The following is a 72,089-nucleotide window of genomic DNA, read 5'->3' on the forward strand; positions in this document are numbered from 1 at the left end:
GATCGGAGAATTCCGGCTCTAAAAGGCCTCACACAGGGATAGAAAAACCAGGAAAAGACTTTGACTTCAGTGGAAATAAAATAATCACAGAATTGTTACAGCGCTGAAGAGGCCATTCAACCGATCATGCCTGAAGTAGCTTTCTGAATGAGCATTTTGTCTGGTGCCATTCTCTTGCCATCTCATAGAATCATAGAATCTCTACAGTACAGAAGGAGACCATTTGGCCCATCAAGTCTGCACTGACCACAATCCCACCAAGGTACTATTCCCGTAACCTTTATTTATCCTGTTTGTCCCCTGACACTTGGGTCAATTCAGCATGACCAATCAACGTAACCCACACATCTTTGGACTGTGGGAGGAAACCGGAGCACCCGGAGGAAACCCACGCAGACACGAGGAGAACTCCGCACAGACAATGACCTGAGGCTGGAATTGAACCCAGGTCCCCGGCACTGTGAGGCTAACCACTGTGCCACCATGCCGCCCACCTCTTTGTAAACTTGGCAGGTTGTTTATTGTCAATTAATCATGTAATTCACTCATGAATGCCTCAGTTGAACCCGCCTCCACCACACTCTCAGCCAGTGTATTCCAGACTGCAACCACTTGCTGTGTGAAAAACATTTCCCTCGGGTCACTTTTGCTTATTTTGCCAATGACTTTAAATCTGTGATGGCTCATTCTCAATCCTATTACGAGTGGAAACAGTTAACCTCCTGCCTATAGCATTCATGATTTTGAATGTTTCTAGCAAGCCTACTATGCACGGCGAATGAAAAGCATTTGGAAGAAGATGGACGTGCTGGAAATACTCAGCAGTTCTGGCAGCGCCTGTGGAGAGAGAGAGAGGGAGAGAGAGAGAGGTACAGAGTTAACGTTTTAAGTTGAATCTGACGCTCCATGAAGGCCCGATTAAAAGTATCTGAAGCATTTTGCAACAATGCTCACTGGTAGGCAGTGAAGCAAATCAGCTGTTGGGATTATGAAAAGGTTTCTGTTGAGCCAAAAGAGTGAGGTAATCTCATCACTTTATAAATCACTGGTGCAATTGCACTTAGTGCAGTTCTGGTTGCCAAGAACTAAAAAGGTATTGCAGCTATTGAAAGAATACAGAGGGGATTAGATGGATTAAGATAAGCAATTATGTAAATGGAGAATGTTCTCACTGGGAAAGCAAAGGTTGAGAGGCGATATGATTGCTTTTGTTACAACCTTGAGGGTATTAGATCATGTGGTCTGTGACACGCTGTCTCAGCTTGACAGGAGCAGATGGATCAGAGGTTTGTCAAAGAGGTTAAACTCAAAACCAAACTGCGCAAGCGACGAACTTGATTTTTGTCTCAACACTGATGTATTCTGGATCAGGACCCCAAGGTGAACCGTGGAGGAAATTTTCGAGGAGGTGGCCAGTTAAGAGGAAGCCTCCGAGAGCCCCATCCATTTAAGGTCAGTGAGTGACCGCTGCGGCCACACACTAAGCTGCTTTGCACAATGCATCGCTGGACCCCACATCACCCATCTGGTTCATCAATATCCTTTAGGGAAGGAGACCAGCTGTCCTTACCCGGTTTGGCCTACATGTGATTCCAGACCTGCAGCAAGGTTTGGTTGACTCTCAACTGCCCTCCAAGGGAAACAAGGGATGGATAATAAATGCTGGCCAGCTAGCAACTCCCATGTCCCACAAATGAATAAAAAGAAATAATCCCAGACTGCCTTATCATTTAATTTATAGGCTGCAGCCACTTAACAGGGCCAGCCCACCAACTGGAAAACTCCAGACAGCGTGTCCAAGTGCCCTTAATTGGCATTTTAATTGGCCTAATTGGCTATGCACCGCAGGTTTAGCCATTGCCCCCAAGAGCGCATTCCCCGAAAATAGGCTGGAGGTGAGAACCTGCTGGCAGGTCGGCAGACTGGCTGAAAACACAAAATTGCCGGCAAGCCTGCCTCCAAACCCACCTCTACTTCGGGACGATAATCAGCCCAGAATTTGGGTGAGTCAAGCGGTCAGTCTACGGAGCAGGACCCCCAAGTAGATGACACAAGCTGTTAGTATTGATTCGATCAAAGGCAAATGAGAAAGATTTCTATTGGGAAGTAACAGACTGCGGGATTCAGTTTATGTGTAATCTGAGAGATGACATGTGGTAAGTATAACACGTTTGTTTCCAAAGCTTTCCACCATTGGGACTTTTCTAGTCTTGTGTCTGGGGTGGTTGTAAACTAATTGACAGAGATTAATGGCAATGAATAGCCAACAACTTCATTATCATTGCATCATGCAACTACCCAGATGGTAAACTATTACATGGATTGCAGTCCTTTTTGTATCTAGCAATTTCTGTTTTCCAATATACCTTGCCGAGCTTCACATTGAGAAGATTTCTAAGACGAAAACTTGGTCTGAGCGTTTTAGAATTTAAATAAAGTTTTAAAGTTTTTTTATTAAAGTTTAAAGCTTTTATAATGTTTATTTATTAGTGTCACAAGTAGACTTACATTAACAGGGCAATGAAGTTACTGTGAAAATCCTCCACTTGCCACATTCCGGTGGCTGTTTGGGTAAACTGAGGGAGAACTTAACATGGCCAATGCACCTAGCCAGTGCAAAAGGGGGCTATTTGACCCATTGAGTCTGCACTGACCCACCTTTTTAACTTACCCTGGCCTTATCCCCGCAACCCCACAAATTTAGCCCGAACCTACACATCTTTGGACACTAAGGGGCAACTTAGAATGGCCAGTCCACCTAACATGCGCATCTTTATACTGTGGATATCGAGCACGGCGTCCCTGGCACTGTGAGGCAGCAGTGCTGTCCACCATGCCTATGACACTTTACTACATCTGAAATCATTTATTTTTTGCTATAAAGTATTCAACAAAAAGCATGTTAGTCAGGCACCTTCTTTGACAAGCTTAGCATCTGGTTGTGGATGTGTTCTCAGATAAAGTCAGATAAAACTATCTGAGAATCTTGCTCAGGAACGTGTCAGAATTACCCATTGTCTATATGGTGTTCCAATTGTATCCCTTTGTAATTTGAAACGAATGGCCCAGATCTTGCTATGGCATGACGGTAAAAGGTTAGCATTCATTGTCATTACTTCTCTGAAACCGACAGCAGCTTGTAGAATTGTAACTGCACATTTAAACATGGAAATCCAGTAGTTATTATCGGGGTATAGGATTTAATGGCCCTGCCTACCCATTGGGATTGTCCAATCCCGCTCAGAGTCAATGGGCTTTTGGCTGGGTCACCAATCGCTCATGGTGGGTCCCACGTGATTGAACCACAATACATTAGGAAAGCTATAGCACAAAAAGTAATCATTTGGCCCATCTTTCTCATGCTGGCCCAAGGGCACCCAGGTGCCTTTTCTAATCCCACCTTCCTGTACCCAGCTCATAGCCCTGTAACTTACAACACTTAAGATGCAGATCCAGGTGCTTTTTAAAGAAGTTTAGGGTTCCTGCCTCCACCACCAACTTGTGCAGCAAATTCCAGAAACCCGCCACTCTCTGTATAAAAAAATTCTTCTTCATGTCCCCTGTACACCTCCTGCCACTTATCTTGAAACTGCACCCCCTTGTTCTAGAATTTTCCACTAAGGTAAACAATTTTATCCTGTCTACTTTATCTCTTCCCCTCATAATTTTGTATACCTCGATCAAGCCACCGTTCAGCCTTCTTTGTTCCAAGGAAAATAACCACAGTCTATCCAATCTCTCCTCATTGATGCACTTTTCTAGCCCTGGCAACACTCTTGCAAACCTCCTCTTCACTCTATCCAGAGCAATTATGTCCTTCCCATAATGTGGTGACCAAAACTGCACACAATACTCCAGCTGTGGCCTCACCAGTGTTTTATACAATTCCAACTTTATATCTTTACTTTTATATTCCACACCTCTGCCAATGAAGGAGAACATTCCATATGCAGGAGCGCATTTCAAATACTGGGGCTGAAAAATCCCGATGAGCGATTCTATGCTTTCCCACAGAGTGGGCTGGTGAAGTTTCTGCAGACTGCAATCAATTAGAAATCACTGATCTGATGAAAGCTTGCCCTGCTATCTAAATGGAGGGAGATTTTGGGGTGCTTTGGTGCAGAGGGATCTAAGTATCCTTGTGCACGAGCCATAGAAAACTGGTATTCAAGTACAGCAGGAAAGTGAGGAAGGCAAATGGAATTTTGGTATTCATGGCTAAAAGAATAAAGTATAAAAGTAAAAAGTGTTGCAGAATTGTAGAAAACATTGGTGAGGCTGCATCTGGAATACTGTGTACAGTTTTGGTCCCCATATTTTAGGAAGAATGTAGTGGCATTAGAATCAGTTTAGAGGAGGTTGACTAGATTGATTCCAGAGATGCAGCCTGGGCAGCACAGTGGCACAGTGAGCTGCATGGTGGCACAGCGGTTAGCACTGCTGCCTCACAGCGCTAGGGCCCCAGGTTCGTTTTCAACTTTGGTCACTGTCATAAGAACATAAGAACATAAGAAGTAGGGGCAGGAGTAGGCCATCTAGCCCCTCGAGCCATTCAATAAGATCATGGCTGATATGAAGTGGCTCAGTTCCACTTTCCCACTTTCTCCCCATAACCCTTCATCCCCTTGCCTACCAAAAACCTATCTACCCGCATCTTAAACCCGCGTCAGTGTGGAGTTTGTACACTGTTCCCATGTCCAAGTGGGTTTTGCTCTGGTTTCCTCCCATAGTCCAAAGATGTGTGGATGAGGTTGATTGGCCATGATAAATTGTCCCTTAGTGTCAGGGGAATTAGCAGGGTAAATGTGTGAGGTTACAAGAATAAGGGCTGAGTGGGATTAAAGGCAGTGCAGACTTGATGGTCCAAATGGCCTTCTTCTGTACTGTAGGGATTCAATGATTCTATGAGGGGCTTGTCTTATGGAGAGAGATTTAGCAGTTTAAGCCAATACTCTCTAGCGTTTAGAAGAATGAGAGGCTATCTAATTGAGGTATATGAGTTGATAAAAGGTATTGACAAAGTTGACATAGAGTGGATGTTGACTCGTGGGGCAATGTAGAACAAGAGGTCATGGTTTAAGGTAAGGGGAGGAAGATTTGAAACAGTGGTGAGGAGAAACAACTTCTCTGTAAGGATTGTGAATCTGTGGGATTCACAACCACAGAGTATGCTGGATGCCTGGATATTGAGTAAATTTAAGGAGGAGAGAGACACATTTGTGATTATTTATGGGTTGAAGGGTTATGGAGAACGGGCAGAAAAGTGGAGCTGAGACCGAGATCAGATCTGCCATGATCTTATTAAATGGTGAAGCAGTCTCAAGAGGCTGAATTGCCCACTCCTGCTCCTAGTTCTTGTGTTCTTAGGTTCTAACTATGATATTAGTTTCAAAGCTAAAAAGCTCTGAAAAAGTTAGAACGTGTCGAGTGAGATGTAACTGGGATTTTAATAGCATTCTAAGTTTAGAATTCCTGCTAAAACAAAACCTCTGTCCTTGAAAATATAATTTTAAATTTGTGGTAAATGAAGTCCAGATATTTTTAAAATAATATTTTTTTAAGTTTGTGAGGCAGAAGATTTTTAAATTTCAGCAGTGGCAGGATTTCCTGTGAGGAGTGATTGGGTAAACCAGGTTTGTAATGTCTACAGCTTTGAAGAATGAGGGGTGATCTCATTGACCTCTGGTGAGGCTAGAAGCAGGGGACACAATCACCCAGAGGGTGGTTAATCTGTGGGATTGGGCTGAGGGCTGTGGAAGATCAGTCATTGAACATGTTCAAGACAGAAATCAATAAATTTCTGGAGGTTAACAACATCAAGAGATATGGGGATACTGCAGGAAAGAGCAGTTGACATAAATGATCAACCATGATCTAGTTGGTTGGAGATTGCAAATGTCTTACTCCTGCCCCTATGTTCCTGTGTTCCCACATAACTGCATACTTCAAGTTTATTTACTAGTCACAAGTCAGGCTTACATTAAGACTGCAACAAAGTTACCGTGAAATTCCCCGAGTCGTCACAGTCTGGCACCTGTCCAGCTCAATGCACCTAACCAGCACGTCTTTCAGAATGTGGGAGGAAACTGAAGCACTCGGCGGAAACCCATATAGACACGGGGAGAATGTGCAAATTCCACACAGACGGTGAAGCAAGCCAGGAACCGAATCCAAGTCCCTGGCACTGTGAAGCCATGATGTGGAGATGCCGGAATTGGGCTGGGGTGAGCACAGTAAGAAATAGTCTGGTTGGAGCAGCAGTGCTAACCACTGTGATACCATGTCGGCAATCATTTTCCATATTCTGTTAACTTCCTGATTTACTGTCTGTGAGAATACTTCGATGTGATTAATCGTTCACCTATTTACTAATATTGCTATTGCTAGACAACGAGAGATCCCCTTGACATGGTGCTATGTTCAATTTGATGTTGAAAAGGGGACAACCACATTAAGAACACCACGAGTTCTTTGTGGATAGCTTTCTTCAGAGTTGTTGCTTCGCTGCTGTCTGTCAAATCCAAGTTAATATTTCTGTTGATCACTGAATTCAGAGAATAACTGGTGAGATGAGACCATGAAAGAAATCACAAATAAGTTTATTATTTCACATCAAGGGAATATACAGAGCAACAGCCCTGACCAGATTCACTTTGTTCATCAGTAGAACTTGCTTTTGTGTGATACAAGATATGAATACGGCAGTGGGTCATACTGCCTGACTTCAAGAAAATAACTTCTACCCATCATCTTGTTTTCTTTGCTTTAGGGTTTTCTGTTCTTAACCCAACTGTGTCTCAAACTTCGTTCAGCCTGAAATAAAAATAAAATACCGTGGATGCTGGAAATCTGAAACGCAAACAGAAAATGCTGGAACTCTCAGCAAGTCTGGCAGCATCTGTAGAGAGAGTGGCATACCTCAACCTGAATTCCTCACTCACTACTTCTGAGGCAGAAAAAGAATGATCAAATCACAGAATCCGCGAAAAATACAGCACAAAAGAAGGTCCTGGGGCCCATTGTATCTGCACCAGGTCTTTTGAAGGACTAATCTCACTCCCCCTGCTCTAACCCCATAATCTCTACAGATTTTTCTTCTTCAAATATTTGGTGGCTTCCTTTTTGGAGTTCGCTATTGAATTTGTATTCACCTTGCCACGTGTAGTGCACTGTAAATCCTAAGTCAAAAACTTTTTTTTCCTCATGTTGCTTCTGGTTCTTTTGTCAAACGCCTTAAATTGGTGTCTCCTGGTTATTGATGATCCAATAAGAAGTCTCACAACACCAGGTTAAAGACCAACAGGTTTATTTGGTAGCAAAAGCCACTTGCTTTCGGAGCGCTTGCTGCCCCTTCATCAGGTTAAGTTGGAGTTCTGTTCACAAGCAGGGCATATAAAGACACAAACTCAATTATACAAAATACTGATTGGAATGCAAGTCTTTACAAGTCTTAAAGATACAGATAATGAGTGGAGAGAGGGTTAAGCACAGGTTAAAGAGACGTGTGTTGTCTCCAGCCAAGACAGTTAGTGAGATTTTGCAAGCCCAGGCAGGTCGTGGGTGCTACAGATAGTGTGACATGAACCCAAGATCCTGGTTGAGGCTGTCCTCGGGTGTATGGGACTTGTCTGCACCTTTAAGACTTGATTACCTGTAAAGATTCAGGGACGAATGGGGCCAAAGCAGGATTAGGCTATTGATTTGGACAATCAGCCAAATGGCCTCCTCTTGCTCCTATCTTCTATGTTTCTATGTTTTCTCTTCCTTTCAGTCCTCTGGAGAGTTAAGACTCAAAGGGGCAAATTTTCCTGTTTCACCCACCACTAGAATTGTAGCGGGCGAGGGGCGGACCGCGGAAAGGTCCATTAACCTCAGGCGAGATTTTCCGATTTCGGGGTGAGGGTGGCCCCAAAGTCCCACCCAAAATGTTACCTCTGTTAGTCTTTGCACAGCTGCTGCCAGAGCTGCGGAGATTTTCCAGCACTCTGATTTTATTTCATCACTCCAGCATCTGCAGTATTTTGCTTTTACATCTGCCTCATTGACGCTCAGGTAGCCACAGCAGAAAGGTGTGTGCAAGGACATTCTGGGGTTTTACTGTGGTCCAATTTCTGAATGAAAAGAAAACCTCTCCCTCAATGTCAAAACTCTTATCTAAATACCAACCACTGAAACTTTAGTGAAACAAGACAGAAGAATTAATTGGTATCTTCAGAGAGTCTGGAGGGGCAAACGTTGTACAAAATATGTTTTATTTGTCAGTACATTTCAAGAGGAAAATATATATTTTGCCAGAAATCTCATTCTTTACTGAGAAAATAATACTTTTATGCAAAAGGTTTTCTTTCACCTCATGATGCATTTCTTGATATTTGGACACTCTAATGTTCTTTACAGTCAATGAAGTACTTCTGAAATGTGGGCGATGTTGCAAAGCAGGATACACACTGTCCAATAACCGGCAATATGATAGAGGCCAGGCACTCTGTTTTAGTGAGGTTGTTTGTGGGGCAGATATTGATCAGTCACTGGGGAGATCTCCACTGCTCTTTTTACACAGTTTTTTACATAGAGGGTTGTAAGTGCCTGGAATGCGCTGCCAGAGGAGGGGGTGGAAGCAGACACAATGGCAAAGTTTAAGAGGTACCTTGACAGATACATGAATAGGCAGCGAATAGAGAGATATGGACTGTGTTTGGGAATGTATCATGTGTCGGCGCAGGTTTGGTGGGCCGAAGGGCCTGTTCCCGTGCTGTTCAGTCCTTTGGTATTTGTTCTTCTCTTAATGATGCCTGTTGGATAACGCTCGAACAGCACTGGCCTAGATTTGTGTCGAAGTGGCTGAGGTGGGATTTGAACCCCTGCAAACGCCTGACTCGGAGGTAAGAAGGCAACCACTGAGCCACAGCTGAAAGAATCGGGGTGAACATGATGGCCGCCTCACTTCTGGTGAACTCACAACAATGGAGCAGAAACAGCTCAGCAGGAAGAGAAGGTCCAACCGAAGACAGGGCAAGGAAACTCCATTCTCATTGACATTTCAGATAAATGACTTTGGTGATTTATTGGGAACTAAATCTGAATGGTGGAAAATGTTGACAGAAATGGCCTGAGCATATGGAAAACAATAGAAGATCAGGAAAACATTCCTCCAGGAGGCGGTGCTTTCATTTTCAGCCAACCTGTCCAAACTTAACAGCTCAATTTGTTTAAAACTCTTCCTGAGGCTCCCGCATGCTTTGACAATTAAACCGTGCTGTATGTTAATGTGGAAAACTGCACGAACAGTAATGAAACACAGTTATATAGGTGCTTTACCATATAAGCTGAACATTTCTATGTATGGACTCCATTTGCACAAGAGTGGAACACATGGAGTGCTGAGTTAATACATTCTTTTCAGAGCGTTGTATAAAAATGGTCTTTTTTTCTGTTTGAGAAGTATAAATAACCATGCCTTAGGTCCAAGCCAGCCTCAATTCAACCAACTGAGAGGCATCTGACCAACCAGAACATGTGTCTCAAAAGTTTAGCATTGGCTAGGATTCAGCGCGATGAGGGAAAAACAGCACACCGAACTTGTTGTCAATGAGGAATGTTGGAACGCTGTGTGATTTGGAACTCAATGTGCTGAAAATTTAATGAAACTCCATGCCTCCCCTCGGTATTGAAGGGGCAGACTCTGGCTGAGTTCCAGTGCTAGGTTCAATGGGTTTTTGGCGGCTTAAGCTGAAATAAAATGGCAAATACATCGAATCCCGACAGTGCAGAAGTAAGCCATTCGGCCCATCGACCCTACACCGACCACAATCCCGCCCAGACCCTATTGCCATAACCCCACGTAATTACCCTGCTAATCCCCCTGACACTAAGGTTAATTCGTCATGGCCAATCAACCTAACCAGCACATTTTTATAATGTAGGAGGGAAGTGGAGCACCCGGAGGAAGTCCAAGCAGACACGGAGAGAATGTGCAAACTCCAGCAGACAGTGACCCAAGGCTGGAATCGAACCTGCGTCCCTGGCGCTATGAGTCAGCAGTGCTGACCACGACATTGATTGTTCTCTCCCTGCTTGATCTATTAGTTGTATTTTTTTTCAATTCATTTTCAGAATGTGGGCAATGCAGGAAAAGCGGGCCCTTTTTATCCATTCCCATCGTCCCTCGGAAGCTGTGGGTTTTCTTTTTGAAGGATAGCAGTCTGTTCGATAAAAGTGCCCTCGCTAAATCATTCCAGGACAAAAACAGAAAATGCTGGAAAATCTCACCAGGTTTGGCAGCAACTTTAGAGAGAGAGAGAGAGTTAGAGAGTTTATGTTTCAAGTCTTTCTAACTCTCAAAGTTTACCTATTAGTGCAACAAAGTAAGCTTACATTAACACTGCAATGAAGTTACTGTGAAAATCCCCTAGTCGCCACACTCCAGCACCTGTTCGAGTACACTGAGGGAGAATTCAGCATGGCCAATGAACCTAATCCGCATATCTTTCAGATATAATATAAGCACGTCTTTCGCTTTGTGGGAGGAAACTGGAGCACTCGGAGGAAATCCATGGAGACACAAGGAGAATGTGCAAATTCCACACAGGCAGTGACCCAAGCCAGGAATGAACGGGTTCTCTGGCACTGTGAGTCAGCAGAGCTAACCACTGTGCCACTGTATCACCCTTCAGAATTCTTCTTCAGAACTGAAGAGAGATAGAAATGTGATGGGTTTTATGCTGTTCATAAGGGAGGGGTGGGGCAGGCGGAGCAAACTAGTAGATCAGGGGCAGGTTGGAGGTCAGGAGAGATAAAATGACAAAGGTGTTATGGGCATAAAACAAAGGTAATGTAAAAGACTAAAGCATCTGTTAATAGCGGCACAAAGGCTAGATAATGGAACGTGCTGTTTTTGATTTGGCTTGATTCGATTTATTCTTGTCACATGTACTGGGATACAGTGAAAAGTATGGTTTCTTGTACGCTAAACAAACAAAGCATACCATTCATAAAGTTCATTGGAGAGAAGGAAAAGGCTAGAGTGCACAATGTAGTGTTGCAGTGTTACAAGTAGGGCAAAGAGAAAAATCAGTTTTATATGGTAGGACCAATCTAATGTCTGACAGCAGCAAGGAAGAAGCTGTTCTTGAGTCGGTTGGTACACGATCTCAGACTTTTGTATCTTCTTCCCTACAGAAGAAAGTGGAAGAGAATATGTCTGGATGTGTGGGATCCTTGATTGTGTTGCTTGCTTTCCTGAGGCAGCAGGAAGTGTAGCCGGAGTCAATGGATGGGAGGCTGGTTTGCGTGAGGGACTGGGTTACATTCACAACCCTTTGTAGTTCCTTGTGGTCAGAGCAGGAGCCATACCAAGTTGTGATACAGCCGGGCAGGATATTTTATATGGTGCTTCCGTAAAAGTTGGCTCAGTTTGTGTTGGGCTTCACTGGAACATTGCAGCAGACTAGTGACAGTAATGTGAGCATGGGAATAAGATGGCGAATTGAAATGGCAAATGGCTGGAAAGTTAGGGTCCTGCTTGCGGATTGAGAGGTGTTCTGCAACGTGATCACCCAATCTGTGTTTGATCGCCACAATGTAGAGGAGACCACATTGTAAGCAGTGAGTACAGTGGACTAAATTGAATGAGGGATAAGTAAATGGCTTCTTCACCTGGATTCTCTCTCAGTGCACCCAAACAGGGACTGGAGTGTGGCGACTGGGGCATTTTGCACAGTAATTTCATTGCAGTGTTAATGTAAGCCTATCTGTGACACAAATAAATAAACTTTAAATAGATCTCACCGAGATGGACAGAGAGAATGGGATGGAGTAACGACAGGAAGAAGGGTGTGTGGAGATAGCTGTGGGAGTCGGTGAATATTGGTTGATAGTAAATATTTTGTAGATCGAGGAATTTAACATAGCAACAATGATGGAACAGTGTTTCTATCTCAGTCAGATCAGAAATTCAACTGGACTCACCACATTTACACAGTGGCTACAAGAGCAGGTCAGAGGCTAGGAATACCATGGCAAGTAACTCATCTCCTGACTCCCCAAAGCCTACAAAGCACAAGTCAGAAATGTGATGGAATACTCCCCACTTGCCAGGATGGGTGCAAAAAGCTTGAACCATCCAGGACAAAGCAACCCGTTTAATTGGCATCACATCCACAAACATCTACTCCCTCCATCATTGACGCTCAGTAGCAGCAGTGTGTACTATCTACAAGATGCGTTGCAGCAATTCACCAAAGATCCTTAGATAGCAACTTCCAAACCTACGACCATTTTCATCTAGAAGGACAAGGGCAGTGGATACATGGAAACACCACCACTTGCAAGTTTCTTTCCAAGCCACTCACCAGCCTGACTTGGAAATATATTGTCATTCCTTCGCATCAAAATCCTGGAATTCCTTCCTTAACGGCATTGTAGGTCAACCCACAGTACATGACTTTAGCGATTCAAGAAGGCAACTCCCCACCAATTCCTAAAGGACAACTAGGGATGGGCAATAAATGCTGGGCAGCCAGTGATGCCCATGTCCCACAAATGAATTTTAAAAAACATATGACATGAGGGGGAACTTAAAGATGATGGTGTGCCTCTGCGCTTGTTGACCTTGTCATTCTCAGTGGTAGAGGTTTCTGGTTTGGGAGATGGTCTTGAAGAAGCCTTGGTGAGTTGCTGCCCCACATCTTGAGGATAGTGCACACTGCGGCTGCTGTTCACCAGTGCTGGAGGAAGTTAGACATTCATCATAATGGATGAAATGCTGTTTAAGTGATTATTTTGTCCTGTATGGTATCCAACTCGACTGTTGTTGTAGATGTAGGTATCCATGTATTTATAGATTATTCAAAATCTTGTTCCATTTATAGATGTTTGTTTACATTTAGCAAGTTACAAGGTGAGGTTCCTTTCCTCCGTTTGTTTCTGAATGCATCCCATTCCAAATTGAATCACCCATCATCCACATTCTGAGCTCAGCATTGACCTGAATCCTAACTGAACCAGCCATATGGATGCAATGAATACAGAGTAGGTTAGAGGATAACCTCACCTTGCATTCACCTCAACCCCATTATTTTTAATGCTGCGAGAGGCTTCTGCCATGAGAGGGAACATCCCTTCAGTGGTACCATCAGGATTTTACACTTTTAAATATGATCACCTCACATTTTTCTAAACTCCAATGACTGCAGTTCCATTTGTCCGACCTTTCCTCAGAAGAACCAGTCAAGCAAACTTCTATAAGCTGCCTATAAACATCTATATCCTTTCTTAAATAAGGAGACCAAAAGTGTACACAGTAATCCGTCTCATCAATACTCTGTACAATTGTAGCAAAACATTCCTTTTATTCACCATTTCCCTTGCAATAAGAGACAACATTCCATTTATCTTGTTAATCACTTGCTGTACTTTCAGACTAACGTTTCTGTGATTCCTGTATCAAGACACTCAGATCCCTCTGAACCACAGAGATTGTGCAATCTCTATTTAAATAACATATTGCTTTTCTATTCTTTCTGCCAAAATGGACAAGTACACATTTTTCCCACATTATACTGTTTACTGGTTAATCATATTTGATTGACCTACAACACTGAGCAGATTTGTGTCCACATTGGTGGCAGCATTCCCTTTGTGCATCACCTATTTTGGAAAATGGTACGGATTGGAATGACATCCCACATTTGCTCAAAATGACCTTCTAAGACCCTGGCACTTTCACAAGAACACAAGAAATAAGGGCAGTAGACCACAGGACCCAGAGAGCCTGATCCATCATTCAACAGGATCATGGCTGATCTTGGGATTCAACTCCATCTTCCTCCCTCTTCCAATATCCCTGAGAGACCATAAAAAACCTGCTATCTCAACCTTAAATGAATTCAACGATCCACGGCCCTCTGGGTGGAGAATTCCAACACTTTGAGTGAAGTAATTTCCCTCATCTCAGCCTAATGATCAACCCCTTACTCTGAGACTCTGCCCCCATGTTTTAGACTCCCTGATTAATGGAAATAATGGGTTAGTTTCCCATCCCGCCCGCCACAGGAATCATAGCAGGGCAGAGGTGCAGACCATACAAAAGCCCATTGACGTCGGGTGGGATTTTTCATTTTGGGGCCAGTGTGGCCAGAAAATCCCATTCCACCTCTCAGTGTCCACCCTATCGAGCCCCTTCAGAATTTTGTATGTTGCAATGAGATCCATCTACTAAGTGCCAGAGAATATATGCTCAATTTAATTAGCCTCTCATCACAGCAAAATCCCCAGGAACAAACTTAATGAGCCCTCACCGTATCACCTCCCATGCAAGTATAACCTTTCTTAAATGTGGAGACTGAAACTGCACACTGTGCACCAGATACTTTTTCACCAACTCTGTACAATTGCAGCAAGACTTATTGCTCCTTGAACTCCAGTCCCCTACTAACAAAGACCAGCATATTACCTGCCATCTTAATTGCTTGCTGTAACTGCATGTTAACTTTCTATGTTCTTCATACAAGACACCCAAACCTTTTTCAACATCGACGCTGACAAGTTTCACAACTTTAAAAAAAAATTCCACTTTTCTATTCTTATGACTAAACTCACACTTGCCCCACATTATACTCCATCTGCCATTGCATTCTCCATTCGCCTGTCTATATCTCTTTGCAGTCTCTCTGTGTCCTCCCCGCTGATGTACTTTCCACCTAGTTTGGTGTCATCAGCAAGCTTTGATACATTGCTCCCTGTACTTTTATTGAAGTTATTAGTATGGTTCTAAACAGCTGAGGCCCCAGCATTCTATCAGGCATTTGGACAGGTACGTGGATAGGAAAGGTTTAGAGGGGTATAGGCCAAATGCAGGCCCATGTTCCTCTAAACTCTGGTGGGCATTTTGGTCAGCATGGACTATTTGGGCCGAAGGGCCTGTTTCCATGCCGTAGATTCTGTGATTCACTGACTCTTGCAGCATTCCAAGTCTCGCTGACTATCAACTTCAGAATGCCCCAGTTATGCTCACTCTTTGCTTTCTATCTGTTAACCGATTCTCTCTCCAGGTGAACATAGTACCTCCAGCTCCCTAACCCCTGAACTTTTGTGTGGCACCTTATCAAGTATCTTTTGGAAATCTTTTCAGTATCATCCAGGCTTTGGGATAGATCAGCTATATAGGAGCCAAGGTCGGTCATGTCTCCAGGGCCTGTGTGATCAGTAGCGCTAGTCACTCCATTGCAGCCTTCCTGCCTACATACAAACATAAGAATTAGGAACAGGAGTAGGATCACTTGCCACCCCACCACCACCCTACTCCACCACCACCCCCCCCACCGCCCCCCCACCTCCCCCCCCCCCCCCCCCCCACCCCCGCATGAACCTGCACTGCCATTCAGTAAGACCATGGCTGATCTGATTGCAACCCCAAAACCCTAACCCCTCATTCCCACCTCCCTCCCACCGATGATGGGCATCCTGGTGGCACAGTTACCACAGCTGCCTCATAGCGCTAGGCTCGAATCGAGCCTTGGGTGTCTGTGCGGAATCTGCGTGTTCTTCCGCGTCTGCGTGGGTTTCCTCCAGGCACTCCGGTTTCCTCCCAAAATCCAAAAAAGGCATGCTGGTTAGGTGCATTGACCATGTTAAATTCTCCCTCAGTGTACCCGAACAGGTGCCAGAGTGTGGCGACTCGGGGATTTTCACAGTAACTTCGTTGCAGTGTTAATGTAAGCCTACTTGTCACACTAATAAATAAACTTTAAAAAATAACCTTTCATCCCCTCGCTTATCAAGAGCCTGCCTGACATCTCAGCCTCTCCTTCTGGAGTCGGCCTCCTCACACAAGAAATAGAAGCAGGAGTAGGCCACCCTGCCCTTCAAGTCTGTCCGGCTATTCAATACAATCATAGCTAATCTATGCTGGCCTCAGCCCTTTCCTGTGTCCTATCCCCAGAGCCCTTCACAAAAACACCAGCAGGAATAGGGTGGGAAAAACCAAGTTAACTTTTCAAGTCCATGCGACTCATAAGAGCTTTATCTGTACTGTCTATGTTGTACGTACAAATGTATCAGCATTTGGATGTCTGTGTTCAATTTTGCGTTTACCTAAATGAGGACCAAGCTTCTCCCCGTCAGGGAATTGAACCCCTGTCTCCCGTGTAACAGGCAGAGATACTAACCGCTGTCCTGGTGAGGAACGCTTGCTTAATATACACCGGCTGCACTTCTGTAATCCCAGACCACAATGGACAGCATATCAAGGGCGGTAAAGCTTATCATTTCCTCTGAGTTAATCCTGCCAGGAGCTGAGCTGTGGCTGGCGATGCTGGATCATGGGGTCATCCCTTTGATTGTTTCTCCGTTCCTGGACCATACAACTTTGAGAGAGATTATTACACCCTCAGAGACCGAAGCAGCATTTTATAAAGCAGTTCATTGAGGTAATACCAGTGCAGCACACACAATCAATTGCTTGGAATTGACTCATTCAATTGGGAGAATAACAACAGTCTTTATCACAGCGGAACAACTTTGTCTAACAAACATTTTGTCAGAAATCAAGTTATTTTAGTTTTCCCTTAACCCCCTGAAAAGAGAATAAGCTGCAAATTGCAGATAATCAGCAATAGCAAAGTCTGTCTGCTCTGAGGCGGGTTTCACACAATGTACTGTCAGGTGCAGTTTCCCATAAAGAAGTACTGTTTACCGCAGCGCTATCTGAATGATGGAAAACAGGTCACCGTGCCTATTCTGACAGAAGAAAAGAATAGTGCCTGTAGACAAGTTGAGAAATGGCAAAGTGTGCTGCGCACTTTGTTTGGGAAGTTTGGGAATGGAAGCTCCATTATACTAACTCTTCACGGAGATTAATCGATGTGTCAACACCATTCAGCAATATTGTGCTGCTGAGTTCTATGGTTGAAATGAATATAAAGGGAGAGGGAAACAAAGGATGTGGTTCAGAGATACCACAATTCAAGTATTCATTTGACTTGATTTTTTCATGTACTTGGATCTTCTTTAGTAACCGCCATGTTAATCAAAAGCACCAGGATAAAGGATGAAGAAAGGGCTGACATTCCCAAGGATTTTCTGCCCTTTTCTCATTCAGTGAATTCTTACACCCTATAGAGGTGTACAAGATCATGAGGGGCAATGGATAGGGTGAATGCACTCAATCTTTTTCCCAGAGTCAGGGAATCGAGAACTAGAGGGCATGGGTTTAAGAGGGGAAAGAATTAGTGGGAGCCTGAGGAGCAACTTTTTTTACACAGAGGGTGGTATGTATGTGGAATAAGCTGCTGAAGGAAGTGGTTGAGGTGGGGAAATGGACAGCATTTAAAAGGCATTTGGACAGGTACATGGATAGGAAAGGGATATTGGCCAAATGCAGACAAAATGGGCATTTCGGGTGGCATGGGTCAGTGTGGGCTGAAGGGCCTGTCTCCGTGCCATAGATTCTATGATTCAATATTTTCAGATCCTTAATGGAAATTGTTTTTTTTTCATTTTTGCGATGTCTCAATACTGAATGGCAGCAAACCTTTGGGGACACACACTTGTTTTCCTGCAATGCAGTGCCGATCAGTGAGAGTCCAAGATGGGAGCTTGGGAATCAGCCCTCCAGTCCCAAGAGCTCGATCGAATTGAGGTGAGAGCATGCCTCTGCACAAAGTTCCAGGGAAAAGGTTCCCTTACAAATTTCAAATTAAATGTGTTCAAGAGAGAGTTGAACTGATTTTTTTTCTCTCTTTGAATTGTGTGGTTTGTAATTGGAACTAATTGTTCGTATTGTATTGGTCAACCCCTCCAGAAAAATATTGAACAAATGTCTAACTGAGGACAGACTGAAAGTTACAGGCATGATGTGAACACCTGGTCCTAGGGTCCTTGCACTTCAAGGCTAAAGGTGAGAGTTATCTGTGAGGGGACAGCAGATGTATAATGCAGGCATGGATACTCCTTGGAGTTTAGAAGACTGTGAGGAGATCTAATTGGGGTGTACAAGATGATAAAGGAGATTGACAAAGTAGATGTGGAGGTTGGTTCCTCTTGTGGGGCAATCTGGAATAAGAGGTCAAAGTTTTAGATGAGGGGTAGTAGATTTAAAACAGAGATGGGAGAAACTACTTCACTCATTTACTACCGCAGAATGCGGTGGGTGCTGGGACTTTGAATAAATTAAGGAGGAGCTAGACAGATTTTTAACGAGTATGACTGTTGAAGGGCTATGGTGAATAGGCAAGTAAGTGGAGTTGAGGCCAATATGAGATCAACCATGATCACATTGAATGGCGGGGCAGGCTCGAGGAGCTGAATGCCGACTCCTGCCCCGATTATTCGTGTGATATTCTAAGGGCAACCAGAGGCAGAGACTAGATGCTGGTATTAACAGTGGGATTGTTATAAGAGTGAGTGAATAAAAGGCTGGCTTTTTAAAAATTATCTTGGAACATAAGAACATAAGGACTAGGAGCAGAACAGAAGAACTAGGAGCAGGAGTAGGCCATTTGCCCGCTCGAACCTGCTCCGCCATTCAAAAGGATCATGGCTGATCTTTTTGTGGACTTAGCTCCACTTACCCGCCAGCTCACCATACCCTTAATTCCTTTACTGTTCAGAAATTTATCTATCCTTGCCTTAAAAACGTTCAGTGAGGTACCCTCAACTGCTTCACTAGGCAGGGAGTTCCACAGATTCACAACCCTTTGTGTGAAAAAGTTCCTCCTCAACTCAGTCCTAAATCTACTTCCCCTTATTTTGAGGCTATGCCCCGTAGTTCAAGTCCCAAACACTAGTGGAAACAACTTCCCTGCTTCTACCTTATCTATCCTCTAGCGTGGATAGAGGATTGGTTGTCAAATAGGCGGCAGAGAGTGGGGGTCAATGGGTGCTATTCGGATTGGCGGATGGTGACTAGTGGAGTGCCTCAGGAGTCGGTGCTGGGGCCTCAGCTATTTACCATTTATATAGATGATCTGGAGGAGGGAACCGAGTGTAGGGTGTCGAAATTTGCTGATGACACCAAGATTGGAGGAAAGGCAAATTGTGCGGAGGGTGTGGAGAGTCTACAGAAGGATCTAGATAGGCTGGGCGAATGGGCCAGGAAATGGCAAATGGAATTTAATGTTGGGCAAGTGCGAGGTGGTCCACTTTGGTAGGAATAATGGTAGGAAGGATTATCACTTACGTGGCGAAAAACTGCAGCAGGCGACGGTGCAGAGGGATCTTGGGGTCCTTGTGCATGAGTCGCAAAAACCCAGCTTGCAGGTGCAGCAGGTGATCAGGAAGGCAAATGGGATGCTAGCCTTCATAGCGAGGGGGATTGAATATAAAAGTAGGGAGGTCTTGCTGCGGCTGTATAGGGCATTGGTGAGGCCGCAGCTGGAGTACTGTGTGCAGTTTTGGGCGCCGTACTTACGCAAGGATATTTTGGCCTTGGAGGGAGTGCAGAGGAGGTTTACTAGGCTGATGCCGGAGTTGAGGGGGTTGAGCTATGAGGAGAGGCTGAATAAACTAGGCTTGTACTCATTAGAGTTTAGAAGAATGAGGGGAGATCTCATTGAGACGTATAAGATGATGAATGGGATGGATAGGATAGAGGTGGAGAGACTCTTCCTGCTCAGAAAGGATAATAGGACTAGGGGACACAGCCTCAAGATAAAGGGGGGGCGGTTTAGAACGGAGTGGTGAATCTCTGGAATTCTCTGCCCGTTGAAGTGGTGAAGGCTACCTCGCTAAATATTTTTAATACGCGGGTTGATGGGTTTTTGATAAGAGAGGGGATTAAGGGTTATGGGGAGAGGGCGGGAATGTGGAACTGAGCCATGACAGATCAGCCATGATCTTATTGAATGGCGGGGCAGGCTCGAAGGGCTAGATGGCCTACTCCTGCTCCTATTTCTTATATTCTTATGTTCTTATTTCCTTCATAATCTTACATGTTTCTATAAGATCTCCCCTCATTCTTCTGAATTCCAATGAGTATAGCCCTAGTCTACTCAGTCCCTCCTTATAAGCCAACCTTTTCAACTCCAGAATCAATCTAGTGAATCTCCTCTGCACCCTCTCCAGTGCCAGTATATCCTTTCTCAAGTAAGGAGACCAAAACTGTACACAGTACTCCAGGTTTGGCCTCACCAACACCTTATACAGCTGCAACATAACCTCATTGTTTTTAAACTCCATTTCTCCAATAATGGAGGACAAAATTCCATTTGCCTTCTTAATTACCTGCTGCACCTGCAAACCAACTCCTTGAGATTCCTGCACAAGGACACCCAGGTCCATCTGCACAGCAGCGTGTGCAATTTTTTACCATTTAAATAATAGTCCATTTTGCCGTTATTCCTGCCAAAATGGATGACTTCACATTTACCAACATTGTACTCCATCTGCCAGACCCTTGCCCGCTCATTTAGATTATCTATATCCCTTTGCAGATTTTCAGCATCCTCTACATACTTTGCTCTGCTACCCCTCTTAGTGTCATCTTTGAATTTTGACACACTACACTTGGTCCCCAACTCCAAATCATCTATGTAAATCGTAAACAATTGCGATCCCTGAGGCATACCACTAGTCACTGATCGCCAACCAGAAAAAGATCCATTTACCCCCACTCTTTGCTTTTTGTTAGTTAACAATCCTCTATCCATGCTAATACATTACCTGTACAACCATGCATCTTTATCTTACGTGGCAGTCTTTGGTGTGACATCTTGTCAAATGCCTTCTGGAACTCCAGATACACCACATCCACATGTTCCCCATTGTCCACTGCACGTATATTGTTCTCAAAGAATTCCACCAAATTAGTCAGACATGACCTTCCCTTCATGAATCCATGCTGCGTCTTACCAATGGGACAAATTATATCCAGATGTCTCGCTATTTCTTCCTTGATGATCTTTGTAAATATGAGTTGATGTCTGCATTTATAAATCCAGACATTCTAACAGAAAAGGTCTGATGAAACATCATTGATCTGAAACATTCATTCTGCTAGTCTCCCTCCATGACTGCCGCCAGATCTGATGAGTATTTCCAACATTTTCTGTTTCTCTTCCAGAAATTCTTACTGCAATGTGTGCAGGATATTCTGAAACGTCAGGCTGCGTTGTATGTTAATACTTTCTGTAGGTTCCAGAAATGATTTGAGATTGAGAAATGAAAATAACAGATTCTGCAGAATCAACTCTGATCCCTCATGTACTGACATCTTTCAAATGGCAGGTCACTGGTTGACCTCAGCATTAAGGGATTATTTTACAAATGAATCAGAGTATTACACTCTTGGAACACATTCCAGGAATTTGGTAATGTCGGGAAGAACCCCTATTCCTCAATAATCCAATAGTTCCAACAATCCTCTGCTCAGAGCCCTGTTACAGATTATTTGTTCCAGCCGGTTTGTAGGACTCCAGGACTGAAACTTAGTTTGTAAGACAATAAGACCAGAAGATACAGGAGCAGAATTAGGCCAATTAATTGTCTGCTCCACCATTTGATCATGTCTATGTTCCTCAACTCTCATTCTCCTCCCTTTTCCTGTACGATTTGATCCTCTTACCAATCAAGAACCTATCTATCTCTGTGTTGAATACACTAAATGACTTGGCCTCCACAGCTTTCTGTGGCAATGTGTTCCACAGTTTCACCACTCTCTGGCTGAAGACAGTGGTGGAACTGTGGAGTTCATTGCCACAGAAGGCACCTGGTGAATTCCACAGTTGATGGAATTCACCAAGTGGCATGGTGGCACAGTGATTAGCATTGCTGTCTCACAGCTCCAGAGACCTGGGTTCAATTCCCGGCTTGTGGAGTTTGCACGCTTGTGTCTCTTATGGGTGCTCCGGTTTCCCCCCACAGTCCAAAGATGTGTGGGTTAAGTTGATTGGCCGTGCTAAATTGACCCTAGTGTTCTGGGATATCCAGGTTGGAGGGATTAGCGGGGTAAATGTGTGGGGTTGTGGGGTTAGGGCTTGGGGTGGGATTGTTGTCAGTGTAGATTCAATGGGCCAAATGACTTCCTTCTGCACTGTAGAGTTCCTATGATTCTAAGAAATTCCTCCTCACCTCAGTTCTAAAGGTTTGCCCTTTACTCTGAGGCTGTGGCCTCAGATTCCAGTCTCTCTTACTAATGGAAACATCTTCTCCACATCCACTCTATCCAGACCTCTCAGTATTCTGTAAGTGTCAGTGAGATTCCCTCTCACCCTTCTAAACCCCATCGAGTACAGACCCAGAGTCCTTAAATGCTCCTCATACATCAAACCTTTCATTCCCAGGATCATCCTCTGGAATCTCTCCAAAGCCAGCACATCCTTCCATAGATGCGAGGCCCAAAACTGCTTGCAGTATTTCAAATGTGGTCTGACCAGAGCCTTATACAACCTCAGCAGTACATTCCTGCCTTTGTTTTTAATCCTCTCAAAATGAATGCTAACATTGCTTTTGCCTTACTCACTACCAACTCAATCAACTGAGACATCAAGGAGAAACAACAGAAACTATTGGAGATATTCAGCAGGTCAGGCAGCGCGTCGGAAGACAGAAACAGAGTTCATGTTTCAGGTCAATGATCTCTTGCTGGATGAGAACTTGGCATGTCATGACATTCAAGGCTATGGGCCAAGTGCTGGTAAATGGGATTAGGACTGAGGTCAGGTGTTTCTTATGTGTTGGTGAAGATTCGATGGGCTGAAGGGCCTCTTCTGCACTGTTTTGATTTTATGATTCTTTTATTCTACAGCTTCTCTAATTCTGATCCCCTTGAGCATCCCTGATTTTAAACTGTCCGTTATTAGTGGACATGCCTTCAATTGCCAGGGCCCTAAGCTCTATAATTCCCTCCCTAAACACCTCTACCTCTCTATCATGCTTCCTTCCTTTGAAATGCTCCTTAAGGCCTACACCTTTGACTAAACTTCTGGCAATTTGATCTGTTATTTCCTTACATGACTCAGTGTCATACTTTGTTTATAATTCTCCTGTGAAGCATCTCGGGCCATTTTATTCTCTTAAAGGCATTATAGAAATATATATTGTTGTTGCTATATAAAAGGTGTTGAATAAAAATGCAAGTCTTTCTTTGTACTCCCATGGAAGTAAAGGACACCCCAAGTACAATGAGGCAAAGTAAGGATGTGTCACAGGGAATAGAGAACAGCAACATATAAATTATCGGCATAGAACAACCATATTCAAATGCAACTCATATACTCCCCTAACATTGAAATACCTTGGGGTTTAAAATATGTGTGCTGCCTGATGTGCCCTTGTTGAGAACAGGGCTCTGTTCCTGTGTTTGCAAGTGGTTCTGTTTCCCCAGGTTTCTTTCCCAGCCATGTTCAGTGTTGTTCGGCACAGCACAAGATGAGGCAGCATCAGTTAAATTGAACTAATTTGCTCTCCACAGTACTGTTGCAATCTAATGAAGCCAGCAAGTGTTTCATCCTTAGGATATCCTAGCGAAAACGAACCTGTAATAAGGCTTGTCTATGGCTAAGCATGACAGTCACTGTAGGCATTATAATTTATCCTATTTGGTCCTGCCATACAATCAGGGATCATTAAGCCATAAACCTGATAGGGGGAAAGTTAATAAACATAGAACATAGAACATTACAGCGCAGAACAGGCCCTTCGGCCCACGATGTTGCGCCGACCAGTTAAAAAACAATGACCCACTAATCTAAACCAATCCCTTTTCGTCCATAAACCTATCCACGGATCTCTTAAACGCCCCCAAACTAGGCGCATTTACAACTGCAGCAGGCAGGGCATTCCAAACCCTTACCACCCTCTGGGTAAAGAACCTACCCCTGACATCCGTCCTATAACTGCCCCCCCTTAATTTAAAGCCATGCCCCCTCGTGCTAGCTTTCCCCATCTGAGGAAAAAGGCTATCACTATCCACCCTATCTAAACCTCTAATCATCTTATATGTTTCAATAAGATCCCCTCTTAGCCGCCTTCTTTCTAACGAAAACAACCCCAAATCCCTCAGTATCTCCTCATAGGTCCTCCCCTCCATACCAGGCAACATCCTGGTAAACCTCCTCTGCACCCTCTCCAAAGCCTCCACATCCTTCCTGTAATGTGGGGACCAGAACTGCACACAGTACTCCAAGTGCGGCCGCACCAGAGTTGTGTACAGTTGCAACATGACGCTGCGACTCCTAAATTCAATCCCCCTACCAATAAACGCCAAGACACCGTATGCCTTCTTAACAACCTTATCTACTTGATTCCCAACTTTCAGGGATCTATGTACACATACACCTAGATCCCTCTGTTCATCCACACTATTCAAAGTCCTCCCGTTAGCCTTATACTCAACACATCTGTTATTCCTACCAAAGTGAATTACCTCACACTTCTCCGTGTTAAACTCCATCCGCCACCTCTCGGCCCAGCTCTGCAACCTGTCTAAGTCTCCCTGCAAACTATGACACCCTTCCTCACAATCTACCACACCTCCGACTTTGGTGTCATCAGCAAATTTACTAATCCACCCAACTATACCCTCATCCAGATCATTAATAAAAATTACAAACAGCAGTGGCCCCAAAACAGATCCCTGAGGCACACCACTCGTAACCGAACTCCATGACGAATATTTACCATCAACCATCACCCTCTGTCTCCTATCTGCTAGCCAATTCCTGATCCAATTTCCTAGACTACCCTCAATCCCATACATCTGCATTTTCTGCAGAAGCCTACCATGGTGAACCTTATCAAACACCTTACTAAAATCCATATATACCACGTCAACTGCCTTACCCCCATCCACCTCTTTGGTCACTTTCTCAAAAAACTCAATAAGGTTAGTAAGGCACGACCTCCCCGCTACAAAACCATGCTGACTACCTCCAATCAATAAAGGAGTTTTAATCCTGATTGAATCCATCCAAGACACCTCTTTCTGGGGATAAGATGGCCAGCTTACTTTTTGTCCAGGCTCTTCACTGTGAAGCCATTACATTCTCACCACTTCATTGCTTCGGATATAATCAGCTGGATAAACAACCATTGGTTTCATCTCACCAATAACAAGACACTTATTCTGATTTGAGTTTTTTTTTTACGCATTGGACATAGGCATCGCTGGCTGGCCAGCATTTATTGCCCATCCCTAGCTGCCCAAGGGCAGTTGAGAGTCAACCACTCTATGGCCCTGGAGTCACATGTAAGCCAGACTGGGTAAGAACAGCAAATCCCCTCCCCTAAAGGACATTATTGAACCAGGTGGGTTTTTACAACAATTGACAGTTTCATGGTCATCAGTAAATTCTTAATTCCAGATTTTTTTAAATTGAATTCAGGTTCCACCATCTGCCATGGTGGGATTTGAACCCAAGTCCCCAGAACATTAGGTCAGCTTCTGGATTAATAGTCTAATGCAAGGCGGCACAGTGGCATAATAGTTAGCACTGCTACCTCACAGCGCCAGGGGCCTTGGTTCGATTCTGCCCTTGGGTCACTGTCTGAGCAGAGTCTGCATGAACCACAAGCAAATTGGCATGGGGTAAACAAGATCAGAGAGATGAATACCATGGCTCAAAGGCTGGATGGGGGGGCAATGGGTTTCAATTCATAGTACACAGGCACCAGTACTGGGCAAAGTGGGGGCTGCACCATAGGATCGGGCTTCATCTGAAACATACTGGGACATGTTTTCTGGCAAGTCAAGCAACAAGGGTGACAAAGAGGACATTCACCCACACAGAGGGAGAGATCATGTGAGAGGAGATGTAATAAATCAAAAGGAAATGAGATAATAGGACAGGATAGTAATATGCGTAATGATAGTCAGAGTGTGGCAGGAAGGGACAGAGCATACAAACTTAAGACTGTGTCATCAGATATGAGCAAAGATTGCAAAAATGATAAAGCGATAGAGCTAAAGACTCTGTATCTGAATTTACGCAGCATTCATTATAACAGAGGTCAGTTGTTATTACAGATGATAATAAATGTGTATGACCTAATAGCCATTATATGAACATGACTAAAAGGTGAGCAAGGCTGGAACTTGAATATTGAAGGATACTTGACATTTTGAAAAGATGGGAGGCTAGGAATGAGATGGTGGGTGGCTCTGTTAATTAAGGATGCCATCCATGCAGTAGCAAGAGATAACCTTAGTTCAAAAGAGCAAAATGTGAGTATCAGTTTGGGTAGCAATAAGAAAGAGGTCGCTTGTGGGACTAGTTTGTAGACATCCTAAAGGTAGTTACATTGTAAGACAGAGTCAACAGGAGAAACTAAATGGGACATCTAAGAAAGATACTGCAATAATCATGGGTGACTTTACCCGACATATGGATTGGACAAGTCAGGTTGGGAAGGTAGTCTTTGGAAAAGGAGTTCATTGAATATATTCAGGACAATTCCTCAGCATGGTATGTTCTGAATCCATTTAGGGAACAGGCTATTCTGAACTGAGCAATGATACAGGATGAACCTAATCTTCTGCCACAGAAACACAACACAACAGGCAAAGTGGCATAACTGTGGCTAACAAAAGAAATTATAGCTAGTATTAAATCCATAGAGGAATCATATAAAGCTGTTAGAAAAATAATTGGGAGCAGTTTTGAATTCAGGATCAAAAGATAAGTGGGAAAAAATAGAATAGGAGAATAAACTTGCTAGAATCGTAAAAGCAGATTGTAAAAACTTCTATGAATATGTAAAAATATAAAGATTAATGAAGACAAATGTAGTCCTGTACAATTCAAAATGGGAGAAATGATAATAGAGAACAAGGAAATGGCACAGCAATTAATAACTACTCTAATTCTGTCTTCATTCAAGAAGAAACAAATAACTTCCCAGAAATGCTAGGGAAGGGAGAATTTAAAGTTAAAGTTTATTAATTAGTGTCACAAGTAGGCTTACATTAACATTGCAATGAAGTTACTGTGAAAACCCCTTAGTTGCCAGAATCCGGCTCCTGTTCGGGTACACTGAGAGAGAATTTAGCATGGCCAATGCACCTAACCAGCACTCTTTTGGACAATGGGAGGAAGCCAGAGCACGCGGAGGAAACCATACAGACATGGGGAAAACATATAAACTCCACACAGGGAGCAACGCAAACTAGAATCAAACCCAGGTCCCTGGCACTGCGTGGCAGCATTGCTTACCATTGTGCCACTATGCTGCATTAGTATAATGATTTGAAGGTTTCCTAATTTGGACTAATCGTAATAACATTTACAGTGATTAAATATCATTGAAATCCATTACAAGTTTATTACTGCTGCAAAGTGTTAGGAGGCTCACTATTAACATGGCAATAGTACAGCATTCTGCCATCACTTCTGATTAATTGAAGATGATGTTATGTAGACGTGGCATTGTAGTCAGAACTCAGTCCTGTAGACCCCCTTGGGGTGAGATTTTCCAGCCCTTCCCTGGGTTACCTGATGGCAGGGTGGATGATCCAGACAAAACTCTGCAGGCTTCAACAGGACCAGAAGATCCTGCCAGCACCTAATGGTGAGCCACATTCACCACTGGTAAATTTGCCATTAGGGGGAGCCCAGCCCAGAGATCCGAAGTACCCAAACCACCCTTCTCAACTTCTTCTTTGCCTATTTTTGAGCAGAAGTAATGGGCAACATGGTGGCACAGTGGTTCACACTGCTGCCTCACAGCGCCAGAGTGGTGGGATCGATTCCTGGCTTGGGTCACTGCTTGTGCAGAGTCTGCACATTCTCCCCGTGTCTGCGTGGGTTTCCTCTGGGTTCTGTAATTTCTTTCCACAGTCCAGAAGACATGCAGGTTAGGTGGATTGGCCATGATAAATTCTTCCTTAATGTCAGACGGATTAGCAGGGTAAATATGTGCAGTTGTGGGGAGAGGGTCTTGGTGGAATTGGTGGCTTGATGTGCCAAATGGCCTTCTTTTGCACTATAAGGACTCTATGATTCTATGTCATGCATTTCTCTTGTGAGTCTAGTATTTTTAAGCAGAAGTTGGAATAAGGAAGAGAATTCTTTTGTATGATAAATTGAGGTATTCAAATTGGTTTAGCCTTTGATTCACATGGAGAAAAGAAGCTGAGACCATTTCAGCTGCGGGAACTTTATCTTTATTCAGCTAAATAACAAGAGCATGATGAGGGGGGAGAAAAAGACTTGTATTTATAGTTGTGGCTTATCATGCCTTCCAGAAATATCTGACAGAGTATCACATACAATAGATTACTTTTAAATGCAGGAAGAATGTGCTTTGGTTTTAACTCTTCGGGTTGGAATGGTTTTTGATTTGATTTGATCTATTATTGTCACAGAAAATTTATTTATTAGTGTCGCAAATAGGCTTATATTAAAACTGCAATAGTGCCTGTTCAGGAACACTGAGGGAGAATTTAGCATGGCCAAATGCACCTATGATGTGGAGATGCCAGCGTTGGTCTGGGTAAACATAGTAAGAAGTCTCACAACATCAGGTTAAAGTCCAACAAGTTTATATGAAGAAATAAACTTGTTGGGCTTTAACCTGGTGTTGTGAGACTTCTTACAAATGCACCTAACCAGTGGGGAGGAAACTGGAGCACCTGGCAGAAACCACGCAAACATGGAGGAGAACTGAAGATACCACACGGGTGGTGAGCCAATCTGGGAGTTGAAACTGGGCCCCTGGCGCTGTGAGACAGCTGTGCTAACCACTGTGCCACTGTGCTGCCCACATGTATTGATTACACAGTGAAAAGTATCATTTTTTGCATGCTATACAAGCATACCATTCATAGAAAAGGAAAGGAGAGGGTGCAGAATGTAGTGTTACAGTCACAGCTAGGGGTCATTGTTAGGGAGCTTATAAGAGCTGGAGTAGAGCTTTAAAAGCATAGCATGCTGGGAATAGCTCACAAGAGGTCACCATACTCTGGCGCCATCTTGAATCATGATGTGGAGATGCCGGTGTTGGACTGGAGTAAACCCAGTAAGAAGTCTCATCACACCAGGGTAAAGTCCAAAACGTTATTTATTAGCAAACACCACTAGCTTTCGGAGCGCTGCTCTTTCATCAGGCGAGTGGGAGATCTGTTCACAAACAGGGCATATAAAGTCACAAACTCAATTTACAAAATAATGGTTGGAATGCGAGTCTTTACAGCTAATCAAGTCTTAAAGGTACAGACAATGTGAGTGGAGAGAGCATTAAGCACAGGTTAATGAGATGTGTATTATCTCCAGACAGGACAGTTAGTGAGATTTTGCAAGTCCAGGCAATTTGTGGGGGTTACAGATAGTGTGACATGAACCCAAGATCCCGGTTGAGGACATCCTCATGTGTGCAGAACTTGGCTATCAGTCTCTGCTCAGCAATTCTACACTGTTGTGTGTCGTGAACGCCGTCTTGGAGAACACTTACTTAAGATCTGAGGCCGAAAGATCAGAGAATGATCTGAAGATCAGAGGCCTCGGACATTCGTCCTCTTATCTTCGGGTAAGCATTTTCTCTCTTATTGAGTCACATCCAACATGTTATAGCATACAAGCAGACAGAATGCTTTCCTTCATTGGGCAAGATATTGAATACAGAAGTAGAGGTTAATAATGAAACTATATAAAATGCTGGTTAGACCATAGCTGGAATTTTGTGCACGATTCTAGTCAGCGCATTACAGGAAGGACATAATTACTCTAGAGAGAGTGTGAAGAAGATTTATAAGAATGTTGCCAGTGCTTGAAAATTGTAGCTTTGAAAAGAAATTGGATAGATGAGGATTGTTTTACTTGGAACCAAGGAGAATCCAAAGAGTCACAGAATTCCTGCAGTGCAGAAGGAGGCCATTCGGCCCATCGAGTTTGCACTGACAACAATCCCACCCCAAGCCCTATCCCCTTCACCCTACATATTTACTTCACTAATCTCTGTAACCTACACATCCTTGGAAACTAAGGGGCAATTTATCATTGCCAATAACCCTATCCCGCACATCTTGGGAGGAAACCAGAGTACCCGAAGGAAACCCAGCAGACACAGGGAGAATGAGCAAACTCCACACAGACAGTGACCCTAGCCAGGAATCAAATTGAAGCCCCCAGAGCTGTGAGACAGCAGTGCTAACCGCTGTGTGTGGTACCGTTCGAGAAATTGGAGGTCATCACAGTAATCAGCGGGGCTTGATCAAACAAGGTCAGACTTGATCAAACCTAATGGATTTCTTTGATTATCAAACAGCAGAAATGTAGAATCACAGAGTACAGCACAGAAGGATGCCATTTAGCCCATCATCTCTGTGCTGGCTCTCTGTAAATGCAGTTCATCAAGTCACATTTTTCCAATAGCTTTCTAAAGTGTTTCATTTCAAATCATTGGCCAATTCTCTCTTACAGGTTTCATTTGAATCAGTCTCTAAGGAGAACAGCTCCAGCTTCTCCAATTCTTCATGTCACGGAGGTTCCTCATTCCTGAAACCATTCGCATGAATCTTCTCTGCACTTTTGCTGATACCTTCACTCCTACAAAGAACAAAGAACAAAAGAAAATTACAGCACCAACCATGCTGCCCGATTTAACTAAAACCCCCTTTCCTTCTGGGGACCACATCCCTTTATTCCCATCATATTCATGTACTTGTCAAGATGCCCCTTAAAAGTCACTACAGTATCAGCTTCCACTACCTCCCCCGGCAGTGAGTTCCAGGCACCCACCACCCTCTGTGCAAAAACTCTCTTTTACATCTTAACTCTCGCATTTTAAACCTATGCCCCTTTGTAATTGACTCTTCCATCCTGGGAGAAAGCTTCTGACTATCCACTCTGTCCACACTCCCCATAATCTTGTAGTCTTCTATCAGTTCACCCCTCAACCTTCGTTGTTTCACTGAGAACAAACCAAGTTTCTCCAATCTCTCCTCATAGCTAATGCCCTCCATGCCAGGCAACATCCTGTTATGTTTTAACTAACATAACATGTTTTATTTACATATCCATCCAAGTCCCTCTACTTCTGCATCCCACTAGAATGTACCCTTCACTTTATGCGTCTCTCCGCACTCAGATTTCATCTACCACATATCTGTGTCCTTTTGAAATTCTCCACTATTCTCCACATAGTTCACAATGCTTCTCAGTTTTGTTTCATCCACAAAGCTTGAAATTGTGCCTTATATACCAAAGCCTAGTTCATTGATATATAGCAGCAAGAGGGAGGGTGCCAGCAGCTACCCTGGCGAACTCCAACACCAAATTTCCTCGAGCTCCAGAAACATCCATTTATCACAACTCTGTTTCTCCTACTCAGCCCATTAGATGGATCCATGTTGCCTTTGTCCCTTATTCCACGAGCTATAAACTTTCCTACAAGTTTGTTGTGTGGCTTTATCAAATGCCTTCTGGAAGTTCATGTACATCATATCAACCACGTTACCCTCAACACAAAACTCCAGCAAGTTAGTTAAACACAATTTGCTCTTAACAAATCCATGTCTGTTTTCCTTCATTAACAAGCAAGTGACTATTGATTTTTGTTCCAAATTATCGTTTCTGATAGCCTCCCCATCACCATGGTTAAACTGAATGGTATGTAATTGCTGGGCTTATCGTTATCCTCCTTTTTGAACAAAAGTATAAGTATAATGCATGGAGGGTCCATTTAAATAAGTAAACTCTATATTATCTGTGATATAAGATCATATGGTAGAGCATAGAGAGAGAGAGATAGTTCTATATTAAGCTTTGTTTAAAGACTAATTTGAAGATAGGTAACACAATATTAATAAAAGATAGAGTTTGCTAACAGTATCCCCTCCTGCCTTAAGGATTTTCCCAGTAACTTTGTTGCGGTGTTAATGTCAGCCTACTTGTGACACTAATAAATAATCTTTAAACTTTATCTGTGATTCCAGAGCTATCACTATCACATACTGGACCAAGATAATAATAACAGAGTAACATGAGCAATTCTCCAGTCCTCTGACACCACTCTTGTCTTTATTCCTTTCCTGATTCATCGTGTTATTTATGTCTCTGCAGACTACTTGTCTATTTCTTTATATTCCTTTGGAATTTACTTTTGAAGTTTCTCTCTGTCTTTTTTTTCATTTCCTAATCCTTTCTTCATGCCAATGTAGTTCGTGTTTACCTTCGACTTTGGTTTCAATTTCATCCTTATTTCTTTATTTATCCACAGTGACTCATTACAGGCCAATTGTTTCTTAGTGGGATATATTTCTCCTAGACTTTATCTGTTACTGTTTTATGGATTTTCCATTGTTGTTTTATATTTTTGGAGTAGTTTTCCAGTTTATATTCCATTCTCATGTCATTAAAATAATTTTCCCCAAATTTATTTCTCTCGTCTTTTTTTCTTTGTTTATGTTTTTTCATGGGATGGGGGCGTCGCTGGTTAAGGCCAGCATTTGTTGTCCATCCTTAATTGCCCTGGAGTTACGTGCAGCCTTTTTGAGCCACTATAGTTCACATAATGTACATATACATATGGTGCCATTAGGGAGAGAGATTGAGGATTTTGACCCAGCGACAATGATGGAACAGTAATTCTTTAAGTTGATCTTTCTCCACACCCCAGCTATGACTGTAACACTACATTCTTCATCCTCTCCTCTCTCTCGTTATGAACGATATGCTTTGTCTGCATAGCATGCAAGAAACAATACTTTTCACTACATACGTGTGACAATAATAAATAAAACCAAATCAAGTCAGTGTGGTGTGTGATTTGGGGGAAAATTTGTGGGTTGTGTTGTTGCCGTGTATCTACTGCCCTTGTCCTTCTTGGTGGTAGAGATTATCAGTCTAAAAGGTGCTGCTGAAGGAGCCTTGGGAAGTTGCTGTCATGCTTCTTGGATATGGTACACACACTGCTGCCAGTGTGCATCAATGATAGAGGGAGTGAATGCATGTCGTGGTGGATGGGGTGCATATACATGGGCTACTTTGTTCTGGATGGTGTCAAGGCTCCTGAATGTTGTTGGAGCTACATTCATCCAGGCAGACGGAGGGTAACGGTTATTTTACTGGGCTGGTATACCAAAATGCTAGTGAAACAAGAGTTATGAGGTGGAGAATTTAAATTCAACAACAACTTGCATTTATTAGTGTCACAATTAAGCTTACATTAACACTGCAATGAAGTTACTGTGGTACACTGTGGGAGAATTTGGCATGGCTAACATGCCTAATCAGCACGTCTTTCAGACTGCAGGAAGAAACCGGAGCACCTGGAGGAAATACATGTAGACACAGGGAGAACATGCAGTCTCTTCACAGTCACCCAACGCCGGAATTGAACCTGGGTCCTTGGCATTGTGAGGCAGCAGTGTTAACCATTGTGCCACTGTGCCACCTCGATTCAACCTTTAACATAGTAAAGTTATTCATTGGATGCTATCAAAGAAATTTTGACACTGAGCCAAAAAAGCAGTGATTAAAACGGAGTAGCCAAGGCTTAGTTAAAGGGGAAATATCAATGGAGGTAGGCACTGAGGGGAGGTAAAGAGAAATCAACAATATGAAATGAATAGCAGTGATGGGCTGGGGAATGGAATAGCAGCCTGTGTGCGATATAAGGATATAAGGATAAGAAGAAATAAGGATGTGTGTGAATGGACAAATGGAAATTTATATTAGTAGTTACACAGGGCCATGTGATAAGGCACCGCGATTCTCTGTCCTCCCCAGCAGTTTCTCAGCAGTACAAGGTGGTACACTGTTGACTGGTGGTGGGATCTCCACTGCCAATGGGATTTCCCATTGATTCTCCCCCGAGCCACTGGGAAACACAGGGTGGGCAGGCACCATTGGCGGGATCAGAAGGTCCTGCTGGCGTGAAGAGACGATAGTGCCCAGAGTTTCAGAGCAACGCAGAGCTGCCATCTCTGGAGACAGATCAAATGGAGCTGAATTCTTGAATCAGGGCAGCACGGTGGCACAGTGGTTAGCACTGCTACCTTACAACACAAAGGTCCTGGGTTTGATTCCCACCTTAGATCACTGTCTGTGTGGAATCTGTACCTTCTCCCCATGTCTGCGTGGGTTTCCACCTTCCTTCAGTTCCTCCCACACTCTGAAAGATGAGCTGGTTAGGTGCACTGCCCATGCTAAATTCTCCCTCAGTGTATCCAAACAGGCACCAGAGTGTGGCGACTAGGGGATTTTCACAGTAACTTCATTGCGATGTTAATGGAACTCTACTTATGACACTAATAAATAAACTTTATGAAGCAAGTGATGCCATCCTCTGGCAGCAGCAAAACACAAGGTAGCTGCCCTTGCAAACCACAAAGACCATTTGTTTCCAATCAATGTATCAACATTCTTTCTTCCAAAGAGCATCCCACAAGCTGCTTAAGAAAATAATAAGTCTCACAACACTGGGTTGAAGTCCAACAGGTTTATTTGGAATCACAAACTTTCAGACCACTGCTCCTTTCTTCAGGTGAATGGACTCCTGAGGAAGGAGCACCACTCCAAAAGCTTCTGATTCCAAATAAACCTATTGAAAAAAATAATCACAGCCTCCTCATTTGAAATTGTCAAGATCTATCTTTGATTACTTACATTTATACATTTTCATTATGTTGGGAATAATATTAAGTTCAACTGATATTTATATTTTTGTGTAAGGTAAGGTGGAGATGGTTTCAGTTCCATTTATTGTGAGTTTGGTATTAGATAGCGTAAAGGGCCTCCCAATGAAAAGGTCAGGCTTTCTGGACTTGTTTGCATTTCACACATACTTGCATTGTAATAGGTTTTACAAACATTGGGGTGAATTTTAATAATTTTCAGTGTTACGAAAATAAAGATAGTTTTTAATGGATTTATGTTTATTTTGGTGAACATGGAAATAAGATATTAAGTGGGTTTAATTTAAAGTTTTTGTGCCTGGAAGGGTAAAACCTGTAGTTGGATTCATGCTAGACAAAGATGTGTGTGCAGGAGTTAGTTTCAATTCCAACCTTGATTCTTTTGTGCTTAGGAAGGGCTACAACATGAAGAATGATTGCTTAGCAAATGGAGCTTTAGCTAATTTGAGTGCAGTTTGAGATAGGTAGTGAAAGAGGTTAGCTCTCAGCTCTGCTGGAAATAGTTGATTTTGGAAGGTTAAAGATGGAACATTTTTCTCAGCCTTGCTAGAAGACAATCCATACTATGTAGTAATGGTTCAGAAAATGGATGATGGAACCTAAAGTCCAGCTAATTAAATAAACCAAACAAATAAAGAGAAGTTTCCAAGAAGTGTCCCAGTGTGTAAAACATGAAAGTGAAACCTTGATGGAAACAGTAGAGTTTTGGGGGATATGGTGACACAGTGGTTAGCACTGATGCCTCATAGCACCAGGGATCAGGGTTCGATTCCCGTCTTGGGTGACTGTGCACACGTTTTCCTTGTGTCTTTGTGGATTTCCTCCGGATCCTTTGGTTTCCTTCCACAGTCTGAACAACCTGCTGGTTAGGTACATTGGCCGTGTTAAATTCTCCCTCAGTGTACCCCAACAGACGCCAGAGTGTGACAACTAGCGGGTTTTCACTGTAACTTAGTTGCAGTGTTAATGTAAGCCTGCTTGTGACAGTAATAAAAACAAACTTTAAAACTTAAAAGAAGATTTGAAAGTATGACTTCTGAAAGCAGAATTTGAACTCACTCATATTGAAGCCAGAATTCAGGGAGGCAAGGTAGCTCTTGATATAGGAATCATCTGGGGGGATTTTGAGAAAAATCCATAGACATTCACTGTGGTTCAGAGAGGAGTGTATCTAACCACAGTCACCTTGTGTGTGTTAAAGGGAGTTTTTCTGTTAATCAGACCATTGTAGTTTCAGATGATCTTTATAATCCATATTAATCTTAAAACCTGTGTATATTTGTTAAACTAAAGGGAGGATAAAGGACTATGTAATATAATATAATCTTTTCCATTTATTAAATGTCATTTTTTTCTTGTTGTTAAAACTAATTAGCAGTCCTGTGACTCTGTTCCTCCACATTTTATTAAGCAAAGTAAAAGTTATGAGCCGGAATTCCATTCTATGATCTTAACGTCTAGTTCTAACATCAACAGGATCATAACAGGGAAAAAAAAAGGTGAAAAAAACTCTGCTGTTACCTGGCAACAGGGACCAGTGACATACAAAGATACAGAGGGAGACAGAAAATAAATTTGGAGTGTGTATGTCAGAGAGTGAAGATAGGAGTTCTAATCATTCTGATAAGGTACAGGTGCACTATAGGAAACACTCTTTCTGGTTGTATCAGAGCTTGGTATGGCTCCTGCTCTGTCCAAGACCGCAAGAAACTACAAAAGGTCATGAACGTAGCCCACTCCATCACACAAACCAACCTCCCATCCGTTGATGCTGTCTACACTTCCCGCTGCCTCGGCATAGCAGCTAGCATAATTAAGGACCCCACACACCCAGACATTCTTTCTTCCGCCTTTTTCCATTGGGAAAAAGATACAAAAATTTGAGGTACCAACCAACTCAAGATCAGCTTCATCCCTGCTGCTATCAGACTTTTCAGTGGACTTGCATTAAGTTGATCTTTCTCTACACCATAGCTGTGTCTGTAACACTACATTCTGCAGTCTCTCATTTCCTTCTCTATGAATGGTATGCTTTGTATAGTGTGCAAAAAACAATACTTTTCACTGTAAGCTAATACATGTGACAATAATAAATCAAATCAAATCAAATCAGTATTGTAAGGCTGCAGGGATACTGAGCTTAGAGAACTTGCATGTTTGTTCTGTAGTTGAAGTAATAGTGAGTTTAGAGTGTGGTTTTAAGGTATCTTTGGGAGAAATACCAGCCAGTGGAAAAAGCATCTGGTAAATGCTGAGAAATCTGCCAAATAAAAAGTACATAAGAACATAAGAAATAGGAGCAGGAGTAGGCCATCTCGCCCTTCGAGCCTGCCCCGCCATTCAACAAGATCATGGCTGATCTGAAGTGGATCAGTTCCACTTTCCCGCTTTCTCCCCATAACCCTTAATTCCCTTGTCTATCAGAAACCTATCTACCCGTGTCTTAAATATATTCAGCGAGGTAGCCTCCACCACTTCAACGGGCAGAGAATGCCAGAGATTCACCACCCTTTGAGTGAAGAAGTTCCTCCTCAACTCTGATCTAAACTGCGTCCTCCCCACCCCGCCTTATCTTGAGACTGTGCCTTCTAGTCCTGCTATCCTTTCTAAGCGGGAAGAATCTCTCTACCTCTACCCTATCTATCCCCTTCATTATCTTATATGTCTCTATAAGATCACCCCTCAGCCTTCTAAACTCCAACGAGTACAGACCCAGTCTGTTTAGTCTCTCTTCATAGGCAAACCCCCTCATCTCCGGTATCAGCCTAGTGAACCTCCTCTGCACTCCCTCCGAGGCCAATATAACCTTCCGCAAACGCGGCGACCAAAAAGTCAGCCCAAGCAAGAAGCCTTGGTGCTAAGACAATAAGAAGTCTGCACTGGATTATTGTATCTTTAAGGGTATTACTGTGATAAAAGGAATGATGTGAGTTTGAATTATTTTCTTGTATTTGTATTGAGATCTTTCCAACCATTTTATCAGGTATAATGTGCCTAATTTTTCCCCTCTGAAATAGGGGAAATGTGAGGGATGATATAGCTGGAGAGGGGAGGTGGAGATCAAGGAGCAGAATGAAATATCAAGGATAGGTTGAAGCTCAGGCGAGGTTGGCAAAGAAGTCCTGGAAACAAAACAGAATGATTTAAATAGGTGCTAATAATGGCCTAAAGGTAAAGTAGCAAAATGTATTGATAGCAAAATAAGGGTCAGCGCTCTGTGAAAGCGTAACAAGTCGCAAGCTGGTGTTGTGGGATCTCTTACAGTATAACAAGTTACAAATGGCCCTGTGAGGAGAGGATTGGGAAATATACACATGAATAAATTATAAGTGAAAGTGGAGGAGGGAGTTCGAACATTTCAAGTTTATTAATACCAATGCCCATCCTGAACCTTCTACTCCTTCCTGTCCCTCTCATCCCATCAATTACTGAGACTTGCTTCCCCATTATTGAAACTAGCTTTATATTTCTGATTTGATTAAATGAATTTAAATTATGCCAGCAGCTGTGGTACGGTTTGAACCAATGTTAAAAAAGTGTTTGCCTGGATCTCTGCATTATTAGATGAGTGAAATTATCACTATTGCCTTTCACACACCCCCCTCCACCCCATCCACTTCTGAATATTTTCTGGGTCCAATTACATGCTGCACATGACTGTTCCCACAGTGAAAATCCCATCCTTGCAGGAGCTTTCTCCCATGATAGATGGGCCGACCTGGGAGTTTTCTCAACCCCGACTACTCGCCTCGAAGGTAAAAATCCAGCTTGAAAATTCTGACACTGGCTATTGAGGCCCTGAAAAGAAATAAAACACTGGGGCTCATTTCTAAAGAGATTAAATTGAGAAGTAGAGAAATTATATTAAACTTATATGGAAACCTTGGTGAGACCATGCTTGAAATGCTATAAACAATTTTGGTCTCCATATTATTAAAAAGGATATGCAAGCTGGCATGGTGGCACAGTGGTTAGCATTGCTGCCTCACAGCGCCAGGGACCTGGTCTATTTCGAGCTTCAGGTCACTGTCTGTATGGAGAGGCACATTCTCCCCGTGTCAGCATGGGTTTCCTCCCACATTCCAAAGATGTGCAGGTTAGGTTGATTGACCATGCTAAATTGCCCCTTAGTGTCAAAGGGTTTGGCAAGGTAAATATGTAGGGTCACAGAATAGGGTTTGGTGCAATGGTGGTCGATGCAGACTCAATGGGCCAAATGACCTCTTTCTGCACTGCATAGATTCTACAAAGCCATAAAAGTGTGAAAACATTTATGTGAAAGATACTTGAATTAAGAGGTTATATTGATTAAGAAAGAATGAACAGGATTCTCTGCTCTAGAAAAGATGAGAGGGTGATAAGGGACTCAATGGTTGTGTAGGAGTTTGAAAGTGCCGATGTAGAGAGGATAGCTGGGATTTTCCAAACCCGACACTGACAGGCATCGTCACTGATGGAACGGGATGGGCCGGGAACATTTCAGAGTCATTGGCTTTTAACAGCTCACCAAAGTTTCCTGTCCCACCTACGCTGACATTCACCAGTACCAAGGTTGGAAGATCCCACCCAATGCTTGCAGTTGCAGCTGAGATCGGAACATGGAACCATGATTATAAGATAATAGCTAACACATTCAAAAGGCAGTTCAGGATCAATGTGTTTACCTGGACAGTGCGTAGAAGGTGGAGTTTACTGCTGCAAGAAGTAGCTGATGAGGCACGGTGCCTCTGTGAGGCAGCAGAGTTAACCACTGTGCCACCGTGCGCCCTACGGAAACGAGAGGGTGTAGAATGTAATGTTACAGTTGCCAATAGGGTGAAGAGAAAGATCAGCTTAATACAATATAGGCGGCATGGTAGCACAGTGGTCAGCACTGCTGCCTCGCAGCTCCAGGGACCTGGGTTCGATTCCCAGCTTGGATCACTGGCTGTGTCAAATTTGCACATTCATCCCATTTCTGTGTGGGTTTCTTCTGGATGCTCCGGTTTCCTCCCACAGCCCAAAGATGTGTGGGTTAGGTTGATTGGACCTGTTAAATTGCCCCTTAGTCTCCCAGGATGCGTAGGTTAGAGAGATTAGCGGGGTAAATATGTGGGGCGGCAGGGATAGAATCAGGGTGGGATTGTTGTTGGTATAGGCTCGATGAGCCGAATGGCCTCCTTCTGCACAGTAGGGATTCTATGGTTGTGGCAAAGAGCATTGATGCACTAGATTAGTGTCAGTAGGAGGAAGGGCTAGATGGATACATTGATGGGGTTAGACGAAAATGGCTGTGAGGAGCTTGTATGGAGAATAAATAAGATGGAGCTGTTTTCAGTGCTCAAGATACTTTATAATTGACAAAGATGCACCTGATTGACTTTTTGTAAGTCTAGCGAGCAAGGTGAAATTCAATTTGTGTTGGAAGTGCAAAATCAATAGCATTCTGATTTCTGCTTTTTAACAAATACAGTTTATTGTCAGTGGCAATTCAGAGCTCATTGTGTATCTTGGCTTGTCCTTCTTTCTTATTCTTGCACTCAATTTTCTCTTCTCAATTTTGGAAACCCTTTCACTCATAGTGCTGCAGAACTTCCCTTTCATCGATCTCCCTTTTTACTTCCCTATGCTGCTCGCCAATTGTCAGATAAGTACATTGTGCAGTCGCAGAATCTTGAGCATGTTTCCTCCCGCACACCGCCCTTTAAAAAAGCCTCTGTGGTATTAACTGTGCAGAGATACGCACAGTTTAACCTTTCACAGTGTAGGAACATCCTGTAATTAAACACGTCCAGGGTTGCCATGGTTGCTCTGTGTGCAGTTAATATGTATTTTTGCAATGTATTTATGATTTAAAAATGCTTTCTCTTTGTTCTTAGCCCTATAAGACCATAAGACATTGGAGTAGAATTTGGCCACTCGGCCCATCGAGTCTGCTCCACCATTCAATCATGGCTGATATTTTTCTCATCCCCATTCTCTTGCTTTTTCCCCATAACTCCTGAACCCTTTATTAATCAAGAACCTATCTATCTCTGTCTTAAAGATACTCAATGACCTGGCCTCCATGGCTTTCTGTGGCAAAAAGTTCCACAGATTCACCGCTCTCTGGCTGACGAAATTCCTCCTCATCTCTGTTTTGAAGGATCATCCCTTTAGTCTGAGGTTGTGCCCTCTGATTCTAATTTTTGCTACAAATGGAAACATCCTCTCCACATCAACTCTATCCAGGCCTCTACAAGAGACTCAAGCAATGGCTCAACTGGGAAAGGACGGTGCGTAAAGTACAATACACAGAAGATGGACATTTGGCAAACCGTATTGCTGAAGGAGGTAGAGAATCCAATGGAAGTCCCAAAACGGCATTCGTACCGGCGGGATTCCCACTAAAACGATTCCCCCTCTGCCGCCTATGACGTAATGAGGTTCCCACCATGAAGAGTCATACATCTGAATGTCATTAGTGGGCTTCCCCACTGTTTTATCCCCTCACGTAAGAACTTCCCTTGTACCCCTGGGCGCCACAGTAGCACAGTGGTTAGCACTGCCACCTCACAGCGGCAGGGACTAGGGTTCGATTCCCAGCTTGGGTCACTCTCTGTGTGGAGTTTGCACATTCTCCCTGTATCCACGTGGGTTTCCTCTGGGTGCTTCAGTTTCTTCCCACAATCTGAAAGACGTGCTGGTTAGATACATTGACCATGCTAAATTCTCCCTCAGTGTACCTCAACAGGCGCCGGAGTGTGGTGAATATGGGAATTTCACAGTAATTTCACTGCAGTGTTAATGCAAGCCTACTTGTGACACAGAATAAATTAACCTTAAACAAAATAATAATACCCCCTGCAGGGTTTGCAGCAACACACGAAAAACAGAAACCTAGCAAACGGTCCCCATCAGGGGGTGCACACATAATTACAGGGGGGGAGAGGGTTACACCCAAGGATGTCAAAAAATATGGTGGAAAAAGCCAGCAGTGCAGCAGGCAGGCTACACTTTTGGTTGGTTGCACACATTGAGCCTAGGCGGTCACTTCTGGTAGGTTGTTGAACTGTGGGAACCCTCACTGACAAGCGCAGTCCCATCCTGCATTGAAGTCAACCCGCTTTTCCCACCTGACTTAACCCATTGTCAAAAAAAAGGAGAAAATTCCACCCCGGTTCAGGAGGGATGTCCAGCTGGGCCAAAATGTCTGAACTGAGCTGACCAAAAATCAGCAGTTATCTTCAGTGCCCTAAGGCTACGGGAGAGAAATCAGTCTGGGATTGTGTTCAAGATCATTATCCAGTGACCCTTGCAGGAATTGTATGTGTGTGTGCGTGTGTGTGTGTGTGTGTATATGTGTGCGTGTGTGTATATATGTGTGCGCGTGTGTATATATGTGTGTGTGTATGTATATGTGTGTGTGTACGTGTATATATGTGTGTGTGTGTATATATGTGTGTGTGTGTACGTGTATATGTGTGTGTGTGTGTATATATGTGTGTGTGTGTACGTGTATATATGTGTATGTGTGTGTATATGTGTGTGTGGTGTGTGTGTGTGTGTGTGTGTGTGTGCAAATAGACCTCAGTGCAGGAGAGGACTGCACTTGTTAGTGAGAGTTCCCACAGTTCAGCAGGTCACCAGAATTGACCACCCAGGCTCAAAATGCGCGACCGATCAAGTGTGTAAGGTTCGCCACTCCTTACAGAACCTTACGCCAGGAAGCGTCAACACCTCCAGGAGAGACGTGAGGGAGAGAAAATCGCCAAAGCCCCATGAAACAAATCAACCCACATTCCAAAAACACCATAAAAATTAGCACCATTGCACTGTATTCCTGCAGCCAAGGCAGGATAAGTTTGAAGCCCACAATCTGATTCCTGGGATTGTTGTATGAAGAGAGATTGGGTCGACTGGGTCTGTATTCACTGGAATTTGGAAGAATGATCAGGGATCTCATTGAAATATATAACATCCTGACAGGGCAGGACAGACTGGATGCAGGAATGATGGTTCCCCCGGCTGGGGGAGGGTCTAGAACAAGGGGACACAGTCTCAGGATATTTAGGATTGAGACAGGGAGAACCTTATCCACTCAGAGGGTGGTGAACCTGTGGAATTCTCTGCCACAGAAGGCTGTGGAGGCCAAATGACTGAACATATTTAAGAAGGAAATAGATTTTGAGACTCCAAATAAGTCAAGGGGTATGGCAGAGTAGTGGATTATGGTGTTGAGGTCCAGGATCAGCCATGATCACACTGAATTGCAGAGCAACTCAAAGGGCCCAAAGGCTTACTCCTACTCCTATTTTCTATGTTTCTCTCCCCCCTCCTCACTTCCTTTCAAAGACAAATATTCAGAGTTATATGCAATGAATCAAAATCTAAGGGACATTTTAAGCTGTATGGTGTAGAAGTTGAAGTTTCTTGCATCTGTTTTACAAGGCCCAACTTAAGAGAGCAAAGATCCTTAAATATGTAAATGAGGAGCTTGTTTTAGGCCCTTCTTGAAAATTGGACATTGAGAGGATGTTTGGGCCTGAATCATTCCAAGTACTTCAGAAACTGGTCACAGATGTATTTTTCACTTGATTGTTGCGAGGGTTGGAAATGCAGGGGTTCTCCCCAAACAGTATCCTGATTCTGACATAGCAACACTCCCAACCCCCACACCACCGATACACCCATCCCCATCACCAATTCCACTCCACCATTGCCTCATCTCTCAACCGTCCCACCACCACCGCCACCACCCCGCCACCAAACCCCATACCCCCCCCCACACCCCCGCCAGCTTAAGCTTAATCCACCAGCAATGCCCACAGCCCAATATTTCACACTGTTCAAACAGGTACACTGCCTGTGGAACCACAACAGGCGCCCAATGACAGACCGATTTATACTCATGAGGTTCAGGGTGCAATTTCAGATGAACATGGGAGCAAAGAACAAGGAAGAACCAAAGGAATTTACAGCACAGGAACAGGCTCTTTGGGCCTCCAAGCCTGCACCGACCATGCTGCCCAACTGAACTAAACCCCCGACCCTTCCAGGGACCATATCCCTCTGTTCCCATCCTATTCATGTATTTGTCAAGATGCCCCTGAAAAGTCACTTCGTATCTGCTTCCCTGGGCAGTGAGTGCCAAGCATCCAACACACTCTGTGTTAAAAAAACTTGATGTGGGTATGCCGGCGTTGGACTGGCGTAAACACAGTAAAAAGTCTGACAACACCAGGTTTTAGTCCAACCTATTTATTTGATAATATTCTCACAAGCTTTCGAGGGGTAACCCCTCGAAAGCTTGTGAGAATATTATCAAATAAATAGGTTGGACTAAAACCTGGTGTTGTTAAAAAAACTTGCCCTGTACATCTCCTTTAAACTTTGGTCTCCAAGTTGTGTGGGCGAGTGAGGTACCTTACATGCAAGGCACCCATTTCAACCCAGAGAACAGTGCCAAAGCACCCCTGACTACCATTCCACCTCTTGCTGGTGCTATGTATGAACTCAGGTCCCCTTCCATGCGATCCCTACCCTCCCGCCCCCCGCCCCCCGCCCCACCTTCCCCACCCCACCGGAGGAAACCCAGGCAGATATGGGTAGAATGTGCAGATTCCACACAGACAGTGACCCAAGCCAGGAATCAAACCCAGCTTCCTGGAGCTGTGAGGCAGCAGCGCTAACCACTGTGCCACCGTGCTCGACTTATTTGAGCGGGTAAAGTTATGGCTGGAATCATGGCGAATGATGATTGAAGAACAAACAGTATTTCATAATTCTGAACAACTCCATGCCACACAATCAACTTTGAGGGAAATTACCAGTATTTAATTAATTAAAATCAATCAGTTTTTGATGCAGTCTTCACAATGATGTCAGGTTCTACTCAAAGTTGTTAAAGTGGTAATGGGAATGGATCAGCTGAAGCCACTGAAGTAATTAATTAACTATTAACGACAGGGAAATGCAGTGTTGATTCAATGAGTCCATTAAACCCAAAGGTCAAGGATATCAGGCGTGAAATTCTGAAGGGTGTGAAGTAAGTAAGCAAAATTAAATATGAAAGCTCAGCCTCGAACAAACATCTGCCAGATTTTTATTTTAATTGGTCATTAAGAGAGAAGAATTATTCTGTTCAGCATCCAGAGCAATAGACATTCCATAAACTCACAATTCACGAGATAGAAAGGCCATTCGGTCCATCTTATCTGCCTCGATTACAGTATTCAGAATAACTCCAGTATATTGTCTATCACTATCTCTCTGGTGGGAACGTTTTGGTGACAATCTTACCAAAGAGATTCTAAGTGCCAAATGTTTTTGAAAACAGAAGAAATTCGCACCTTTTTTGGGGGGTGACTTAAAAATCGAATCCTACCTGACTTTGTCAAAAAATATCAAGCCAAACTTGGATTGCACCAGCAGGCGGAGTAGGCGGGGCTTAAATCACCTGAAAGCTGGCTGGTAGCACTAGAGGGCACCACTGCCTCCCCCAGCTATAGCTGGCTTCCATGGCCCATCAACCTCCTGTTACCGCAGGGGTCTGCAGCCGATTTCCTCCCCCCCCCTCACCCAGACTGATCACCATCCCCGTCCTGCCCAAACTAATCACCACGTCCCCTCCTGTCTGGACCGATCACCATTCCCCCCACGATCACTGTTGCAGAGCCACTGCGGACCCCCTCTACACTAATTGCTGTTGCAGAGAGGCTGTGGTTGAATCCTCCCCCACCCCCCTCCACCGATTGCTGTTGCAGAGTATCTGGCACCCTGGCACTGCCCACCGAACACCCTGACACTGCCAGTCTGGTATCCTAGTAGCGGTTCCCTGATTGGCCTGCCATTGGTCTGGCCTCAGAATCACAGAATACTACAGTGCAGAAGAGTTCTTTCGGTGCATCGAGTTAGCACAAATGCATTGAATCTGCCCCCCCATCCACCCCCCCCCCAACCAGATCCCACTACTATGGCATTGTCTAATACCCAGTGGACGCTGTCAATGAGCCAGGCTGGTAGTGCCAGGGTTCCCAGTGGACAGTGCCAGGGTGCCAGGTTGGCACTGACAGGGTATTAGGCTGGCAGTGCCACAGTGGCACTGCCCAAGAGGCACTCCCTCAGGGGGACCTCAATGGCTTCTGGTTCTACTGGCAAAGCCATCATGTCTGGTCACTGTTGATGGTGATCCTCGCCAGAGAGAACCTTCACAGGCAAGGCCACAGAGAGAATGAGCCCAGACAATTGCATCCCAAGCCCACTTGTAAAATTTAAATACTACTTACCATTGTATTTAAATATTAATATCAGCTTTGTGTGAGGGAAGGTGCCGGCAAGATTGCGAGAGGTGGGAAACTGTGCGCATACACGATTTCTCAGCACTCTCATGATCTTACCCTTTGGCTGGCAGGGTGAGAGGATAAGATCACCCCCTCTATGTTTCAAATTCCCTTTAGTGTTTAAAATGACACAACACTGCGAGCAAAGGAAATTTCCATCTTTAAAGGGATGAAAAGGAAAAATTTTGAGGGCTATAGAGTAAAGGCAAGGGGATAGGACTTATTAGGCAGTTCATTCAAAAGGCGGGCACACATAAAATAGGCAGTGTGGGCTCCTGTTGTGTTGCATTGTTCTATATTTGTTGACATGATGTGAATAGCTCTATGCCAAAATATTAATTCCAGATCTGTTGATGGTTCAACCCAGTGTGGCACTGAAACCAAAGATGTCCCTGGCTAGGTAAATGTATTTAAGAATCTAAATTTAGGACTCTAAAAGTGTCAAGAGATGTGGGGAGAGCACTGGAGTATGGCTTTGAGATAGAGGATCAGCCATGATCATGTTGAATGGTGTAAGACCCAAGCCAGAAACGCCAAAGTGTTTTGTGAAGTTAGCTGAGACAATAAAACTTACATTTGATTTTGGCATGGTTAGCATGAGGTGTTTCACTCCAGGTGTGATTTAAGTGACCCACTAAGAAGCTGGTTTCAAACAAAATTTAAGAAGTTAGGTTAACTGACCATGATAAATTGCCCTTTAGTGTCCCAGGATGCGTAGGTTAAAGAGATTAGCGAGGTGAATGTGTAGGTTTGTGGGGATGGGGCCTAGTTGGTGAGATTGTTGTTGGTGGGCTGAATGGCCTCCTTCTGCACTGTAGGAATTCTATGTTTTTATGATTCTAAGAACACAGTTAAAATATAACAAAATAATTAACATAACTTTTACCTATTACAAGATTTAAACATGACACAGTATAGCTTCTCACAGCCAGCTATCTCTGCTGTTCTGAGTTAAACACCACCCTATAACATAACCTTTCTTCAGACTTGGCACAGAAAGATAAAAACAAATTATTGCAGACGCTGGAATCTGAACCAAAAACAGACAATGCTGGAACTGACAGCATCTGCAGAGAGAGAATAGAACCAACATTTTGAGTCTGGACGAAGGGTCATCCAGACTCAAAACATTGACTCTATTCTCTGTCCTCACAGATGTTTTCAGACATGCTGAGATTTTCCAGCATTTTCTGCTTTTGTTGGCACAGAAACAATTATGCTCATGTCTTCCTGGATTTCAGCATTTTAACACCTATGGACAGAAATCCGGGATAGCTGTTCACAGAGAAGAATATTTCCCCAAAACAGCCAAATAACCAAATTTAATCTCTGGTGACTTCCAGCCTTCAGGCACCCAGAAGGGGGAAAAATACTGCTGTTTCTCTCACAGCTTCAAGCAGCTTCGGAAACCTGGCATGGCCCATACACCAGTATAGGCCACTGATAGCTTACCTCAACTCTTAATCTTTCATTCATCTAGGATCATAGAATCATTGAGTGCAGAAGAGACCTTTCAGCGCATTGAGTCAGCACCAATATCTTAGAAACACCTGAACCCTCACTTAACCCCATCTGCCAGCACTTTGCCCACAGCCCTGAATATTATGATATGCCAAGTGCTCATCTAGATATTCTTTAAAGGATTATCCCATGAAACTAGAGAGTGCTGGCGAAAAGCAAATTACTGCGGATGCTGGAACCTGAAACCAAAAGAGGAAATGCTGGGAAATCTCAGCAGGTCTGGCAGCATCTGTAAGGAGAGAAAAGAGCTGACGTTTTCAAAGAACAAAGAACAACCCAGCACGGGAAACAGGCCCTTCGGCCCAACAAGCCCGCGCCGCCGCATCACCCTACATCTATTCTACCCTGCGTATCTACAAATAGAACCCCTGAATAGAATCCAAAGCTGGTCATCTGGACTCGAAACATCAGTTCTTTTTTCTCCCTAAAGATGCTGCCCAAACCTGCTGAGATTTTCCAGTATTTTCCCTTTTGAAAACTAGAGAGTGTTCTGCATTGAAGTGGATTATGGATTCAAAAAACTCTCGTAATTTTGGTATCTCTTCAGGAGATCCAGTTTTTCACCCTGGTTTACGAATATTGCGCAGCCCACCCTGAGAAAGTATTAGATCTGGTTATGTCTCCAATTGTTGCTTGAACCAAGAGCACTTTCTGCCTGCACAAGGCGATTGTCAATCCAGGACATTCAATGTTCAAACTGAGAGATTTCCAACAAACCTCGATTAGTGTTACAATACAGTCCTGCTGCTGTGATTATTCTATTCATTGTTGGGACCCGAGGAAGCTGCTCTAACATCAGGAAGGATACACGCATTGATGCACCAGATACCAAGCTTATGATTTGAAAACCTTATTCTGCCATCTCCCTCCCACTGCCACGCACATTAAGCCCGCTCACAGCTGCCATCTCTGATGATGCCATCAATAACTACTGTTCAACTAATAAGAACAGAAAATAAGAACAGGAACAGGTCAGGAAATACAGCAGAAACTCCTCTCCCTCTCTGTCCTTTACACTCAATGACCTGGCCTCCACAGCTTTCTGCGGCAAAGAGTTCCACAGATTCACCACTCTTTGGCTGAAGAAATTCCTCCTCATCTCTGATTTAAAGGACTGGGCTTCATTCCAACATGATTGTGTCATAGTTTGGTATGGCTCCAACTCTGTCCAAGACCACAAGAAACTACAAAGGGTCATGAATGAAGCCCAATCCATCACTCAAAGCAGCCTCCCATCCATTGACTCTGTCTACACTTCCTGCTGCCTCAGAAAAGCAGCCAGCATAATCAAGGACCCCATGCATACCTGACACTTTCTTCCAACTTCTTCTGTCGGGAAAAAGATACAAAAGTCACGTACCAACCAACTCAAGAGTAGCTTCTTCCCTGCTGCCATCAGATTCTTGAATGGACATACCTCATATTAAGTTGATCTTTCTCTTCACTCTAGTTATGAATGTAACAATACATTTGGCACTTCTCCTTTCCTCCTCAATGAATGGTATGCTCTGTCTAAAGAGTGTGCAAGAAGCAATATAGTAATATGTATAGTAATACATGTGACAATAATAATTCAAATCAAATTATTTTTACGGCCTAATTTCAAAGAGGCTGTACACTTTAAAAAGTGCTTAATTGGCTATCAAACACTTTGGGGTGTCCTGAAAGCATGAATCATAAAATCTTAGTTCTCCAGCTGGTGGGAAAGATATAGAGGAGCTGATATGCAGGGAAATTACAGGGATGTGTAAAGCTACAGAATAATGATAATGTAGGACATCAGTAATAGAGAATGAAGAACTTGTTGCATGAGGAACGATTGAGGACTCTAAGTCTGTAATTGTTGGAGTTCCAAAGGATGAGGGGGAATCTTCCTGAAACTTGAAGGATACTGTGAGGCCTGGACAGAGTGGACAGGGACAGGATGTTTCCACTGGTAGGAAAAACTACAACCAGAGGGCACAACCTCAGACGAAAGGGACGATCCTTTAAATCAGAGATGAGGAGGAATTTCTTCAGCCAAAGAGTGGTGAATCTGTGGAACTGTTTGCGACGGAAGGGTGTGGAGGCCAGGTCATTGAGTGTAAAGGACAGAGAGGGAGAGGAGTTTCTACTGTGTGTTCAGGAGGCTATCCTGCCCAATGAAGAAGGAGGCATTTCTGGACCTGATTCTGGGGAATGAGGTTGTTCAGGTGTCAGTGGGGGAGCACTTAGGAACAGTGATCACAACATTATATCATATCTATGGAAAAGGACAAAGAGGCATTTGTCCATACACCTCTGAAGGCAGAAATGCAGGTTAGTAGGGTGGTGAAAAAGGCATATGGCACACTCGCCTTTATCAATCGGGATATAGATTACAAAAGCAGAGAGATCATGATGGAGTTGTATAGAATTTTGGTGAGGCCACAGCTAGGGTACTGTGTGCAGTTCTGGTTGCCACATTATAGGAAGGATGTAAATGCACTGAAAGGGGTGCAGAGGAGATTCACCAGGATGTTGCCCAGGATGGAACATTTAAGTTATAAAGAGAGGCTGGACAGGCTTGGTTTGTTTTTTCTGGAGCAGAGAAGACTGAGGGGTGATCTGACCGAGGTGTTCAAGATTATGAGGGACATGGACGGGGTGGATAGGGAGCTGCTGTTCCCCTTAGTTTAAGGGTCAGTTACAAGGGGATACATGTTAAAAGTGAGAGTTGGGATGTTGAGAGGGGATTTGATGAAAAACCTTTTTACCCAGAGGGTGGTGACGGACTGGAATGCGCTGCCTGGCAGGGTGGTGGAGGCAGGATGCCTCACATCCTGCAAAAGGCCTGGATGAGTACTTGGCACGCCATAACATTCAAGGCTATGGGCCAAGTGCTGGCAAGTGGGATTAGGTGGACAGGTCAGGGCCTTTCATACGTCAGTGTAGATTCAATGGGCCGAAGGGCCACTTCTGCACTGTAGTATTCAGTGATTCTGTGAATAAAAGTTCTTAATTGGAGGAAAGCCAATATTAGTGGGCGATGTGGGGGGGTGGTGAAAGCAGACGTTCTTCCATTAAATTGACATGAAAAATCTGCAGGAATGAAGGATTGGAAAAAGATATTTGCCATTGAATAATATACCAAGCTTTTCTAAATGTGATTGTCCAAAGATGTGGAGGCTAAGTGGTTTGGTCATTTTTAATTGCCCTCTAGTGTCAGGGGTTTAGCTGAGTAAATGCGTGGGATTATGGGCATAGGGCTTGGGTGGGATAATGTTCGATGGGCCGAATGGTCGCCTTCTGCAGTGTAGGGATTCTATGATTCGATGATTCTATGATTTCTACTGCGATAACTTGCATTAAACACAGTAAATTATCACAGGAGCAACTCTGAAGCAAGTTCTGACATCAGGGCACATAAGGAGCTATTAGGATTAGTGGGTCTCAACTTTTCCAATTTAAATGGCTTGGATGAAGGCACTGAAGGTACGGTTGTTAAACTTGCTGATGATACAAAGATAGGTGGGTAAGTAAATTGTGAAGAGGTTGTAAGGAGGCTACAAAGGGATGTAGATAGGTTAAGTGAGTATGCAAAAATCTTGTGAATGGTGTATAATGTGAGCCAAATGTGAAATTGTCTATTTTGACAGGAAGAAAAAAATTAGGTTTATTATCGAAATGGTGAGAAATTGCAGAGCTCTGAGGTGCCGAGTGATCTGGGTGTCCTCATACATGAGTAATAAAAGGTATACAGTTACAGCAAGTAACGAGGAAAGCTGGTAGAATGTTATCATTTATTGTGAGGGGAACTTGATTACTAAAGTAGGGAGGCCATTCTTCAGTTGTTCAGGGCATTGGTGAGACCACATCTCGAGTACTGTGTACGGTATTTTTTTATTTGTTCGTGGGTTGTGGGTATTACTGGCTGGACACATTGCTGTGGCTCTGGAGTCACATGTAGGCCAGACAAAAGTAAAGAAGGCAGATTTCCTTCCCTAAAGGATGTGATGAACAAGATGGATTTTTATGACAATCGATGATGGTTTCATGGTCATCATGAGATTTTAATTCCAGATTTTATTAAATTCAAATTTCACTATCTGCCCTTGTGGGATTCGACCCTGGGTCTCTGGTTTACTAGTTCAGCAATAATGCCACTAAGCCACCCCCTCCCCTTGGTCTCCTTATTTAAAGCAATATACAAATGCATTAGAAGCCGTTCAGAGTGGGCTTACTAGAATAATACAAGGGATAAGGCAGGGTTATCCTATGGGACAAGTTTGGACGGTTTAGGTTTGTATCCACCAGAGTTTAGACGAGTGGGTTTGAAACCTTTAGGATCCTGAGGAGTATTGTCAGGGTGGATGTGGAGAGGATGTTTCCTCTGGGGGAATCTAGAACTAGAGGTCACTGTTTAAAAATAAGGGGTTGCCCACTGAAGATAGAAATAAGGAGAATTGTTTCTCTCTGTGAAGGTAGTGAGTCTGTGACTCTGTTCCTCAAAAAACAAAGATTTTGGCCAGGATTTCACTGTCCTGCCCACTACGGGAATTGGCCTCGGGTGGGATTTTATGGTCTTGGGAAGAGCGAGGCTGTAAAATCCCGCCGTTGGAATATTTTTAAGGCAATGCTAGATTCCTGATTGACAAGGTGCGGGGGATGTGGTTGAAAGGTTATCAGGGTTAAGTAGTAATGTGGGGTTGAGGTAAATATTATATCAGCCATGATCTTATTGAATGGTGGAGCAAGGCTGAGGGGGCCTATTTCATCTGTTTGTACACAGTGCAAGGAGGCAGATTTTAAGGAACCTCTTCCAGGGGAGAGAGAGGGTTTGATTGTTAAAGGGGGAAATACCACAAATTTGAAGAGGAATCAGAAAACAATCAGCATAGAACTTCAAGAAACCCACCAGGTTAGAAATATTGGATATTCCTCAATCTACTGTCCTACACAACTGGGTCACAAGTGATTTTTTAATATGTCATAATATATAGGAATATTTGTATCTTTTCAGCTGAGAAAATGTGTTAAGTTAAAGTGGTGTATTTTGAAGTAAATAAAGCATCAATAACATTCTTGTGGCCATGTTAGTGGTCAAGAACATTATTTATAAATTCCTATTGTGCAGCCTGAAATTTCCACAGAGCCATGGAGATGATGCTTAATGTCTATATCAGCAGCTTGAAGTGCAATCTGGCATGTGAAATGAATAAACTTGGCAAGTGAATATATTACATTTCGGGGGGTAATTGCCCAGACTGTCACTGAGACATTGCATGGTGATTATTAAAGGATTTTGTAACAGCTGTTAGATAAAGAGATGATTTTTTCCTCAAAATGTGTTCATGACTCTGGAACATTCCATATACTGGGACTGTAATAAGTCCTCGGAGGCAGAAGTTCCTTCCCCAAAATGCCTTTATTTACAAGTCTAACAACAGCATATGGAGTGCTTTCAGTCAGCAGTCTACACTGGGAGTCCCAGAGGAACTGACACTCCTGGTCAAATACAAAGCAAGAGGCCCCCTGACTAGCCCATCAATTTGGCCTTTAATCAGGGAGCTCATATTCTAACAGGCCCACTTCAATTGCCCGATTAAAGTCATTACAGGGACTTAATGTTAAAGATGAGGAGGGATTTTCTGTCTCATCTTACCTTGAGAAATTTAAATGTCCTGAGGAAAGGTTAACATTACACCTACTAGAGTTTACAAGAATAAGAGGTGACCTGAATGAAATGTGTAGGATCTTGAGGGGTATTGGCAAAGTGGATGTTTTTTTATTATTTGTGGGATGTGGGCAGCATTCATTGTCCATCCTTAATTGCCCAAGGGCAGTTGAAAGTCAACTACATTGCTATTGCTCTGGAGTCACATGTAGGCCTGACTGGGTAAGGATGACAGATTTCCTTCCCTAAAGGACATTAGTGAACCAGATGGGTTTTTCAACAACAGTTTCATGGTCATCAGTAGATTCTTCATTCCAGATATTTTTATTGGATTCAAATTCCACCATCTGCTATGGCAGGATTCGAACCTGGGTGCCCAGAACATCAGCTGAGTTTCAAGACTAATAGTCTAGCAATAATTCCAGTGGTCCCCAGGAGTGGCAAGTTCTGGAGCATAATTCTTCGGTATTATTGCTGGAATGTTATCAGGGTCCATTGCCTTTGCAGTACACAGTGTCTCCAACTATTTCTTGATATCACGTAGAGTGAATCGAATTAGCTACAGACTGACATCTGAGATGCTGGTGACCACTGAAGGAGGCTGGGATGGATCATCCACTTGGCACTTCTGGCTGGAGATTGCTGCAAATACTTTAACCTTATCTTTTGCACTGATGTGCTGGGCTCCTTCATCATTGAGGATGGGGATATTTGTGGAGCCTACTCCTCCAGTGAGTTGTTTAATTATCCACTATCATTCATGACTGGATATGGCAGGACTGCAGAGCTTAGATCTGATTCCTAAGTAATAATGGCATTCCATTTGAAGACTGTAGAGGTCAGGGCTACCACAGCACCAGTAACACCTCTTGTCCTTAAAACAACATTTCAGAGTAATCTCAGGAGGAAAAATCTAGCAAAATGCATCATCTTGCATTTATCTAAATTAAACTCCATCTGCCATTCATCAGCCCACTGGCCCCCGTTGATTAAGGTCCTGTTGCAATCCTAGATAACCTTCTTCACTGTCCACAATGTTAATCTTGGTGTCTTCTGCAAACTTGTTAACCATGTCTACTAAATTCTCATCCAAATCTTTAGTATAAATGACAAATAACAGTGGACCCAGCACCGATCCCTGAGGCACACCACTAGTCACAGGCCTCCAGTTTGAAAAACAACACTCTACAACCACCCTCTGTCTTCTGTCATCAAGCCAATTTTGTATCCATTTGGCTACCTCACCCTGGATCCCGTGAGATTTAACCTTATACAATAACTCACCATACCTTGTCAAATGTTTTCCTCTCTTAACTGCCTTCTAAAATGATCAAGCAAGCCATTCAGTTCAAGGGGCAATGAGGGATGGACGACAAATGCTGGTTCAACCAGCGATACCCATATCCTATTAAATAATAAAGAATAAAGTTGATTTGAATTTCCAAAAGGCATTTGACTAAATGCCACATAAAGAGTCATGAAGCAGCTCATGGTGTTGGGGATTAGCACAGATAGACGATTGAACTCCTTAACAAGAAACAGAATGTCAGTACAAATAGATCATTTTTAAGTTGACAAACTGTTAGCAGCGGAGTGCCTCAGCGATCAATGCGGGGCCTCAACTATTTACAATTGATATCAATGACATGGGTTGCATTTTTATCACATTTGTTGTGATGAAAATAGGTAAGTTGCGAGGAGGATACAGAGATCTGCAAAGGGGTACCAATAGGTTATGAGTGAGCAACACTTTGACAGATCAAGGGACAATGTGGAATTAGCGAGGTTAGCAGGAAGAACAGGAAAATGGAATATAATTGAAATCAAGAATGACTACAGAGAGCTGCAGTACAAGGTTTGTACATTATTTGATTTGATTTGATTTATTATTGTGACATGTATTAGTATACAAGTGAAAAGTATTGTTTCTTGTGCACTATACTGACAAAGCATACTGTTCATAGAAAAGGAAGCGAGAGAGTGCAGAATGTAGTGCTACAGTCATAGACAGAGTGTAGAGAAAGATCAACTTAATGCAAGGTAGGTCCATTCAAAAATCAAATGGCAGCAGGGAAGAAACTGAATTTGAGTTGGTTGGTAAGTGACCTTAGACTTTTGTATCCTTTTTCTGAAGGAAGAAAATGGAAGAGAGAATGTTCAGAGGTGCTTTGCCGAGGCAATGAGAAGTATAGGTAGTATCAATGGATGGGAGGCTGGTTTGCGTGGATTGGGCTACACTCACGACCTTTCATAGTTTCTTGCAGTCTTGGGCAGAGCAAGAGCCACACCAAACTGTGATACAACCAGAAAGAATGCTTTCTACGGTGCATTTCGAAAGGTTGGTGAAGGTCGTAGCTGATATGCCAAATTTCTTTAGTCTTCTGAGAATGTAGAGGTGTTAATGGGCTTTCTTAACTATAGGATCGGCATGGAGGGACCAGGACAGGTTGTTGGTGATCTGGGCACCTAAAAACTTGAAGCTCTCAATCATTTCTCTTTCATCCCTGTTGATGTGGACAGGGGCATTTTCTCCACTACACTTCCTGAAATTGATGACAATAACTTTCATTTTGTTGACATTGAGGGAGAGATTATTGTTGCTGCGCCAGTTCACCAGATTCTCTATTTCATTCTTGTATTCTGTTTCACATTGTTTGAGATCCAACCCACAACAGTTGTGTCATCAGAAACTTGAAAACTTGAAAAGGGGAGTTTGGCCAAACAGTCATAGGTGTACAGGGAGTATAGTAGAGGGCTGAGAACACAGCCTTGTGGGGTACTGTTGTTGAGGATGATTATGGAGGAGGTGTTGTTGCCTATCCTTATTGATTATGGTGTGTGGGTTAGAAAGCTCAGCATCCAGTTGCAGAGGGAGGTGTCAAGGCCCACACCTTGTCTGGAGATGAGTTTCGTACGAATAATGGTGTTGAAGGCCGACCTGTAGTCAATAAATAGGAGTCTGACATAGGTGTCCTTGTTATCTAGGTGATCCAGGGTTGAGTGCCAGACCAGGGAGACTGCAGTGGATCTGTTGCCACAGTAGGCGAACTGTAGTGGATCCAGGTAGTCTGGGAGACTGGAATTGATTTGTGCCATGACTAACCTGTCATAGAACCATAGGACCATAGAAAATTACAGCTCAGAAACAGGCCTTTTGGCCCTTCTTGTCTGTGCCAAACCATTTTTTGCCTAGTCCCACTGACCTGCACTTGAACCATATCCCTCCACACCCCTCTCATCCATGAACCCGTCCAAGTTTTTCTTAAATGTTAGAAGTGACCCCGCATTTACCACTTTATCCGGCAGCTCATTCCACACTCCCACCACTCTCTGCGTGAAGAAGCCCCCCCCCCCCCTCCAGTATTCCCTTTAAACTTTTTTCCTTTCACCCTTAACCCATGTCCTCTGTTTTTTTTCTCCCTCTCGGCGCACTTCATAATGATGGACGTTAGAGTCACTGGATAATAGTCATTGAAGCACGCTGCTTAGTTTTTCTTTGGTACTGGGATGATGGTCGTCTTTTTGAAGCAGGTAGAGACTACAGATTGTTGTAAACAGAGGTTAAGGATGTCTGCGAATACCCCTGCCAGCTGATCTGCACAGGACCTGAGTGTTCATCTGGGTACCCCATCTGGGTCAATCGCTTTCCGTGAGTTGACCTTCGAGAAAGCTGCTCTGACACCTGCAATGGTGACCTCAGATACAGTTTCATCAAGGACTTCTGAGTGGAGAGTGTACTTTTGCTGACCTCTTGCTCAAAACAAGCATGGAATGCATTGAGCTCATCAGGGAGGGGTGCCTTGGAACTGAACATAGAACATAGAACATTACAGCGCAGAACAGGCCCTTCGGCCCACGATGTTGCGCCGACCAATTAAAAAGCAATGACCCTCTAACCTAAACCAATCCCTTTTCATCCATAAACCTATCCACGGATCTCTTAAACGCCCCCAAACTAGGCGCATTTACAACTGCAGCAGGTAGGGCATTCCAATCCCTCACTATTGGGGTAAAGAACCTATCTCTGACATCCGTCCTATAACTACCACCCCTTAATTTAAAGCTATGCCCCCTCGTGCTAGCTTTCTCCATCCGAGGAAAAAGGCTATCACTGTCCACCCTATCGAAACCTCTAATCATCTTATATGTTTCAATAAGGTCCCCTCTTAGCCGCCTTCTTTCTAACGAAAACAATCTCAAATCCCTCAGTCTCTCCTCATAGGACCTCCCCTCCATACCAGGCAACATCCTGGTAAACCTCCTCTGCACCCTCTCCAATGCCTCCACATCCTTCCTATAATGTGGGGACCAGAACTGCACACAATACTCCAAGTGCGGCCGCACCAGAGTTTTGTACAGTTGCAACATGACGCTGCTGCTCCTAAATTCAATCCCCCTACCAATAAACGCCAAGACACCGTATGTCTTCCTAACAACCTTATCTACTTGATTCCCAACTTTCAGGGATCTACGTACACATAAACCTAGATCCCTCTGTTCATCAACACTATTCAGAGTCCTACCGTCAGCCCTATACTCTACACATCTGTTATTCCTGCCAAAGTGAATTACCTCACACTTTTCCACATTAAACTCCATCCGCCACCTCTTGGCCCAGCTCTGCAACTTGTCCAAGTCTCTCTGTAAACTATGACACCCCTCCTCACTATCTACCACACCCCCGACTTTGGTGTCATCAGCAAATTTACTAATCCACCCAGCTATACCCTCATCCAGATCATTTATAAAAATTACAAACAGCAGTGGCCCCAAAACAGATGCCTGAGGCACACCACTTGTAACCGAACTCCATGACGAATACTTACCATCAACCACCACCCTCTGTCTCCTATCTGCTAGCCAATTCCTGATCCAATTACCTAAATCACCCTCAATCCCATACATCTGACGATTTTACATGCCTTCATCTTGTAGCTTGTTAGGTCTTGCAGACCTTGCCATAGTCAACAGAGGTCCGAGTGGCCAACCTGGGACTCGAGTTTGGACGGACACTGTCTCTTGGCATCTTTGATGGATCTCCTTAGGACTTGTGGGGAGCGGGCAGGAAAGTGGAGTTGAAACCTAAGATCTGTTATGATCGTATTGAATGGTGAAGCCGGCTTGGCTATTCAGGTGGCCCACCCCTGCTCCTATTTCTTGCATTCCCATGTTTGCTTTGGAATCTTCTATTCCCTTAAAGATTCTGTTGCCGCGATCGGGTGGAGTTTTATTTGCATCTGTGTGTGGGACTTCCCCGTCACACGTCGTATAGTGTTCTCAACACTGAAAGAGTTAATGATTACACATTGCACATTGTCCATTTCTGAATGGGTAACAGACAGCTGACTAGCAGAAACAGCATTGGAAGAATAGGCTGCACATTTACATTCAAATACTGATGTGATGTTCCCTAGTTCAAGATCTCGTGGGATATGTTGACTATGATAGGCTGCTTCTCCCTTGTGTTTCATATTGGCTGTAAATGTACTTCACTGTAATTCACCCAACAAAGCGTTATAGGAATTCACACCTTAAATTGCTACAGTGATTACTATATTGATATTCGCCAAATATACACATTGTCACAGCTCAAATACCTTCATCACATTTTTGTAATTCACATGCAATTTGCATTAAAATAATATTTGCCCCCCCCAAGGGGTTCAAACACAGTAATCAGTCACTTTTTCTATATCTAAGTAATAATTGTATCTTCCACCGACATCTCCATCAAATTTTTTTTTTAAAGCACGTTTTTGTCACAGAATCAGAAGTTCATAAGAACATAAGAAGTAAGCCATCTCGCCCCTCCAGCCTGCCCCACCATTCAATAAGATCATGGCTGATCTGAAGTGGATCAGTTCCACTTTCTCGCTTTCTCCCCATAACCCTTAATTCTCTTGTCTATCAGAAACCTATCTACCCGTGACTTAAATATATTCAGTGAGGCAGCCTCCACCACTTCAATGGGCAGAGAATTCCAGAGATTCACCACCCTTTGAGTGAAGAAGTTCCTCCTCAACTCTGATCTAAACTGCCCCCCACCCCTTATTTTGAGGCTGTGCCCTCTAGTCCTGCTATCCTTTCTAAGCGGGAAGAATCTCTCTACCTCTACCCTATCTATCCCCTTCATTATCTTATATGTCTCTATAACATCCTCCCTCAGCCTTCTAAACTCCAACGAGTACAGACCCAGTCTATTTAGTCTCTCTTCATAGGCTAACCCCCTCATCCCCGGCATCAGCCTAGTGAACCTACTCTGCACTCCCTCCAAGGCCAATATATCCTTCTGCAAGTGCGGCGACCAAAACTGCACACAGTACTCCAGCTGCAGCCTCACCAGTACCCTGTACAGTTGCAGCAAGACCTCCCTGCTTTTATATTCTATCCCCCTCGCTATAAAGGCCAACATCCCATTCACCTTCTTGATCACCTGCTGCACCTGCAGACTGGATTTTTGCGACTTGTGCACAAGGACCCCCAGGTCCCTCTGCACCGTAGCATGCTGCAGCTTTTTGCCTTTTAAATAGTAATCCCTCCTCCTATTATTTCTGCCAAAGTGGATAACCTCACACTTGCCAACATTATACTCCATCTGCCAGGTCCTCGCCCACTCGCTCAGCCTATCCAGATCTCTCTGCAGACTTTCCACACCCTCCACACAATTTGAAGTTATAATCCAATGGAAAATATAAAATATCTGACAACTTTGCAAAAACCATGCAATAAAAGTAAAGCGTAGTCTGTTAACAAAACCTTTTCTGTTAGCGAATGCTTGTGCTAGCCTTGTCCACCATCACTTGCTGAGGCGTTTTGCTACAACTGCATACGCGATTCACCATGGATGGTGAACACCTGGACATTTTAAGAATAGCTCAGATAGATTGTGTGAATCTCAATGTCACTCCTCACTGACATGGTGGCATGGATAGCACAGGGTGGCACAGTGCTTAGTACTGCTGCCTCACAGCGTCAGGGAACTGGGTTCAATTCCCAGCTTGGGTCACTGTCTGTGTGGAGTTTGCACATTCTCCTTGTGTCTGCGTGGGTTTCCTCTGGGTGCTCCAGTTTCCTCTTACTGTCTGAAAGATGTGCTGGTTAGGTACATTGACCCAAACAGGCTCTGGAGCATGGAGACTAGGGGAATTTCACAGTGACTTCATTGCAGTGTTAATGTACACCTTACTTGTGACTAATAAATAAACTTGGGTATAGATAGAGTGAATGCAAGCAGGCTTTTTCCATTGAAGCTAAGGGAGAAAAAAAGCCAGAGGGCATGGATTAAGGGTGAAGGGAGAAAAGTTTAAATGGGATATTCGGGGGGGGGACTTCTTCATACAGAGTGGTGGGAGTGTGGAATGAGCTGCCAGATGAAGTGGTGAATTCAGGTTCACTTTTAACATTTAAGAAAAACTTGGGCAGGTACATGGATGAGACGGGTGTGGAGGGATATGGTCTAGGTGCAGGTCAGTGAGATTAGGCAGAAAAATGGTTCGGCACAGCCAAGAAGGGCCAAAAAGCCTGTTTCTGTGCTGTAGTGTTCTATGGTTCTATGGTTTACTTTTACTTTTTACACAGAAACAGAGAAGATAGGAACAGCAGGAGGCTATTTGGCCATTGGCGCCTACGCATCACAATTAAGATCATCCAACTTAAAACAAAATCCTGATTTCTCTCCATAATCTTTGACCCCATTCACCCCAAGTGCTATATCCATCCACCCCTTGAATACATTCAATGTTTTGGCATCAATTACTTCCTGTGGTAATGAATTCCACAGGCTCACAATTCTCTGGGTGAAGACATGTCTCCTCACCTCTATTGTAAATGATCTACCCCAAACCCTCAGACTGTGATCCCTGGTTCTGGACTCCCCCACCATCAGAAACACCCTCCCTGCATCTACCCTGTCTGGTCCTGTTAGAATTTTATAAGTCTCTGTGAGATCCCCCCTCATTCATCTGACATTGGTGCAAAAGTATCTCTGTTGAGCGAAAAACTCGATTATAATTAGTTTTCACTCATGTGACAGGCATTCTTCAAGCATATGATGACTGAATTATTCTGGTTTTGAGAAGATTCACAGTTCCAGCATCACAAAGACATTATCCCAGACAGGTTCATTTCCTGTGCAGCCAAAGGCTACACGAATGCAAACCTGTTTGATCAGCTTGGCTTCAAACTTCAGGACTCCAATGGTGCACACATTGGGCCGGATTTTACCATTGCTTTGTGCCTGTTTTTGGGCACAAAATCTTGGTAAATTCGGGTGTGGGGCGAGTAGCGCAATCTGCAACCGCCTCCGCAGCCATTTCCCCTTTACCAATGGCTGAAAATAGTGGCGATGGGGACTGCACCCAAAATGGGCGCATCAGCAATTTAAATGCATTTGAATGCATTTAAATTGAATTAATGGGCTGGCACCCAATTTTGCCAGAACGTCTCCCTTTACTACTACGTTTGCCCATCCAGATTTGGCATGATTCGGGCACTCCAGATTCTGAGAAGGTAAGTTGAGAGCTTCTGGCGCTCTCTGACCTAATCAGTGGTTAGGGGGTGGAGGAAGGGAGGTGGGTCAGATGGCTCTCTGGAGGGCGGGGCAGGGGACATGGGTCAGATGGCTCTCTGGTGGGGGAGGGGGGGTCTGCTGCTGTTCCTCTGGGTGCAATCGGTGTGGGGGAAAGGGGGATTTGTTGCCACTCTTCATGCAATCAGTGGGGGAGAAAGGAGGGCAGGGGTTGTGATCGGTCTGAGTAGCAGGGATGAGGGGATAAAGGGGACAATAATGTTGTGGGGGTGGGACAAAGTCTGTGGGGGCTAGGAGGAATCATTATCGGGCCTGGGAACAATGTGGCATGGGAGCGTTTTTCTATATTTTTTACTGCGCATGCGCAGTTGGAGCCTCCAATTGGAGCTGCAGGATTTTGGGCATGTTAAGCCCCGCCCACAGGCTTCTGCAGTGCAATTCAGAATTGCTGATACTTTTTCAGGCAGAGTGCATATGGGGACATCTGAGAATGGGTCTAAAAATGGATCTGAAACACTCCCAGGTTCAAGTCCACCCACCATTTATCAAAATGGTAAAATAGGGCCCATTGAGTGGGATTCTCTGGCCTCGCTGCATCGAACAGAGATTTGGCCGAGTAGGAGTGAATGGATGGGAATTCTGGCCATTATTGCAATTGATAGCAATAACAACGGCATCCTTCCTTATAGATGGGGTTTTGGGAGGATAAAGATTACAATGGTGTTGTAACACCGTTTAAATTGAATAAATGGGCTGGATGCCCAATTTTGTCAGCACTTGCCCCTTTGCCACTGATGTTGACATGTTAATTCCACCAGTTTCACAACATTTGAGATGGTTGCAGAATGCGATCCATGCCAAAGTGTCACATGAGCTAAAATGACTTGTAACAGATACATCATTGAGCAAACTAACCGGTCAGAAGGGTTTCGAACCCAATCCTGGTGTGTTGCAAACATTGATGAACTTCAACTATGCATCGACCTTAAGGTGGCCAACAAAGCTCTCATCCCAAACAAGTATCCCCAATGCTTCGAGAACTGTCAGCACCATTCATGACACAGCAGCTTCACAAAGCTTGATAGAGAACTGAGAGATCTTCAATACCAGGAGTGGAGCAAAGACAATGAGCCATAACTTCCTCGGAGTGGTCATCAGCATTGGATTGCTGCTCTGTACCCACTTACCTGCGCCAAATTCATCCGTGCCTGTCTCACCTGACTTTCCAGACTCAGGCAAGGTGAGGTCAGGGCAGCGAAGGGCATCTCCGTGTCCAACGTCCAAGCCTCAAATATTTGGAGCCGAGGGGCATGCACCCCCTGTTTACAGCACTAGATATTGGACATCACGGAAGGCGGGTGGTTGTACATTGGGATGTGGTGGGGGGTGGGGGGGTGGTCAGACATTGGTGGGGAAGGGAGGTGTGACATTGGTGTGAGGTGGTCAGACCTGAGGGAAGTTGGGGGTCAGATATGGGGGGTTGGGGGTCAGGCATGGAGGAAGTTGGGGGGTAAGACATGTGATGGGTTAGGGGGTCAGGCCTGGGGAGTTGGGAGTTAGACATGGGGGGGCTAAGGGTCAGACATAGGGGGCTGAGGGTTGGACATGGGGATGTTGGGGGTCAGACATGGGGGTTTGGGAGATGGACATGGGGGGAGTTGGGAGTCCAACATGGAGGGGTTGGGGCGGGATTCGTACATGGTGGAATTGGGGGATTGGACATGGAGTGATTTGGGAGTCGGACATGGAGGGTTGGGGGGTCAGACATGGGCGGGATTGGGGATTGGACATGGGGGAGATTGGGGATCAGACATGGGGGGTTTTAGGTCTGACATGGGGGATGGGGGGGTCAGACTTGGGGAGGGTTGGGAGTTGGACAGAGGGGGGTTGGGGGTCAGACATGGGGGATTGGGGGTCGGACATGGGGAGGTTTGAGAGTTGGACAGAGGGGGGTTGTGTGTCATGAGGGTTGAGGATCGGATATGGGGATGGTTGAGGGTCAGACATGGGGGTGGCTAGAAGTCAGACATGGGGTATGGGGAGGATTGGACGTTGGGGGTGAGGTGGGACATCGGGATGGGGCGGTGTCAGGGTGGGTGTTGGGTCGAAGGGGATCAGTTTGAGTTGTCAGGGCCAGGTTGGGTTGTGGAGTGGGAAGTAAGGTCCATCTGGGTTGGGTGAAGGGTTTAATTGGGTCACGGCTCAGGTCGGGGTAGGCATGGAATCCCATGCAGTTGGGGGGGAGAGACGGTTTGGGGGCTGGGAAATACTGTGGGAGGGTACCTTGTGACAGGGATTGGGTTAGGCATGAGTGGGGGATGGGGGAATCTCCTGTGGGATCAGGAATGTTGGGGGAGTCTGGTTCAGGAATCAGCCTGAATATTTCAAATAGCTATGCTGAAGTTCGAAGTGCTTTTATTTTTCTAACTTTTTCAGAGTAAAGACTGTCATATTATTGGCAAAACCATTAAAGTTGAAGATTTAAATTGCTTGGTCAGATAGTTCTTAGTCCAATGCATTGTTCAGGGGAAGATAGTGGCTCTGGACAATTGCCAGGGAAACTCTTATCTCGGGACTTCCAAGAGGGATTCCCCAGTGCATCTTTGTGGTACCCTCCAGATCCAGTGTTGGGGAACCAGGAAGTCACAGGCCACTTACAGCTTTTATTGTGCAGGTGTTTCCCAGTACTGCAGAATTCCCTATGGACTAAGTTCAGCCACTTGCATATTCCAGAAGATGGTTTATTTAGTCCATCAAGGGGGCGTCCAACCTATTTGGTGAGGTCCTAAGCATCTAACTCCCGCTGCCTTGGAAAAGCAGCCAGCATAAACAAGGATGGCACCACACCCCGGACATTCTCTCTTCCATCAGGAAAAAGATACAAAATTCTGAGATCACATACTGGCCGACTCAAGAACAGCTTCTTCCCTGCTGCCATCAGACTTTTGAATGGATCAAACTCATATTATGTTGATAAAAGCAAATTACTGCGGATGCTAGAATCTGAAACTGAAAGACAAAATGCTGGGAAATCTCAGCAGGTCTAGCAGCATCTGTAAGGAGAGAAAAGAGCTGGTGTTTTGAGTCCAGATGACCATTCATCAGATTAATTTGATCTTTCTCTGCACTCTAGCTATGACTGTAACACTACCTTCTTTCCTTCTCCCCTATGTACTCTATGTATGGTGTACTTTGTCTGTATAGCACACAGCAAACAACACTTTCACTGTATCCCAATATGTGTGACAATAATAAATCAAATCAAATCATATTAACACACACTGAAAAACTATTCAAGTGTCCATGGAAGGGACAAGCAGAACAAATCAGTGGTTATCATTCAGCTCTAACCATTCACCTCAATGCACTTCAGGGAAAATGCAAGTTTGTGGAATCTGAGATTGACTTTCCAGGGTGGAGAGTGGCAGCAGCTGGAGTAAAGCCAACACGTAACAATGTCAAAGCCACTCATGCTCTTCCGACACCACCTGATATGAAAGAACTGGCATCGTTCCCCTCTTATACCAACTTTTTTTTTACAAGTTCCTTCCAAAGTATACAGAGATCACAGAGCTACTTCAGAAGAGGAAAGGGTAATCAGACAGCAAACAGCATTTGACACGGTAACGGGGAAAGTTTGCATCTCTGCCAAACCAATTTCACCCAGCATGCAGAAACATATGTGGCAACAGATGGGTCAGGAAGTGCAATTGGAACTCTCTTCTCTCAGTATAGTGAAGGACTCGAATGGCCAATCATTTACGCATTCAAAAACAGAATACAAATAGTCTACTTGAGAATGGCAATCATTAGATTTCACTTATAAACATTGACACATGGACCTCTACAGTAGCAAGTTCACGCTCTGCACCAGTCATCATTTGCTGAGTACATTGTGAGCTATGGAAGAATATGCCCACCGACCGCTATGCCTCTCCATATGGTCTGACTGTTTTCAAGGTTGAGTGTCTCTCAGGTTAACATAACAAAGTAGTTGATGTGCTAAGCTGTGTTACTATTGCAGGCAGTGATAAATGGCAATGAATCAAAGACTATGTGATCATAGTTGTTTTACATACAACTATGAACCTTGTTACACGGAAGAACTTGTGCTGTTTGATGACAACTCTGTCGCACATGGAACTCCTTATCTTGAAAAAGAAGATGTCACATATATCACACCTAACCCCCAAAAGGACATCCAGGTGATGAAAGAATGAGATCAAGGATCAGCCATGATCAGTTCGAGGGGCTGAAATGCCTACTCCTGCTCCTATTTTCTATGTTTCTCTCCTGTGAAGCAGTCTGGTGACCAGCAGCATATTGCAGCACAGAAAGGTCCAATAGAAACCGTGTGACAGGTACATTCAGTGAAGTATCTGTTAAACCATGTCTTTCACCTTTACATCCAAACTCATGGCCAAGTAAACCAAGGCAATAACCAGAACTCATTACTTTTGAGAAGTGAATGCAGCCCCTAACAATCAACATGTTTTGCTTTTCCGTGATCTACAGGGCAATTGACCAGAAATTGCTATAACAAATTCTAATAACCGCCACTGACGTTGTGGACAAGGGGTGGGAGTTTCCGTCTGCACTCGTCACTAAACTGGAAAATTCCACCCAACGTCAACAAACTTTTGCATGTCTCCCCACCAACACCACCCCCTCACCGCCCACTACCATCCTTGCCCCTGCCTCCCCCCCCACCCCCTTACCACCCACTACCATTCTCACAGCCCCACCCCGCCCCCACCCCTCACTGCCCACTACCATTCTCGGGCTGAGCGGGACAGGAAAAATTCTCCCAAGAGGTTTACAAAATGGAGTTTGTTGGAGGCTGTCACTGTAACGATGGTCGGTTCATGCAGTTCCGAGAACGCTACGGAATTTACCAGCCTCTGACGTTGCAATACAATCTGCAATCGATCATCTTTTATCAAGGTGGAGAGTGGAGTACCCGATTCGGAGGCCAGGCGGTGCTGAATGATAATAAAGGAAACTCTGGGGATATGAGGCGTGAGTTGGCCTTGATAGACTGGGGAGAGTTACTTAAAGGGATGACAGTGGATAGGCAATGGCAAGCATTCAAGGAACGCATGGGAGAACTGCAGCAACTGTTTATTCCTGCCTGGCACAATAGCAAAATGGGTAAGAGGCCTAATCCATGGCACCCAAAGGAAATTAGAGAGCATCCGATCAAAGGAAGAAGCATACAGATTGGCCAAGAAAAATTATAGGTCTGAGGATTGGGAGCAGTTTAAAATTCAGCAAAGAAGGGCCAAGGGGATTGATCAGGAAGGGGAAAATACAGTACGAAAGTAAGTTTGCAGGGAATATAAAGACTGATACTAAGGGCCAGATTTTAGCATTGCATTGCACCCATTTTCAGGTGTGAAAACTTGGTAAATTTGGGTGTGAGGCGAGTAGCATGATCCACGCCTGCCTCCACTCTGGTTTCCCCTTTACCAAGGCCCAAATATGACCGCGATTGGGATCATGCTTGAAACTAGTGCACCGGCAATTTAAATGTCTTTGCATGCATTTAAATTGACTTAAACGGCTGCACGCCCAGCCTTACTGGCACTTCCCCTGTTGTCACTGCATTCACCCATCCCAGAATCGGCGTAAAACAGCCATGCTCCGTATAAGTCCAATAGTGGGGAGGTAGGTGCTGAGCATCGGATCATGGTCTGCTTGAGATTTGGGGGGAGCGGGGGGGGGGGGGGGGGGGGGGGGTGGTCTGGGGCCACTCTCCCTGAGATCAATGAAGGGGAATGGGGGGAAGGGCCCACAATTGGTCTGGGTGGTTGGGGGGTTGCGGGGTGGAGGAAAGGGGGGCTGGTGGGGGTATGGGGGGGTCAGTAATATTATGGAGTTGGGGAAATGTCTATGGGGGCCAGGGGAGAGCATTATCTGACCTGGGAGCGATCTGGCAGCATTCTATCATTTTGTTGTTTCTGCACTTGCGCAGTTATATTCTCCAATCAGAGTTGCAGGGTTTCGGGCGCATTAAGCCCCGCCTGCAGGCTTCTCCAGCATGGTTCAGAATCGCTGATATTTTTACAGGCAGAGTGCATATGGGGGCGCCTCAGAACACGTCTAAAAGTTGGACCTGAAACACTCAGGACCTTAACAGTTTCTATAGCTACGTAAAGAGAAAGAGGTCGATGAAGACAAATGTAGGCGCCTTGCAGACAGAAAAGGGGGAATGTATAATCGGGCACAAAGAAATGACCGAGTAACTGAATACATACTTTAGTTCTGTCTTCATAAAAGGGGACTCAAACCAAATGCCAGAAATATTGGACAAAATGCAAGATTTAGTGGGAGGGAAGAACTGAGATGAATCAATGTCAGTGGAGAAATGGTGCTGGGAAAATTGATGGGATTGAAGGTAGATACATTCCCAGGGCCTGATAATCTACATCCCAGAGTTATTAAGGAAGTGGCTCTAGGAATTGGATGAATTGGTGGTCATCTTCCAGGATTCTATAGACTCTGGAACAGTCGCTGCAGATTGGAGGGCAGCAAACTTCACTCCAACACTCAAAAAGGGAGGTGGAGAGAAAACAGGGAATTATAGACCAGTAAGCTTAACATTGGGATTGGGGAAAATTCTCATCTTTTAAAACGTATCTGGATGAGCACTTAGCACATCATAACATCCAGGACAACAAAAACAGAAACTGCTGGAAAATCTCAGCAGGGATGACAGCATCTGTGGGGAGAGAGGGTAGAGTCAATGTTCTGAGTCTAGATGACCCTTTTTAGAGCTGAAACCACCTTTTCTCCCCAAAGATGCTATCAGACCTGCTGAAGTTCTCCATCATTTTCTGTTTTTGTTTTAGATTCCAGCATCCGCAGAATTTTGCTTTTATACAACTCAGGGCTATGGGCCAAGGGCTGGCAGATGGGACTACATGGGAGTTCAGGTGTTCCTAATGTATCGGTGCAGACTCGATGGGACGAAGGGCCTCTTCTGCGCCTTATGATTCCATGATTAGAGCAAAAGCAAGCATATGTAAGGAAGCTTCGATCTGAGGTTGTACATTGGGTTTTCATCAAAAGGCCAAATCTCGACGACAAGCTCACATCAGCTCTGCCAGGAGCACAGCAGAACAAAAGGTTGATCAGTGACAACCCTTGACTGTTGGATGACAAGATGAAATGGAACGAGTCACTTGATGGCTTGAAGACTGGGATAGTTCAAAGACAGTGATGATGATGATACATTTCCTTTTCTGATGAGATAGTGCAATGTCTATCATCTGTCTCTACTGAGCTGATCAGAACCACAGCTTCAATTCACAGATGTCAGCACCGACATCAACTATATGCAAATCCCAAAGGCCATTTCTGCACTTTGGCCTCTACGAAATGACTCACGTTGATGGGTTTTGTGCTTATGATAGTTGAACTTAAACTAAGGGGCGCGATCTTGCGAAAAATTTCTCAAACGATTGAGAATACTGGAGAAAATCACATTCTATTTGGCGAGCTGTGAGAGCAATCTTATGGCACTTAATGGCTTCAAAGGCACATGATGAACATAGGCTGTTGGTGGTGTTGCTACATTTGGTAAGGCCCCACTTACATCGCTGGAGTGTTCCCAGTTTGAAAGGAGATGTCTGAGTTGGGTTTTTACACCATTTGTCAAGGCGAAACTCTAATGTGTTAAGTAAACAGTGGTTTCTTTATATAACATCCACACAAGAAGTGAGAATGGAAAGTACACCAATTTCATTTATCTGTTTGACTTTTGGTAGCGTTGAAAGGAATACCAGAGTGAAGGCTCATAAATATTACTGGTTCTTTTGGATACAAAGCACATTGCTCAGACAGCACCTCAGCTTCCCCCTGCCAGGTCTGTCCTTGAAAACCAGCAGAATTTACTCCGTTTTCAACACCGTTTAAATAATAATTAAACCCTCTGTAAATTCTATCAGTGTTTTTGACATCAGTTGATCCTAAATTATAACAGACCAAGCTGCAAATGGACAGCGGCTTGGTTGGTGTGTGAAAGGGGCCATTGGATTAATGTTTTGTGTGTGCTCTATTTGCGTTTTGCCTCACTTGCTGGTCTCCCTTTGCCTTTGCTGATGCGCTTTTAACTGAACAAACACAAGGAGGTGCGAATAGCGTCTTCCGCAGGCAACTCAAACACTCAGTCATTTCCTCTTTACAGATGGAAAAAAACCCAGGGCAAACAGGTTACACTAGCGTTTAAATTTTTCTTTGAAATTGAGGACCGGGAATCGTAGTGGGTGGGAGACGGAGGACACAAAGGTACGTTGGTCTCGGGTGGGATTGGCTGGGAAACCCCGCCCAATGAGTCTATACTGACAAAACTGCATGAAGGTGCAGTGCTGAAACATGTAACATGTCAACTTATTAATGACAACAACAGATTAACTGACTGCGACAATGGAAAAGACACCTGAAGGGAGGTGAGGAGGACTTTTCTTTCTTCACACCAGTGAATCATTATGATCACAGGATCTCCACAGTATGGAAGGAGGGCATTCGGCCCATCAAGCCTGCACTGACAACAATCCCACCCCGGCCCAGTAACCCCACTTATTTACCCCTCTAATCCCTCTGACACTGAGGGATAATTTAGCGTGGTCAATCCACCTAACTCGTACACCTTTAGAGTGTGGGAGGAAACTCTTAAGGAGTGCAGGGGAGTTATTCCCCTGTGTGCCGGCCAAAATTTATCCCTTAATCAACATCACTAAAAATCCCACATTGCTGTTTGTGGGAACTTACTGTGTACAAACTGGCTGCCATATTGTTAGAACAGTGACTACACTTTCAAAGGTATTTCATTGGCTGTAAAATGCTTTGAGGATCCAGTTGCCATGAAGGTGCTATATAAATGCACATCTTTCATTTAATATAAAGACAAATAAATTTATGAATATTTCTGCTTCTATCCCTCTACATATTAATGGCCATATATGCTCACAGCTACAATAGCCAGCTATAGTCTAACCCTAAAACTTCCCACTCCCAGAAGAATATAAAGATTTACAGGGGTTAATTTTGGCCTTGGGTGTTTGTGTAAAGTGGGAAATATTGATTCAGTTGCCAATATCCATCTCCTCGCTTTCTTAATTTGGTTTTCATTAGTGGAGTGGGATCAGCTGAATCAATAAAGCCTAATTTCAAAATGACTCCTTATGGATCCGATCGATGTAGGACAATGTTCAATCAGGTAAGCCTTTTCTCCATGAGAATATCCAGCTTTGTGGAACTGCCCATACAATTCTGCTTTCCCTTCTCCTTCATTACAACCCTTGCCCTTGCTTTCAGCACAGTGACTATGTCCCCCTCCCTCTGCCTGGCTCAGCTGTCTCTGCCGTTAACCGAGCAGCAGGAGCCGGAGTTAAAGTTGGGAGCTGTGAATCTGGAGGAAAGCTGGCATCCGAAGATCTCCAGACAGCAGGAGCGGAGCAGCTGTCGACAGCAAATTGCTGATAGGAAGGCACTCGGTTTGTGATGCTGTCACTCAGTTCATGGTCTTCAGTGAAGTGTTTCTAAAATGAAAGGAGCCAAGAGAGAGACTTAAGGGAGGACACGTTTTGAGCAACATACGGCCTTCTGTCTCTTGGCGCCAAACAGGAAATAAATTTCCACTCCTCTATTCGAGTGTGCTATCGGGGGCATGTATAATTTCACTGGTAACCATGCAATCACTCATCTTTCAATTAATGTGATCTGAATTAAATTAACCAAAGTTACAAGCTGTGAATGGAGTCAGAGAGTCATAGAGGTTTACAGGATGGAAACAGGCCCTTTGCTCCAACTTGTCCATGCTGCCCTTTTGTTTTTAACCACTAAGCTAGTCCCAATTGCCCGCATTTGGCCCATATCCCACTATACCCATCATACCCGTGAATAACAACATTACTGAGTATCCTAATCACTTCTATCCAGTGGTTGGGGAAGTGAGGGGAGGGGAGGCAGGGGCGGATGCAGAACAAGTGTAAAGATAACAGCAGAGGTTCCCTTGCTACCTTACTTAACGCATCTACATTCAGTAATGGAGGTCACCCACCCATCAATCAGGATGGGCACATCAACTAGACTGCATGCCTGTTTAAGAACATTCCCCGCCCCCCCCCCGCCCACTTTACCTTCCCCCGGTCCCAACCACTTGCTTCCCTTCCCCAACCAATCTTGGAAATGACAACACAATCCTGGTCCCACAGAGATGAAGTTTGAAGAGTTTCTGTCCACAGGAAGTGAGGAGTAAGGAAATGGGATGGTGGTTGGGGATTGACAAATTACCCACTGCAGGATCTGTTCCCAACAGCCCTGATTCTCACCCAGAGTTAAAATTGTGGTTTTTGTATTTTTGTATGTTCTTCATAGAATCATAGAATCCTGACTGTGCCTCGGGTCACTGTCTGTTTGGAGTTTGTATATTCTCCCTGTGTATGGGCGGCACAGTGACACAGCAGTTAGCACTGCCGTCTCACAGCACCAGGTACCTGGGTTTGACTCCGGTGATGGGTGACTGTGTGGAGGTTG

Source organism: Carcharhinus amblyrhynchos, chromosome 1 (assembly GCF_965287045.1).
Source record: "Carcharhinus amblyrhynchos chromosome 1, sCarAmb.v2.hapA, whole genome shotgun sequence".
In the NCBI taxonomy this organism is placed as follows: Eukaryota; Metazoa; Chordata; class Chondrichthyes; order Carcharhiniformes; family Carcharhinidae; genus Carcharhinus; species Carcharhinus amblyrhynchos.